The 60,948-nt window shown below is 33.3% G+C and overlaps 5 protein-coding genes across 5 annotated transcripts in view; 1 reads left to right on the top strand and 4 right to left on the bottom strand.

Annotated features, from left to right (window-relative positions):
• The window catches only part of LOC137394230 (uncharacterized), a 19,350-nt gene extending 14,927 nt beyond the window's left edge, over window positions 1-4,423 (top strand). The window contains exon 4 of the mRNA XM_068080952.1: window positions 3,873-4,423. Within this exon, the coding sequence (XP_067937053.1) occupies window positions 3,873-4,423 (551 nt within the window). The remainder of the gene's footprint in view (window positions 1-3,872) is intronic.
• A 4,028-nt stretch (window positions 4,424-8,451) lies between these two features.
• LOC137393678 (neuropeptide-like protein 29) lies at window positions 8,452-10,722 on the bottom strand. The gene is made up of 4 exons (XM_068080320.1): window positions 10,687-10,722; window positions 10,086-10,191; window positions 9,043-9,260; window positions 8,452-8,665 (listed from the first exon to the last, which is right to left on the bottom strand). The coding sequence occupies exons 2-4, from the start codon at window positions 10,151-10,153 to the stop codon at window positions 8,661-8,663; spliced, it is 291 nt and encodes a 96-aa protein (XP_067936421.1). The 5' UTR covers window positions 10,154-10,191; window positions 10,687-10,722; the 3' UTR covers window positions 8,452-8,660.
• Window positions 10,723-21,339: 10,617 nt separating this feature from the next.
• LOC137394935 (neuropeptide-like protein 29) lies at window positions 21,340-22,376 on the bottom strand. Its single transcript, XM_068081710.1, has 3 exons — window positions 22,270-22,376; window positions 21,974-22,155; window positions 21,340-21,610 (listed from the first exon to the last, which is right to left on the bottom strand). Exons 1-3 carry the CDS (start codon window positions 22,341-22,343, stop codon window positions 21,606-21,608), a joined length of 261 nt encoding a protein of 86 aa, XP_067937811.1. The 5' UTR covers window positions 22,344-22,376; the 3' UTR covers window positions 21,340-21,605.
• Window positions 22,377-33,267: 10,891 nt separating this feature from the next.
• On the bottom strand, window positions 33,268-34,795 carry LOC137393681 (neuropeptide-like protein 29). Its single transcript, XM_068080321.1, has 4 exons — window positions 34,782-34,795; window positions 34,198-34,293; window positions 33,891-34,072; window positions 33,268-33,507 (listed from the first exon to the last, which is right to left on the bottom strand). The coding sequence occupies exons 2-4, from the start codon at window positions 34,263-34,265 to the stop codon at window positions 33,503-33,505; spliced, it is 255 nt and encodes an 84-aa protein (XP_067936422.1). The 5' UTR covers window positions 34,266-34,293; window positions 34,782-34,795; the 3' UTR covers window positions 33,268-33,502.
• A 10,528-nt stretch (window positions 34,796-45,323) lies between these two features.
• Window positions 45,324-46,754, bottom strand: LOC137393682 (neuropeptide-like protein 28). The gene is made up of 4 exons (XM_068080322.1): window positions 46,734-46,754; window positions 46,138-46,234; window positions 45,845-46,026; window positions 45,324-45,560 (listed from the first exon to the last, which is right to left on the bottom strand). The coding sequence occupies exons 2-4, from the start codon at window positions 46,203-46,205 to the stop codon at window positions 45,556-45,558; spliced, it is 255 nt and encodes an 84-aa protein (XP_067936423.1). The 5' UTR covers window positions 46,206-46,234; window positions 46,734-46,754; the 3' UTR covers window positions 45,324-45,555.
• Between the last annotated feature and the right edge of the window lie 14,194 nt (window positions 46,755-60,948).

Here is a 60,948-nt window from a genome sequence, read left to right on the forward strand (position 1 = left end):
ATTGTTAAAGCAGCTAACAAATATATTTTAAAAATAATTGATGGTACATATAGTTGTATGTAATTTTTTCATATAACATAAGCTGAAATGATTTAAAAAGCTGTAGCTGTCATGTAAAACACGAAGACACAAACCATAAAAAACCTTGAAACCTTTAATTGAAGTAAAATAAATATTTAGCATAGGTAAAGTAAAAAGATACAAAAATTAAAAAAAATCATTTGTTGGAATAAAATACATTAGAATATGATGTAGATTTTCCATTAGTCAAACTGCTTTTTGTTGCAACAAAAATAACTCATTTGTGACAGATCTTGAAACTAGATTATAACAAATGTGTATACTGTGTGTGGTATAAATGATTCCTTTTTTGCCATTCCTTAATATTTATCAAACAACTGAAAGGTATTATAGATGTTCTAGATTGCTCTTTAGATGGACATGTGGTTGACTATGTTGGCTATGAAATACTGCAGATGAATAGGAAAACCTACATAGGAGTTGTCAGTTCAATATAATCTGCTAAAATTATAAATTGGAAGCATGCCAATTATATGTCAACTGATTCATCAATAGTACTACATTGGCAAGGCAAAACCGTTTAACAATTCATTTAAGCCTCTCTGACAGTGTGCTGGCCTAAGATATCGGGTCAGTCATTCTTGATGATCAGTCAGTCTATAAAAAGATTATCTCACGCATGCCAAGAAGAGAAGATTATTGGGTAACTGTGCATCTTACGTTGGTACAATGTGTATACAACGCATGTGCAACTCACATACAATGCACTTGCAATGCACAAACATTGTGGATACAACGTGCATACACTATCATCACAACACACATACAACAGTCAAGAGAAAATAAATAGAACACTTTGTGTAATGTTTTAGACCTGTTTTATTAACAGACTATAAATAAACATGTAAATAGAACATTGAATAATAATATAATATTATTACCGCTATTACTGTTATTATTACACATTAATATTAATAATAATTATAATGTGTTAAAAGTGTCAAATTGTGGGGCATGCGTTGCTACTTACTTGTGCCGGCTTTAAATCCACGATGTTTGTGCAATGCAAGTGCCTTGTATGTGCGTTGCGTATGTGTTGTATGCATGTTGTACCGACCTGAGATGCATCGTTACTAATTATTGCTATGTTCAAAAATTCTTTCTGAGGCTATAGGTATGTTTGCACACTGTCATACAGTATAGCCTGTAAGTAGAAGTCAAGTGAAAAGGCTTCCAACATCACAAACCTGTTGAAAACACAAAGTAACGCTGAGCGATGCAATCAACAAATTATGGAATACCAATAAAGAAACCTACATGACCTTCCCATGCATGAAGACAGAATTGATGTATGGTCACAGTGTTAAAAAACAACATATGTTACTAGTTGGTAATTACTATCATTGTAATCTATACTGTCAAGAAAAAATCAAGTAGTTTGTTGTTCTACAAGTATTAATTAAATTTCTTTTATGTTTTGCAAAACCGACACAACAATTTCATGCTCCTGTGGGCAAAGAAGAACAAAAATGTTAGCTCAGCTTTAAGGCAGTAATAGAGTTACAGAGAGAAACTTGTATTAACTAATATAGTTTTTCGATCGCTTTAATATTTAAACTAAGTGTATTTCTAGTCCTTTCCAGAAAGTTCTTTTGAAACTTATTGTTAAGACTTCTTAAAGAAACTTAACAAAAACTCTGAAATATTAATCACCACTTCTGGAATGTTCTGATCTGTGAAGTGCTTGTATAAGTGACTACGTTGATAGACCTTAAGAATTCTTTTGCTGCTTTCTTACCAATAATAGAGTAAAATGCCGTAATGGTTCACTTTCTACCAGCACATGTATAAAACTAGTCATATCATTGCATAGTTTCAGTAATGGTAATGTACTCCTAAAACATAGTAAAATTTTTAGAGTTGATAAAAATGTAGGAAAAAATGACTCACCGGCGTAAAATTTTTCCAAACTGCGAAAGTGTGATTTATTAGCGAGTAACATTGCAACAGGACTATAAACACAGCCAAATAAATTTCTTTATACGTATCTAATATGGGTTTTAAATACCTTCAAGTCTATTTTAATCCATGAGATCTGTGGTTTTTTGGCAAGGCAGCCATTGAAACTCCCATTATGATTGATGAGATTATGCCTGTATAAAAAGGAATTCATTGGTCTCAGATTTCAGTTCATCCTCAACCGTAATTGTATCTGTAAGTAGATGTATATACTTTTACACTTGAAAAAAATCAAAAAATGAAGTTGTATACAATTTTTGTAATATAATTAGCATGCTACTTGGTGTATTGTATCTGTTCACTATCCTGACAAATAAACCGATCATAGCGTAGTACCTGGTTAGAGTTTATAACCATAAAACATTGCTGAGTTTATGTAAGTTTCTGACTGCAAAGAAAATGAACTTTTCCAGTTTTAAACTAATATTGATATAATGGTAAATAGAAATTTTTATGATTCAGATTTAAGTGTTAATGATTGATTTTGTTTTTAAAAAGTGATGAACACTTTAAATGCATCTTTATTTGCAGACTATCACTGTGTACAAAACAAACATCAGATAAAATGAACTCCTTAGTAATCTTCATGACACTCTGTTTTGCTCTCTACCAGAGTGCAGCTGCTTTTGGCAGTTTAGGGTAAGTTGATTTACTGCCATCATCTCACATGTTTCAATGAATATCAACTTTCTAGTTTGTGCTGTATATTCACTATTTTGTATAGAGGAGAAGTTGGTAATGTGGACAGTTTCTGTTTTTATTACAGTTACTACTATTCTATTCACTCTAGAATACTTTAAATTATATATCTTTAGTTTGCAGAGTTTGTTAGCTCTCTTTTCTTAATTGCATGTTTTGTAATACAAGCTATAGTTTTCCCAGAATGCACCATATCGCAAAGCACAAGATTGTCCACATTATCCACCATCGGTAGGTAATGTGGACAGGTGCAATGGGTAATGTGAAAATGTCATTTTTTGTCATTAAAGTAAAAAATTCTCAGATATTCAAATAACTACAAGTAATATGTGTGTGGTTATATGTAATTTAACGTAAATTATACAGGAATAATTCAAATCTGACAATATAAGATAATAGTTCTACTAAGTCAAGGTAATAACTCAGATTTTATAAATTGGTCAATAAATTTACTAGTAGGCCTAGTAGTAGTGGTAACAATTTAGACTTGACATTGAAACTAGCAAATTAGGCAGTTTATATCATATGCTTTGCAGCACAGGGTAATGTGGACATGGCATAAGGGTAATGTGGTCATGGCATAAGGGTAATGTGGTCATGGCATAAGGGTAATGTGGTCATGGTATAAGGGTAATGTGGTCATGGCATAAGGGTAATGTGGTCATGGCATAAGGGTAATGTGGACATGGCATAAGGGTAATGTGGACATGGCATAAGGGTAATGTGGTCATGGCATAAGGGCAATGTGGACATGGCATAAGGGTAATGTGGTCATGTCCACTTTACCCCAAAGCGTCTTGACCACATTATTTACCCCATCTTATACAGTATATTATTACAAATTTTGATAAATTTCAGTCATAGTTCGAAGTTGCCTTCTGACAATCAATAGAGATAAACAACAGAATATGCTTTGTTTGTGTACAATTGTTCCAAAAGTTCTAACAACATTTACACTATGTAACCCAGAAAGTAAAATTCAATTAAAAATTACTATTTGTGTGATAAACATTAAGATGCTTACAGATTGATGTATGATGGATGGAGACTTCCAAATCAGCATGTGGCTTTTTCTAACAGGAAAATGAAAGGTTTTATAATATGAAACAAATGGAATTGGTTAAAAATTTTAGCTAAAAATCTAACTGCCCACATTGCCCAGCTGTTCAAATTACCCACTTCTGCCTTACTATTTGATATAATCAATTTTAGGGGTGGATCTGGAGGAGGAATCGGAGGATACGGTGGTGGATTTGGAAGTGGATCTAGAGGATTTGGAGGTGGATTTGGAGGTAGATCTAGAGGATTTGGGGGTGGATTTGGAAATGGGTTTGGAGGATCTGGGGGTGGATTTGGAGGGGGATCGAGTGGTTTTGGGGGTGGATTCGGAGGTGGATCTAGAGGGTATGGGGGTGGATTTGGAGGTGGATCTAGAGGATATGGGGGTGGATTTGGAGGTGGATCTAGAGGATATGGTGGTGGATTCGGAGGTGGATCTAGAGGATATGGAGGTGGGTCTATAGGATCCAGTGGTGGATATGGACAAAGTTCCAGTGGAGGACAAAGTTACAGCAATAGTGAATCTAGTGGTGGTTCTACAGGATTTAGTGGTGGATTTGGAGGTGATGGTTATGAAGGTGGATCTGAAGGAAGCTCCGGTGGAGGATTCTGTAAGTTTGATTAAATACCTATGTCTCTGAGTTCATTAAAATAATATATATACAAATACACATCAGCTTATCATACCTTTCTCACCTTTTCATTTATGGATTAACGCACCACGCCGTTTACTACCGCTACTAAGCATGCATGACAAGAGCAAAATGTTTTATAATTGCAATGCGTAAGTCAACAAGTTCAAAGTAAAAATTTGTTGGAGACCAAAAACTGTTTTTTAATAAATTTATTATGCAACACTCACCTAAAATACAAATCCAACTTATTACACTTTTGTTATTTTTATGCTATATGTACTGTAGTTTTGCAAACGTTTTAAAGATCATACTTCAATATATAAATTAGCTAAGTATTAATAAGTACACACATTCTCTTTTACAGAATAGAGGCAGTGTGAGCAAACAAGTCCAGCAAGACTTCACCTTACGAAGGAGCTCATTTCAACTATCTAGTCACCGGGTAATTGACAGCTTGCTGTCAACAATTGGGGAATATATTTAATATGCATGTGTTTTACAACAGTTTGACAAATAGGAACTAGGTTTTCAGATTTCATTGTTTTTTGTTTAGCTCCATTATTTTTTGTTCTTGGTTTAAACGCAAATGTAATTTCTTTAACACTAGACGAAATTTTTGTATCATCATATTAATCACACAAGTAACAGTATAAAACATGCATTAAACTTAATAAGTTGTCAACTATTTTCCAATTTTTTTATTAAGCAATCTAGTTTGTTGCAAACAAGTTCAAAACAATCAAACTGCTAAAGAGTTTCAATTAATTGCAATAAAGGTTTTCCTATGCTAGCTGTAGTACTATAGTTACAATATGTCTGTTAACTGTTGTAAGAGATGTATAGACTTTACCAGAATGACTTTTATGCATAATAAGAATTTTCTTTAATTGTTTTGTATCTCAAAATAATGGAATATTTTGGCCAAACACAATAAAAGTAATACTTGAAAAAAAACCAAAGCTTAAGGCATCTTTAATGTTTTTGCAATACTGTGTTGGTTTTTGCACAGAGAGATAGATTCTAATAAAGTATGTTATTAGCCACAACCTTAACTTTTTTAAACATATAAATATTCAAATAGACCAAAACATAGTCAATCAAAAAGTCATATAACTCATATGCATAGTAGACATTCTTGTTGAACATTTGTAAGTTTGTTTATTGCCCCAAAGGTGAAGGATAATATTATTTCATTGAAAGTAGAAAGCTTTTTTACATCAGTTCATCATCACTATCACTATTCTAGCATGAACAAATTTGGAAGTTCAATTTAATGTTATATGTTTAGTAATCCTTTCAAAACTGGGCAACACCTGCATTATCAAAAACAGCTGTGAAGCTGATCTAAATATAGTTTCAAAGTGTGCTGCAATAATCACTTACAAAACTACAGCCACTTCAAGTGTATTTGATCTGCTACTTTTAAACTTCACTTTACATATACCAACTCACCACAAGTTTTTCGGTGAAACAAATAGTAAGTACATCGAAACTAACCAAAAGTGCTAGTGGCCGAGGCAACAAGCATAAATGTATTGAAGTGTCAAATTTAATTAAAATCAGCACAAAGCTATGAGTCAGTCATATTCCTTACCCTGTTTGAGTAAAACAATCAAGGTCTACTTTCAAGCCTATAAGCATTTGAAAGTCCAATAATTTATGGTAACATCTTAGGCCACAGTGTTACTGTTCTACCTTTATAGCAACTATTCAAATTTTTTATTCAAGCAGACAGACTTGATTCAGTAAAACTGATTATTATCAGCCAGTATATAAGCATGTCACTCAAAATGATGCTTGAAACTTTGCATTGCCAGTGCTTATAACCAAAAACCCATTACCATGGATGATTTGCATCTTAAGTAAGAGGAAAGTTTGGTACAATTTAAAGAATCTTTTTAAGTTTCCGGAAAGCTTGAAAATTGTGTTAGCTTATTTACTTCAAGCTTTGCTAACGGAAGCTAGTTTAAAAAAAATAATAACTATAGAAATTTGCACATGATTTCATTGCATTGCACATGCTATACAAACAGTCGCAAGTCTTTCATATCAGTTGAGAGGCTATGAGTGATATCTTGCATATCTTGTTGTAAGCACCTGCTCACAGTTACAAGATGTTGTACCTTTTGATTCTAATTTAAAAAATAATGAAGCAGCGCTAGCATATATGTTAACAAGGATCTAGCAAACAATAATTACTTTCTGTTTGCTTTAAAATGCAGCAAAGTTAAAGCAGTGAGTGGAACAGTAAGAATAAGAATTTTGACAAAAACTTTTATCAGTGGAGACAACTACTGAACAAATACAAAAGGGGGAGAAAAGAATACTGCTTGTTTTGAAGAAAGAAACAAAATAATATGAATCAGTTAAACCACTACTACAGGAGCCTACAGCTATTACTGTGCTGAGTCAAAATTGTTCATATTTCATTTTCGAAAATTTTGCTATCAATAAAGTTTCCAGCAGTACATTTTTTTTAATGTAACAGACAACTTACAGTGAAATAAAGAATAGTGTGGTATGAACAAAAACGATATTCACTGCTAATTACATGGCTTGCACTTTTTTTTACTGTTGATTACATGGTTTTTACAGTTTTTTTATCGAAAGCATGAGTTAACTCTGCCTTCAATGCTAATGCAAAGACTTTCACTGTTGATGCTGTTCAGGATTCCAACTTTGATACAATTGAAGCATTCCATAAAGTGTACAGATTCTGTTGTTGTTACACGTTTCTTTTGCTTCAGATTTAGTATTTCTCTGAACTGAAAAAGATGTTTAGAATTATTCTTGAAATATTTAGATAACTAAACCTATTATCAACTTTAGCCTACAAACAGTCAAACAAATTCACTTCAAACAGTTACAGCTTCAATAGAGTTTTTATCACTTCTACATTGTAAGTAACCTTATTGATTGAGGATAAATTTATAACTTGATATACTTTTTTCAAGTCGTTTAATTTTTTTTCAGAAATTTTTTTGTTTAATGATCATAGCAGATTTATCAAATCCTTTCAATATTCAAAACAGAATATAAGTTTTACATTAGGAGACTGATTGGTTTTGGTCAAAAACTCAGGCAACAAGTAAAACCACAGGCAATTTCTACCAAAGTCAGTGCCTGTTATAAAAGTTTAATGGTTTTTATTCATTAGCCATACCTTATTTTTACATATGTGTCTTGAATAAACTTGATTCATAAATTATAGATAGCCGATTATTTGTTGAGTTTGGTCTTTCTTATCCAATGCTATTTGGGAGGGAATCTTTTGGAAGACACTGACTGCATGTGTTGTTAAATTTCTGTTTTATCTATACAGTTTACCCTAACACTGTCTATCGAGAAAAAGGCAAGCCAACTATAAAAAGCTACAAGCAAAACTCCGGTCAGGTGCTTCAGTTAGACTGGTAGCATGTATAAGCTAGTTGGTCTACCTGCTTAGGAAATACATGTACTAAGTTTTAGTACAGTGACACCTGGGTGCGCAAGTGCCGAAGTGCTAGATTGCACCATCAAGCAGATTATGTTTCCATAGGGTGCTACAGCTATGCAAAAGTTGTGCAAGGTAAAGGAAGCCACAGGAAAACGATACCTATTTGTACATATAGGTGCAACATCATGGGCCACCAAGGCCGTTTTTACTGCACAAAGATGGCACATTGCACAGATATTTTGCTTCTAAGCGGCGGCACTGAATCAAGGCCAAACGAGAGCGACAAAGCAATACAAGGATGTGTCGCTATCGTTATCTGGAAAGTTAGCAAAAGTGAATAAAGAAGCTCTCGACGAACACTACAATTATTTCAGAAGACTGTTAGAAAGTCAGGAAATGTAGACCAAACAAATTTTTTTTATAATTTTATTGGCAATAATGATTACTCTTTTAAAGAGTGGCAGACAATTAAGCGTTTAACTTGTAAATATTTGCTCACTTATTATATGAGTGTTTAATATTCCAAGTTAAAAAGTTTTGTTGAAACTTAAATAAAACACTGACAGAAAACAAGAACAAGTGTGTAATTTTGAAAAAATATATTTGTGACCAAAGAAACAGAGAAAAACCAAAAATTAAATTGAAAAAAAAATGATAAGGCATATATTACAGTTTGTGTTTTATATAGCATTCATTTTGAGCATCTTCATAACAGGCAGTCAGCCTCCTTTAGGTGAGACGAGCCTCGCCAGAGGAAGGTCGCTGGTAGAGCAAGTTTAATGTCTGCGTGTCTAATCTGCAAAAGCAAGAGTATGGTTTTAGTTGCAATAATATTTCATGTCATATCAAGAAGGGAGAAAAAGAACATAAAAAAAGATTTAAAATACATATAGGAAATACACTTTTTAGTACCTGGTTTTATCTTTTAATGAAATAATAAATGTAATTAGTTTATTAAAACTTTAATTGTAGGCTACTACTAAAATATTACACTATTTAATTCACAGGTCTGCAAGGGTATTAGTAAAGCAAACAATAATTTTTATTTATAGATATTCAATTACTGCTTTAACTAGTACAAAAATCATTGTCACTGTTATGAAAACATATGTTAAAAATATAACAACTTGTTGCTCATAGTTTGCATAAAAAACACTGTATGCTTATACTTACATCCTCCAAAGCCTCTGCCGAATCCACCTCCAAATCCACCTCTGAATCCTCTACCAAATCCACCTCCAAATCCACCTCCAAATCCTTTACCAAATCCACCTCCAAATCCTTTACCGAATCCACCTCCATATCCTTTACCAAATCCGCCACCAAAACCTCGTCCAAATCCACCTCCGAAACCTCCTCCAAATCCTCCAATTCCTCTACCAAATCCACCTCTAAAATATATTGACATTGGTTTACCACAAATTTTTCTACTCAGGCTTGCATATTTTTAGTTTTAGAGAATAATCTTTTAAAGTAACCACTTTAAAAGAGTTGCCTATTTAAATAGTACTTGAAAGCATCAAACGTCTTACATCGCTGGAGCTCAAGTGTAACAAGGATTTCCGGTTTGTAAATGAAGTGTGTTCATCAAACAGTAAGCAATTCAAATTAAAAAAAAAAAACTTTTAAAAAAAAGATTTAAGTGAAACTCAAATCAGTTTCAAACTTTCTCAACAAGAGTTTTTAAGAAAATAGTTAGTTAGCAAATTTCTAGACATTGAAGTCATGTTTTAATTTTCTTTCTGTTGGTTTTTTAACAAAAAAATATACTTCTTTTTTAAATAGATTGTTTATCACAAGCTTGGTTCTGAATTTATTGCATGATCATTAATTGTTAAATTATTATATTTTTCTGTAGTAAACTGTATATTTCAAATTCTTGCTTATTTATCATCACCATTTCTTCTACATTTAATTATTGAACTTTATACACTTAAACCTCATTAATGACATTATACTTTTAAAGCAGCAAACGTTATTCAAAACTTTAAAAATGGTTTGATTGTATAATTTTATTCTAGAAATAATCTTTTTTCATAGCATATATCTGTGAAAAAAACTTTCATTTAATTTATCTTTGTAAAGTTCCCTTATGGATGTCAAAGAAAAATTAGACTACAAGAGCAATTTAGAGCAACTCACTAGCATTGTTCTGTTGGCATATATTTGTTATTACTTTTGACAGCATTTACAATAGAAACATTAAGCAAACCTACCCGAAACCAGATGCGATAGTCTGATGGAAAGCAAGGCAGATAGCCGCAAGGATTACCAAGAACTTCATATTGGCAGATATATTTTAACTGAGTTGACAGTGATAGTCTGCAAATAGACATATTAGACCATAAGATACTGCGCAACTTGCAAAAATGAAGGAAGCTACCGGAAACCGCGAGCTTGCACTACTAGAAGAAACACAAGCTTTGTACTAGATAAAATGAGATAGGCCTATTTAACAGTAATATTACAAAATATTCACCAGTTGTAAAATATTTTCAAATATGTATTCAAAAATACTACAGCAATCAATATTTACTATAAGATAAAGCTGAATGATCATCCTTGGTTTAAAGCCCGACAGCAGTTTATAGTTTAACTCAGATAAGAGCGGAAACCTTTGCGGCCTAAACTCAATACTCTTTTCATTATGAAATACGGTACAGTAAGTCAGCAATACAATTTTCTATAAAAGCTAAATACAATTCCAGTGCTAGAAAAACCTTGATAGAAACAATACAATTATAATAATACTTTAGAGTTGCATTTTAAGCACATGAGTCTAGTGAGTATCCATAGTATGTTAAATCGTATACTTACAGATACTTCTGCTGGTCAAGATGAACTGAATTGTAAGACTTCTGGCACTCTTTTTATACTCATAAATTCTCATTAATCATACTTAAAATATAAAATCATAACAACCCAGCAAGGAAGTCACTCATCAATCTATACTAGATAGGAAGCTATTTATAACTGGGCGTAGAAAAGTGTTGACAGATTTTTTCAGAGGGTTTGATAATAAGACAGTCGTTTGGCTATACTCAAATAAGTCAAATGCTGACAAAGGATATTGAATTATACGATTCAAAGCATCTTAATCCACACAAATGGCTATTAAAAGAATTTCAAGTATGATAGTGATAACTGAAATTTTGATTGGTTGGAAAAGTTAACCTGGCAGCGGATGCGTGCTGGCACTCTTCATCATTTTTTTGTGAGCCCATGGCAACATTTGTATACTGAAAGACGACTTCCAAATTAATGCATTTATAGTTCATTTTGTTTTTGAATTGTTGTCTTGGTTTATCATCAACTGAATATTACAATGAACAAAACAAAACTACTAGCAAGCATTTGAAAAGTAGACTTGAGAGTTTATGCAATCTATAATGCTGTTATTGCAGAGTAATAAATTGCAATATTACGGCAACAGATATACACGACCTGATGCATAAATATCGTGGTTAGTATCTGCTTTGAACCAAACTCTTTCTCTTGTCAGGTGTTGTGATGCTTATAACATGTTTAATCAGCAAATAGTTGAAGTCCAAAGCAAGAGTATTTAACGACCATAGAAACAATATGTAAACCTGAACAAACTTTTGTGTACAGGATGTTTTGCTAATCTGCAAATGAAAACAGAATTATCACAAGGTTGCCTCAAAGTATAAGAGTGTGACAAATTAGGCCATGTATAAAATATAAAATATTTCAACCATGTGCTGCTAACGGCCTAACTGAATAACTACTTCCATTTTTAATCCTGATCAATCTAAAGCCAGTTTCAGCTTGTTTTTTACTTCCCAATTTTTAAATACTTTGGTTTACTGCAGTTTGGCTCATCAAATTGAACTCATTGGTAAAAATGATATCTAATAACAATGAACCTAATATTATCAAATATGTTGTTGATGGCGCATCTCAGTATAAAAGACTTGTGGGTAGGTTTTCTTTTAAACGAAAAATGATTTTAAACCACTGATTGAGTATAGATTGTAAGATTTTCAAAATACTTAAAGCAGAATGATGAAATAGACTTATTCCTCATTGCAGTTGCTCTAAGCTAAGCAGACGCGTTAGTGATCAGAACATTCTAGAAGCTTGTGGCTGGCCATTCTGAAAATTCATATGATTCAGTTAATCATTTTAATCCATATATATGACCAGAAATCATGACTAATTGATTCAACGTATTTTAAACCAGCTGGATTGCTATTTGGCATATTCTTCAGATTAAGCTCGCATAATATTCAAGCTATCAAAGTTGAATAATTTGTGGAATATTTTCACTTTAGGTCTATTAAACAAGGTGCAAATGAGACAATTTTTAACATTGATAAGTTTGAAAGGATTCTACAGAATTTCTATAAAAATCCTCTTTTACAACAAACGCTATAAATTTAGCAGAATTGTCCACGACCGTGAGCAATAAAGTTGTTTAGTATCAAAAAACTGACCAATTAAAAGTTCTTAAAACTTAAAACAGGTTTAAATAGAGTAGCTATCAACAGACCTTATAAATGGCAAAGGTTTTTATCGGTGTGCAAACTTCCTTATACAATCCTGAAACCAGACCAAAATCTTTGCTCTTGTTACAAGCAAGAAATCCTTGTTGCTAATAACGTTCTATGTTTTGACACCATGCTCAATTTTTTTAAAGCACAGCTACTATCACTAGATTCTCTTATTACAAAACAGCTTCTTAACCTTCAAGAGTAAAAAACTAGCTAAGCATCGGGTAACTGAAAGCTCACACTTGTATTGCATTTACAGTATCAGATAATGTAAGTGATTAGCGCTTTAATAATGTTTCCATATAACTTCAACCGAATACTGAGTTTTATTAACACTTTCAAGTTGTGAAAATGGTGAGAAAGACTTACAACCCTTTTGGTATTTGTTGAATCAGCTTCGACGTTACTTTATGCCACAAGTATCTGTCATATTGGGTAACCAACACAGGTAAGCGCATTGACTACATTGAGAAGACATGATAGAATGGTGACCAACAAAAGCTCTTTTGTCTCTCGCTCACAAATTGGCTAATTATTGGCATTGAAATCACATTTCACGCCTCCAAATTTGCTTTAAATGACTTTTAAGCTTACTTTTAGCTTGCATTTTGAGTGTTTTGGTCTTCATAACTGGTTTTTGTTCTTCTGGCATCAGAATCGGTGCTAAAAACCAAAATATCATCCGTATATCAGTATAAATACATGTACATGTAATTTTCAAAATTTGGTCAATCAAGCTTTAATATTGGTAGCAAGTATTTTACTTGGCATCGTTAAGGTCAAATAAAAGTCAAATAAAGGTCTTGCACCAAATTATCAATATAAAGACAAGCTTGATAAAACCTTTAGTAGATTTTATCGGAAAGCATCGGAACTTTTTATCATTTGCAATTGTTTTCAAAGTTTGAGATTATCTAACTGCCAAAGTGTTTTTAGATTAAGTCAATTAAACTTGATTGCTGTTAAACCCCTAAGATCTGCCAAAGTGTTTTTAGATTAAGTCAATTAAACTTGATTGCTGTTAAACCCCTAAGATCTGCCAAAGTGTTTTTAGATTAAGTCAATTAAACTTGATTGCTGTTAAACCCCTAAGATCAACCAAAAGTGCAATTATCATGTCAATAATTGCAAAAAGACCTACAGAATAAAGATGCGTAACCTTGCAACTTGAATGCAATAGCTGATATCAACTATAGTAACAATTACAACTAGTGCTGTCATTTCGTGCACATTTTTCTTCTGGCGTTTTAACTGCGATCAAGTTTTTCTGGTTTTAATTTTGAAACATCCTGGCAGTCAAGTTACATTATCTCCAACTTTACCATCAATTGTGAATGATAGAAAAAAAGACCAGTACTTGCTGATTAAAACTACTAATATTTTGTGTAAGTTCATACTTAAATATGAAAATATAATATTGATCTATTGGTGGTCAGGCTGAGAATAAAAATTATTTTCTTTCTGCTAGGGTCTTATGACGCTCAATAATTTTTTACCTGATCTTTACCTAATTACAGTTCAAAATATGAGTATATTCTTGTAATATCTGGAAAATTATCATGAAGGCGTAAACAGGCCAGCTCATGGAGCTTATTAACAATAAGATTTTTGGTTTGTAATGTACAAGGGACACTATTTATATATTATTTAGATTTTAGTAACTTTATTTGACAATATTCACATAGATCATTTCAAGCCCTGAATTGAACTTATATAGCAGTAAAATTTCATCATTTATTACTTTAAAGAATGTCTCTGTATCAAAATTCATGAAAAATCAGGTGATATATAGTGTTTAACTTTATCACAATGTATGAAGCAGGCAATCTTTCATTAGGTTATTATAAATAGCTAATATATATGTACAAGCAATCTATTTGTGCTTGTTAGAGTAAACTATTACTGTTGCTAGTATCCTGTCAGTCTAGTGTGCTGTGAGAGATTGTCAAGTATGAAAATGACACACAGACAATAAGCATAAGCACAATTGTTCTGTATACCTAGAAGGTAAAAGTATAGAACATGTAATAGTGTTCGCAAGGCCAAGCCAGATTTTGTAAGTTCAAATATAATTTGCAATTGTGATGCACTGTTTTTCCACGCCCCACTATGGCTTTGGACAGATGGACATCAACATGACTTTGGACAGACAAACAAGCACGGCTCTCCTTATAATGAAGATTACCACACACAAAAATTATTTGTATTTTCACTAGTCTGATATATGTTATAGAATATTAACATTGTATCAGTTGTACCAAATAGTAGTATTTATTTATATACCTGTGTATGCGTATACAACAAGTTGGATATATTAAATCTTAAAATTTTTTTAATTTTTTGTTGCAGAACATAAAATTAGTAGCAGATGTGACAAAAAATTATACAAGCATTATCAATGTTGTTCTCACATGAAACAACACTTTTTATTGTTTAAACGGATATCGCTCAATTTTGTAAAAATTCATTTACAAATCCTGTTCAAAACAAATTTATATGTTTTGCCAACAGGGTTTGTTAATACATTAACTTTTGCGCTGCCAAGCTAATATTTTTATTTAAACCAGTAATTGTTGAAGCCTAATATTTTAAAAACATGCATATGAATTGTCAAAACCTTTGAACCACAGAGCCTACAAAAAAATATTTTGAAGCCAAAACAACCAGCATAGACGTTCACATCAACTAATACCATAAAAACTGCAGATGTGTTGCAAGATGCACCCACACACTTCTTCATATTTTTTCGCTACTACTGTGAGCAAGTTTTGAGTTGAACAAGTTATCAATATGATGAAAGCTTACAAAATTATTATTACTGTCAAAAATAACAGAATCCCTATTAGCAGTAATATAGTTCAAGAGATAATCATTAGAAGTTCAATGATTGACAATTAGTGAAACACTTGCAGCTGTAATGCAGCTGAAGCTTGCAAAGAAGAAATCACAACAAAAGATACAGTTTTGGCAATGCGAAACTGGTATCAGGGTTGACCGTAAACATATTTGTTATTGACTCAACACAGACAGTTAACTGTTTCTTCTTTATTAAGTACAGATATGATAGGCTAATTCATCAACTAATAATTAATCAGAAGCGTTTTATAAAAACCTATTAAATCTGCACCACGTGATTCTTGGCTATAAGCAAATGCTGTGCCAGGCCGCATTACGCACCTTGTGGTACGCAAAGAGTTAATACACCGCCCTACTATTTGGACTACGTTCAAACACAACACTAGTGTTTATAATTAAATTTTTAATGTCATCTTTCATTAGATTGCTTCATCAAATCCAATTCAGATCTGTCTGATTTATTAGAGATACAGGATATTCCCTGCTACACCAGATTAGTTACAAAGAATTTTAGTGTATATATATATAGAAATATAATAATTATTTAATAAGCTCTTATAGGAAAAATGATGATTCAGACATGCCAGAATCACCTAATCGATCATAGATTAATTATGTTAATCCTCAGAACGTGCCAGAATTTGTGAAATGACACTCTAGATTCACTTGACTTTGGACGATGATGCGGCAGATTCCAAGTACATCTGGAGTGCATCTCAAGGAAACGCAGACTTGTTGACGTTAATTTTTTATTTCTGCCATCTGCTGCATACCAAGTATATCTCTAATGCCACAGGATAAGGAAATTTGACTTGTTGGGTTTGTTATAAAAATAGTCACCATTGAACTTTACTTTTAAAGGTCTAAAAATTTGCCTAGGGAAATCACATCAGAGAAGTTCAGTTGTTAGTCAGATTTTTTTACATTAGCTGAGAACTACATCTCCCAAAATAACTTACTATTCTACTTTGAGCAACTTTGGTGACAGACCAGATACACTATTTGTTAGCTTTTATCTACTAAAAGAGATATCAGTTAACTGAGGCGAGATTAACAAAGGTAACTGTGCTGGTTGATCAGGTCTTAGGAGTTGAATGCTTATAATGCCTAAAGTAATCGTAGGAGTCCAGGTTGTCTTTTGCTACCGCAAGAGTAGCGCATTCAGCAAACTTAACATATTTTTTTACAACAAAATCAGATATAGTTTCAAAAACCTGTCATGTTTAGAAAAATGGGACCTGTTGTTGCCAACCATCTGTTTTTTACGAAAGCGTTCATAAAGAGCCAGCCAGTAAGAAAAGTTAAAATTGCCTTATGCTTTTTACAGTTGCAAAACAAGCAACAAAAGAACAACAAAGACTTTGTAAGTTTCTTACAAATATCTCTGCACCAATTATTTGTCTACAAGGAGACAGCATCATACAACAATGAAATCATTTAGGCCTGCTGAAGGATAAGTTTTTAATGCATTAGAATTCATTATGATGATATACTAGCCACAAAGTCAGCATTTTTTGAGATTTCTTCAATTACCTCGCCTCTTATTTCTTCAGTGTTATGCTATCAAAATTACCAGACAATCAGAGTTTTATAAATATGTGTATAAATATATGTCATATAGATCGTTTATTAGGACATGCGCAAGTTGTACAAAATAACTTATTTCGGCTGTTGATGCCTGTATGCTACCATGATTGAGTATGTTGCTTATCATTGTTTAAAGAACCGCATCTGTTTTTGATGCTTCAGAAGGCTTCCTACAAGCTGCGAGTCTCTACTTCTGCTATATGCATGTACATGAACTACTAGTCAAATGCCCAACGGGGCACGAGCAACATAATAATTACCTAAGGAATTTGAGTAACTTACCTGAACAACTAGGATTTTACTAAATTATTTACTAAAGCAATTAGATCGACGTTTTGGGTCAGCTTACTAGTCATTACAAATAATGGTCAACAGTGCTAGCGCTTAGAGCGCTAGCCCACATGAGTATTTTAACAAATGTTGTGACTATTTGCCCAGAAAATTAATTTTATTCTGTACAGCTTAATGGTTAAGTTAGCCATCCTTAGATCAAGAGGTCCTGAGAATGAATCTAATGACATGCAAACTTTTCATAGCTAGGTTTTTATTGATATGACTGGGTGCAGGGTTTTACAAAAAGAAAGGTAAGACAAACACTGAAATTCATATATACATTATTGCGCCAAAGATTGCTAAGTTGATGGCTGCAGGGTGAACAAATTATTAGGTATAGACCTCCCCAAACGAGTGCATAATTCTTATATGGTAAAAAAGTGCAATCTTAGACAAGCATATTAAAAAAATAGAAAACTAGTTACCTCAGCAAGTAAGATTCCTGCAGAAAAACCTCGATAAAAACTAGAAAAAAGTTTACCCTTCTAAAAGGTAACTACAAAAACTAGGTAGACAGTAAGTGTGAGATCCAAATGATGAAGACCCATTTAACAGTGCCAGAACTGCATGAAAAACAATATACATGTAATTGCACATGACACTGTATGTTGTAACAGTTGAAGATGTGTTCTCAAGCTCTCAAGTGCTTGGCGAAGTTTACAAGAGATATTCAAAATTTGAGATTTTGGTCGAGTTTTAGTTAATATACGTTTGCAAAGTGGGAAATAGTCAAATACAATAACGAACATTAAGCAAGTGATTTATTATCTAAAGGCGTTGATGCAGCAATGACATGGCAAAAACCAAGGTGGTTTCTATTTCCTGTTATCCCATACACTCTACGATTACACATTTTTATAAGCTAAGAGTTAATCATATTACCCCATCTGCTGCGGATTGCCACATTTCTAATATAGGATAATTGAAGGTTGTCTAGCTTATAAATCCTTAGTTCCTAAATATGCTTTTACATCAGCATAAATATATGCATTTGACTAAATTCAAGCAAACATCTAAAAGTCTCACATAACAACCTGAGATTATATTATTCTCGGCTGAAACAGCTTATGATCCAGTAGTAGATAAAAGTAGTGCCTTATAAGAACTCATTAGGTTATTGGTTAGCCCTCTCTCCCTCCCTCTCTCTCTCTCTCTCTCTCCTCCCTCTCTCTCTCCCTTTATCCCTCTCTCCCTCATTACCTCTCTCCCTCTCTCACTCTTTCCCTCTCTTCTTCTCTCACTCTCTCCCTGTCTCCCTCTCTCCCTCTCTCACTCTTTCTCTCTCTTCCTCTCTCACTCTCTCCCTCTCTTCCTCTCTTCCTCTCTTCCTCTCTCTCTCCCTCTCTCCCTCTCTCCCTCTCTCCTTCTCTTCCTCTCTCACTCTCTCCCTCTCTTCCTCTCTTCCTCTCTCCTTCTCTCCTTTTCTCCCTCTCTCCCTCTCTCCCTCTCTCCCTCTCTCCCTCTTTCCCTCTCTCCCTCTCTCACTCTTTCCCTCTCTTCTTCTCTCACTCTCTCCCTGTCTCCCTCTCTCCCTCTCTCACTCTTTCTCTCTCTTCCTCTCTCACTCTCTCCCTCTCTTCCTCTCTTCCTCTCTCTCTCCCTCTCCCTCTCTCCCTCTCTCCTTCTCTCCCTCTCTCCCTCTCTCCCTCTCTCCCTCTCTCCCTCTCTCCCTCTCTCCCTCTCTCCCTCTCTCCCTCTCTCCCTCTCTCCCTCTCTCCCTCTCTCCCTCTCTCCCTCTCTCCCTCTCTCCCTCTCTCCCTCTCTCCCTCTCTCCCTCTCTCCCTCTCTCCCTCTCTCCCTCTCTCCCTCTCTCCCTCTCTCCCTCTCTCCCTCTCTCCCTCTCTCCCTCTCTCCCTCTCTCCCTCTCTCCCTCTCTCCCTCTCTCCCTCTCTCCCTCTCTCCCTCTCTCCCTCTCTCCCTCTCTCCTTCTCTCCTTGTCTCCCTCTCTCCCTCTCTCCCTCTCTTCCTTTTCCCCCCTCTCCTTCCCTCCCTCTCTCCCTCTCACCCTCTCACTCTCTCTCCCTATTTCCTTCTTTCCCTCTCTCCCTCTATACCTCTCACTCTTTCTCTCTATCCTTCTATATCTGTCTCCCTCTCTCCGCCTTTCCCATTCTCCCCTCTCTTCTCCCTCTCCCCCTCTCCCCTCTCTCCCTCCCTTCCTCTCTCTTTCCTTCTCTCTTTACTTTTCTCTCTCGCTCTATCCCTACCTCTCTCTCTCTCTCTCTCTTTCTTCCTCTATTTTCCTTTTACTCCTCTCCTTCTATATCTTTTTCTCTTTCTCCTTTTTTTTTTTCTTTTTACCTCCCTCCTCCTTTTTTTCTTTTTTTCCCCATCTCTTTCTTTCCTTCTCTCTCTCCCTCTATCTCTCTCCCTCTTTCTTTTTTCTCAGCCAGCCACATTGAAAATGATGGCCTTTTAGTTAAGACCTTATCGCTATTTTCTGTGCAGCTCTGTTTTCTGCCTTATTTTGCTTTCTGTTGGTGTCTAGTTCTCTTAACCTCATGTTACGCTCAGCAACATATTTGTTTCTTAGTATTTATCTGACTTACACTGTAAGTTATGGTTATACATCTATGAGTACTTTAAAATTTGTAAAAATAGTGTATTTATAGGGCATAGACTATCACAGAGACCAACGCAAATTATGTAATCCAATTATTGTGCAATGATTTCATTTGCTCATTGCTCACGGATCATTGCAAAATAAATGAATTACATTATTTGCGTTGGCCTCTGTGGTAGTCTATGCGCTATTAATACACTATTTTTTCAAATTTTAATGTACTCATTGATGTATAACCATAACTTACAGTGTAAGTCAGATACAGACTGAGATAAAAATATGTTGCTGAGCGTAACATGAGGTTAAGGGAACTCGACATAAACAGAAAGCAAAAGAAGGCAGAAAACAGAGCTGCATGTAAAGCAGAGATAAAGTCTGAACTAAAAGCCGATCATTGTGAAAGTGGCTGGTTGAGAAAGAGAAAGAACATTTTTACCAATCAAGTTCTTTTTGTTAAATCTTTTTGCTCTGCGGTCTTAATATATTACACATCTCACTTTTAGTTTTTTATTATTAACTAGTGCTGAGCAGCTAATTTAACTGATATTTTTATTGCAACAAAAATGATATATTCTAAATCAAACTTTTTGATTACTGATATTCTGTCTTTTGTCACTGAGTGTTCAAATTTTACCATTTGCAAGACTCATTAACTTATACATTAAGCTTTCTTCTAAAGTTTATTTCAAACTCAGATATCAGCTTTAAATTGATACAGGCACTAAGCTGCTTAAAAACACCAACCATAACCTAACAATAGTCTAAACATGGGTTCGAAGTAACTTTGTTATACTAGTTGTAGGGGAACTAGTGTATTGCAAATACTTTTGAAGATTAGCACACTTATCAAGAAAATTTAGTATTTCTGTATTTTTTCTGAAGTGATCCTTTTCAAAATAGGCTTTTTATTTGCCCTGGCTGTACTTGAAACTTAGAGTTTATGGCAGAAAAAGGTTTTATGGAGAGCTAGAAACTGCAGAGCGCAACTACAACATTGAAGGCTACAATTTGACTTTGTATAGTTGATCAGAGAGTTATTTCTTTGCAAAATAGGTTTTAGCTTAATCATAGTCCACAACTTTTTTTTCAAAATTGTTGGTTTACAGAGACTAAACTTATTTTACAAGACAAATTTATTTGGTTTTTAAAGTAGCTTAACACATTCTACTTTGTTTTCTGTCGGATATATATATATACTTGTGTTATATACATAGAATAGAGATTTGTTTATATCGATTTAATTGAGGTCGAAATTCAGAAACATTTATTTTTTTTGTTAAATTTATTGAAGAATATTGATATAGAATGTTTTTATGATATAAACAATACGTTTTTTTGCTTTACATTTAAATATCATATTTTTACTATTTGCAGATCTAAAATAATTTATAAAAATATTATTTGTTAAATTTAAAAAGAAATAATATAGGGGACATGGGCTAACTAAGCAGTTTTTGTGGTCATCAAAAAATAAGATGCACGTAATAAATATTGAGCAAAAAATCCAATTTTCATGCTGGAAAACTGTTACCTTTTGTTAAAATTTTCTATTTTATGTTTCATGTCACTTCTTGGAAAATGTCAACTTTTCTGCAAATATTTAAACTGCAAACAAAACAGAAAACAAGAACAAGTTTTTATTTGGAAGAAATTATATTTGTAATAACATTTAAAAAACACGATAATGTTAAACACAACAATTTGAAAAAATATAAATTATTATCTTCCCTTTGACAGAGAACAGTAAAACCTAATATGAACATAAGGCAACTACTTCAAAACAATACAGTCCATGTTTATGGCATATATATGTACTTGATTAACTTGACAGCATAAGAAGTGAGAAAATAGATCCTTGGGGAGATGGTTTATTGTCCCAGAGTCTAATCTGCAACAGAAAAAATGTAGATATAGTTACAACTGTGTTAAAACACCTTGAGCTTTTCTAAATCTTAGTCGCAACAAAATTAAAATCGAAATAGTAAAACAATGACTGATTTGATTTTATATGCAAGGCTGGTTTGATGAGGCAGGTTTGCCAAATTTTTTTTACCATCAACAGATTTTATTTGTTTCCTGGTGGATACACATGGAAAACTAATGTTTGTACTTCATATATATCTAGCTACTGTTGTAATTGGTATGCACTCTAGTAACTGCTAATTATGTAAATCTATAAATAATCAACTCATAACTGTATAACAGAGTTTAATCCTTACTCTTATGCAATATGCCCTATAACTATACTTACATCCTCCAAAGCCTCTGCCAAATCCACCTCCGAATCCACCACCGAATCCCCTACCAAAACCTCCTCCAAATCCTCTACCAAACCCGCCTCCATAACCTCTTCCAAATCCGCCACCAAAGCCTCGTCCGAATCTACCGCCAAAGCCTCCTCCAAATCCTCCTATTCCTCTACCAAAGCCACCTCTAAAACATATTTCCAAAAATATTATCTTACTCATATAAATATCATTCAGATCTAAGCCACAAATTAAAAGTTTAACGGCTTAAAAATAAAAGGGGCACAATACGCCAACTTACCCAAAACCACCATAACTGGCTACAGTCTGGTGGAGAGTAAGGCAGAGAGCCACAAGGATTACCAAGAACTTCATATTGGCAGATTTCTGATTAGCTAGTTTGACAAGGTTATTCTGCAATGAGATACCATTAAGTTATAAAATACTGTTTAACATGTATCAATAAATGCATAATTTAAAACAATTACTTTACTTTCAATAAATGTTTCTGTGATAAAATTCTACCTATAACTTTACCAAAAGTGTTTTGAATTTTTTCTTACAGGTTTTTTGACGGTCCATGTTTGAGACAGGCAAAATAAAAAGTGCTAACAAAGGCAGTAGACTGCTTGAGATCTGCAGTATTAGCTGTAAGTTTTTTTAGCAAAGACAATAAAATTGACATTTTGAGCTACCTTCTCTGCAAAAGTCTAAATACAAGGCCAGTCCTGAACAGAACTAATGATGACAATATACTTATGGTTTAACTGTAACCCTTTTTATCTGTAAGCACATGAGTCTACTGATTACCAGTTTAGTATTAAATTATATACTTACTACATATAATTTGGCTGATGAAGGTGAACTAAAGTCTGAAACTGCTGACCAGCTATTTATATAAATTAACTCTCATTAATCATAAGCAAAAAAGAAATCGTGATCAAAGTCTTTCAAGGTCTTTTAAGGAAACCAATAAAAGAAGATGAAAAATGATTGTATCTTGTACGCTCTAATCAGAGAATCCAATTGGGAAATCATCAATCTAAAATAAACTTGACAACATTTCTAACTGGGCGTACAAAAATATGCAAAAATGATTTATTAAGTTTTGGTAATTTTTGCAGTGATATGGCTACACTAAAATAGGTCAAGCATTGAAAAAGAACAACAAAGCAAAGCAGATCAAAGAATGTGATTCTAACTTAAGTGCTGCACCACTCAAGCGGGTGTTGACTGTAACCTTGAATGGTCATATATTTAATCTAGCATTAGATCAGTGTCAGAAGCTTTAAAACTTCCTTTACTGTATGAGCACTGTAAATTGCATTATTGTACATGTATTTATAATATATGGAAACTTCGTCAAAACTTCCTCCATAGCATTAGTTCATTTCTGTAACGAGGTGAATGGGATTTTTGAAGCGACATAGAAAAAAACTCCTTCCTATTTCTCTTATCAATAACTAAGTCTTATGAAATTTAAAAAACTACTAACAAGCAATTGAAAATAAATCTGAAAAGTCAAATGAAACCATTACAAAACAGTTTATACTTTTTGCAAACAAATGGGGTGTGTGGGACCATGAATGCGCGGAAAGTTTCACAAATTATCAAGTAATTATTTACCTTTCCACACGTATGACAAACATAGTTTTCTTTTTGGTGACACCAACATACATACTACATTCACCAACATGTGTTTTAGTTTAGGAGCTTTTTGTTACTACAACCTAAAATTCGCTATCCTGACTCCTTCTCAGTACTATTAAACTACCAAGTTTTAAAACACGCTTTTCAACTCACTCAATAATTCATAATTTCTGTATTTTAATTTTTTTCCTTCCTATCCAAATGTAACTAAAACAGGATTTTTGATGATTACATGTACCTAAAAAAAGTTACACAATTAAGAGGAAACTCACAATAGAAGCCCTAACCTGCAATGCATTCAGTACATTTTCATCCAATCATATTATGTTGGAGATATTAACATAAATACTCTTGAAGAGAGTCATACCTCTACTGAATATTTTAATGTTCTTTCTAACTATGCGTTTGTAAACGTGATAAATATTCCTACAATAATAAAAACGTGTCTGGACCATATAAGCATTAATTTTCATAATCACATTATTGTGTCAGGCACTCTGTACACACCATTAAGTAATCATCTACCAACTTTCATTAGCATTGATAGCCCTTCACGGTTTTTGAATATTTTTCACAGCGCAAGCTTTTCCTTCCGGGATTACCAAAACTTTAATCAGAACTCGTTTTTGAGAGATTTGGCAGACCTTGACTGGAACCATTTGTTAAACAACCAATTCACACTAGATGAAAAATATGATACCTTCTTACAAAATTTGTTAGATGTTTGTAATACTCATGCACCCACTAAATCTTTTAACTCGCAGTTACAGGCGAAACACCAGTAGAGAAAAGCTTGGATTATAACAGAGTTTTTAGACTTGATAAAGAGAAAAGATTATCTATATCACAGAACATCAAATTCTCTGTTAAACATGAGATTAATAAATAAATACAGAACAATTAGGAACAAACTAACAACAGCTCTACGGCTTTCTAAATCAAAATATTTTGAAAAGAAGCTAAAGGCTGCCTCTAATGCTAAACAGTTATGGAATATTGATAATCAGGAATTAGGAAAAAGCACTGTAACATCACCGGTGCCTAAATTATTTATTGACAATCGAAACCAGGTTTTAAAAGATGAAAAAGGTTTTGCTGACCATTTCAACAGTTATTTTGTAAATATTGGACCCAACTTGTTGGAACAGCTAAAGCGTTTTGTAATACTTTTCAAGAAGAAAAAATGCTATTGCGAAGTAATCTGTCAAAACCAGAGTTTCAATTTAAAAAAGTTGATAGCACCGAGGTGAAAGCATATTTGCAAGATTTAAATATAAAAAAAAACACTTGCTTGTTCCTCTATTTGCAATCCCATGACAAAATTAATTAATGAATCTTTAGAAATTGGCCAAATCCCGAAATCTCTTAAAATAGCTAAAGTAAAACCTTTATTTAAAAAAGGCTCAGTGAAGCCTTGTTCAAATTATCGGCTTAATTCGATACTGCCCGTCATAAGCAAAATACTGGAAAAGATCATGAACACACAAATAATGCAATATTTATAAATTAATAATTATTTGATTCATGAAAACTAGTTTAGATTTTGGAAAAATAAAAACACTACACTAGCTCTTACTCAATTCACAAATCAAATTATAAAAGCGTTTAATGATGGGAAAGCCGTACTTGGAGTCTATCTTGATTTTAGTAAAGCCTTTGATACCCTTGATCACCAAACTCTTTTATATAAACTGAAACAGCTAAAGTTTAGTTCAAATTCTATCAAATGGGTGGAAAACTTTCTTTCTCAACGAAAGCAAGTCACCATTATTGGACAATCTGTTTCTGATGAACTAAGCATTACATGTGGTGTTTCCCAGAGATCCATATTTGGCCCTACACTTTTTTAAGTTTATATTATCGATTTACCAAACATTTTAACAGTTGTTACTCCCATCTTGTTTGCCGATGATACAAACTAGTTTTTACAATCCAAAGAATTACATAGATGAGCAAATTTCTGCAGTAAATAATGAACTGAATGAAATCCAAAAATGATGTACTATGAATAAACTAACATTAAATGTAGACAAAACAAACTTTATGATATTAAAAAACCATAAAAAATACAGATTCCCTAGGACCGCTTTAACTTTGCATGGTAAAATTTTAAACCAATTCGAAAGTGTAAAATTTTTTGGTGTTCATATTGATACAAATTTATCATGGAAGGATCACATAGACAAACTTTTTAATAGTGTTAGACCTTTGTTAGGACTCATATATAAATGCTCAAGTTATTTACCCGACAAAGTTTTGGTTCTAATTTACAATGCCATTAATCATTTTAGATTCAGTTACTGTATTGAGGCTTGGAGTAACGCCCCAGGTAAATACTTGAACAAACTCCAACTTCTGCAAAAACGAGTTCTCAGGATTTTACATAAAAAACCTAAATTAGAACACACCGGCCCACTTTTTCAACAATCTTCAATTTTGACTGTGAATAAACTCTATAAATTTCGAACTCTCATCGCGTCTCATCAATTATTCTTCAGCCTTAAGTCACATCGCATTCATCAATATCCCACTCGCTGCTCTTTCTGAAATCTAAAGCTACCTCTCTCTCAATCTGCTTCAGGTCATCGCAGAATGTCTTATCAGCAGTCAGCACAATGAAATACTCTGCCTGATGAACTGCGTAGGGTTGTCAGTGGGCCCACTTTTAGGCGTGCCCTCAAGCTGTACCTGTTGAGCGATGACTAGATAGTTTCTGGCTGCTCGCTGTTAACTTGTGGCCCAGCGCCTTGACTAGCAATGCTACTGCGCAGTTTGAGCCTCATCATTATTTTATTTTGTTGTTTTTCTGTTTTCAAATATTTTGATGAAATAAAACCAAACAAAACATAACATGCGTTGCATCTGCAAAATGTTAATGCTACGCCACTGTGTCCTAATCCTGTTTGTACTTTTTCAACAACCCATTGAAATGTTTGTGTACTTAAGAATTAGCACCTCAAATCTGACACTAGTAAAATATATTACTTAACAGCAAGTATGACTTTAATAAAATACAAAAAAGATTTTAGATCTGTTTAGTAAAAGGTCCGAAACTTTCAAGTCATGTTGTTTACAATTGTGAATATTTGAGGAAAAGATGGCAGAAAGTTGGCTATTACTGCGGTTTGTGGTCTGTGCTAGGTCTAGCTAGATTAAAATACTATTAAAGGTTTCATAGGGTATAAGACAGATCATGCGTGTCATTTGATAAGTCATGCCAGCCTCCAAGTGATTAGAACATTCCAGAAGTTGTGATTGACACATTCATAAGTTCTTAATACTCAGCGAATCATTTTAATCTTTACAAATTATAGCTAATCGTGACAAATTGTTTCAGCTGTCCAAAAACCATATCAATTTGTTGTATGCCAGCTGAATTACTATTTGGCATTTTATACTCATCAAGCGCGCCGTAAAATTTGAGCTATCATAGTTGGCTGATTTATGAACTAGTTGTATTCATCGTCTGTTGAAGATGGATAAGAACTCCGCCCTTTTAAGACATGGCAGAATTTTGAAAGTTTTTAAATATTTTAGATACGATGAATGAATTGGTAGTGCAAACAATAAATTCAGTAGCGGTTTTTAAGTTAAACACACAAAATAACTAGTTTTGCAAAAAATCAAAACATTGGAAATTTCTAAAAAGCTTGACTATAATAGTAGCAACTGTCTGGGCAAGCTATGTGAAACAGCTTTTACATTGAAAATTTGTAAAACTACATGTATCTAAGTTTGCCAGATTCGAGAATTAAGAAACCACGCTCTATATCAACACTTTAAAACCAATTAATTCTGGACTTGATCAACTTTTTTTAAACTGCAAGTCTACAAAGGTTACTGTCAAAACAATTAGCAACTAAAAACGGATGCCTCAATAAAGAAAATTATAAAGGTTTCACAGTACCATAGGACATGATGGTGTTTTTAGCAAAAGTTCTGCAATCATTAGCAACTGGACAATAATTTAAACATAATTATTTCACGGCTTGAAAACATCGGTGCCATTATAAAATCAACTTAATGTGTATTTGACATTCATGATACATGTGCAATACTAGCTCATCTTACCGAGCAGACAAATCCCCTTAGATAATGGCATGTTTTGTAGCCAATGCACATGTATGATTTGGCTATTTCACTACTCAACTCAAATAAGAATGGTGATAATTTTCAACTAATAAAAATAGATAATGTATTTTAGCTTGTTTGACCAATGTTATGAAATAGCGATAGTGTCTCATTTGTGCCACAAAGCTTATACATTTGTTGCCAATTAATCATTCTAACTTATTGAACACTAGAGGTTAGGCCTTGTTTTTATTTTTCATGTTTTACAAACTATGAAATCAATATTAGATTTACAATCAAAATCTTTAAAACTGCTAGCGCTATTGTTATTCGCAAAAACAACCATTTTGAACTATGTCTGGTAATTGTCAGGCATTCACAAGGAAGGTTTTAGTCTATACAACCTCAGTCATGTCTGGCTAAAATAGTGGTATATACAGATTAATTTACAAATTTTTAGTAGATTGTCCCAGAAATTATCAACATTTTTCTATTATTTGCGATTGTTTTTAAATTTTGAGGTGGTCTGACTTTCAGGATGTTTCACGATTAAGATTGACAAAATTTGATCATCACTAAAAATGCTCAGATTTCTGTGAAACTGCAATTATGACATCTATATTTGCAATTTGGCAAAAAGACCAGCATAAAACAGACTCGTAATGCTGCAACTTGAATGAAATAACCGATAACGAGAGACCAACAGCTGATGTCATTTTTTGTTGTCATTTTGGTGCGTATTTTTCTTCTGAACATTTTAACTGCAATCGTGTTTCATTTATTTTAATTTTGAAACATTCTGTCAGTCAGATAATCTCAAAACATAAAAAACAATTGCAAATGATTTGAAAAATACTGATACTTTTTGATAAAATCTTTTAAAAGTTTTGGTGTAAGCTTATCTTTTATATATTAATTATTCTAGAGCCAACATAACTAATACTGACAGTACTTATAGGATTACAATCAAATGCAGCAACAATGACTTACAGCATAATCTCAGGTGTCATTTTCATCAAACACAAGTCTGATGCAATGAGTAATTAATAAAGAACGAAATATGCCGGCTGTTGCACAAGACTTCCGTGTTGGTACTTACGCAAAAGTCTTCAAGTGGCTTTTAAGATACATGCGTAAATGTTCAAATAATCAAAGACTAGTTGATAATTTTTCTCAGTAGGTCTCACGATTCAGACACGCCAGATATGTCTAATCAATCTGATCAATCGTCAATTAATCATTTTAATCTCTGGAGCGTGCCAGAACTTGTGAAATGGCAGTCTAACTTTAATCGATTTTGGACAATAGCATGGGAGATTCCAAGTACCTCTGGAGTGTGTCTCAAGGATACTCAAATTTGTTGGCACTAACTTTTTTTATGTTCCTTTTTGGCTTCATTGTGATTCAGAGATGCCAAAAGAAAGTTAACGCCAACTTTGTACCTTGAGATAATGCTTATCATACATAGTTGAATGCAGTTTCTAGCTTTCTATAAATTTAATACAAACTTATCGACTGCAAAGTCCTTTTTTGGTTACTCCCAGTTGAAGGTAAACACGTTTATGAGTTCAAACTGTTTTAGAATCTTACTAAATTAAAGCCCTAAAAAACCTGCAGTCAGTGACACAGGCAATAAACCTGACACTAGCTCCTGTCTGTGAGTTTAAAATGTTGGCAAGCCAAAAGAGACATAGCTCCGCTAGCAGGTAGAACAGCTCAAATTTGTTTTAGATAACCATTTAGAGTAAAACATTATGGGTTGTCTTCGTTTGCCCTTTATTCATAATGCCACCAACAGAGGTGTATATATTGTTTCAAAGCAAAAGAAAGAGTGCAGCTCCTCCAACTATATAAAATCAAATCACCATGTACGAAAAAGCATTATAAGACCTGATCTCTATATAATATATTACATTGGTGCCATGTCATTTAAAATCTTGTAGAAAATCAAAATTGTCTAAATCATCGATTTGGTTTGTGTGTTTATCTTGATACCGTCTGATGGGCTAACCAACGATTTGTTCAATACCGATTTGTTCAAATTCATTTGGTCTAATAGACCAATTCATCTACAGAAATAACAGAAATTTGTTCAACATACAATTTGGTTTTGAGACTGTAGGTCTAATCTTGATGTAAAGACAAGATAGAAATACAAATACTTACATGTAAATTGAAGACTTGTATTTAGTATGTATAAGTTAAAATTATGGAAATCTCATTAGATTACCTAAATGTAAACTCGGGTAATTTTGTGTAGAAAACCAGCTTCAAAAATACAATTCTCTTTTCCACTTTTTGTAATTTAGAAATTAGGTTTTATGTATTCAAACATGTGTAGAGCTCACTAGCATTCCCAACTGAGGATGCCATGCTTTGAAGTTTTGCTTTAGGCAATAAAATGAGAAATAGAGGTTGCTACAACAAAGAAATTTTGCACAGTAAGTGGACTAATCTTTATATTTAAACCGATCAGCATTAGACAGGTAACTATTAGACCAATCAGCATTAGACAAGTTAATATCAGACTATACAGCATTAGACAAGTTAGTATTACACCAGTCAGAATTAGCAAAATTAGTATTATACCAATCAGCAGTAGACAAGTTAGTATTAGACCAATCAACAGTGAAAAAATTAGTATTAGACTAATCAGCAGTAGAAAAGTTAGTATTAGACCAATCAGAATTATACAAGTTAGTATTAGACCAATCAGCATCAGATAATTTAGTATTAGACCAATCAGCATTAGACAAGTTAGTATTAGACCAATCAGCATTAGACAAGTTAGTATTAGACTAATGAGCATTAGACAAGTTAGTATGAGACCAATCAGCAGTAGACAAATTAGTATTAGACCAGTCAGCAGTAGACAAGTTGGTAGACCAATAGGCTTTAGATTAGTTGGTAATAAAATGATCTTCGTCAGACCAATCGTTTGGAACTAGCTTATATTATACCAAAAATATTTAGCAATATATACTTTCAGAATTTAGTAAGTCAAAATCAGCAAGTAATATAAAACTAGAGGCAAGTTTTATGAGTTTTTGTTTTCGTAATTGTAAGCTATAGGTTATCAGATAGATGCTCAGTGGCAGGTTGCCAAATATGGAGTTATGCTTCCTCTATTAAATATTTAGGATAATTGTTGACTGTTTATCAGCGTAGCATGTAACCCAATATTTGCGCTTAAATTTGATTGAGCAAGCGACTTTGAACAGAAGATATTTTAATAGCTAAATGATGTAGAACAACCAAATAATTGGCTCACCAATTGACTGTGTTAGATTTTCTCTTACACTTTTTAACACCTTCTGATTAACCAATTAATAATGTATTTAATAAAGTTGTTTTATTGGTTTAACAATTTCACATTTCCATTTTAAATCAAATAAGATTTATCCAATCAGAGTGCCTTAATTAATAGATATATCATGCATAGATGTATCTTCATAGGCTCTGAAGATTCTTGAATAATTGAAGTTATTTTCTTATTTATGCAATGAGATTCTTGTAAACATAGCAAATTGGTTTTTGTTGTAATATCATTCACTATAACAGTTAGTGCTAATATCACAACTAGCATTCATAAAGCTATGCGGCGTATGACAGCTCTATTAAAATTATAACATAGCTCAAGCAAAGCTTTTTACCAACCTAAGCATAAATTGAAATAATTGAATTAAAAGCTACTTACAATGCCCTACCTTCACTATCTTAAGGGTTATAGAGGTTTGACAATGATTCCAGTACGCAATATTTTCTGATAATCTAGTAATGTGGGCCCCGTTAACAGCAGTATTCTCTTGACTGTCTATGAAACAACTAAACTCTGACCCAAAAGTTTTGTTTATGGTGGGTATTTAAACGCTACCGCAACCAACCTTTTAAAGTCCGAGAGACAAGTTTTTTGCATGTTGAGAGCGTTTCTTTCAGTCATCATTAGTGATCATTTCAACCGCATATTATTAAAAATGAGAGGCCGGTTCACTATGCATTAAAATTTGCTGTTTTTTAACCCTCTCAATGGATAGATGCGTAGAAAATTCCAAACCTATAACAACAAATTTCAACTTTTTAATGGTAGTAATGTATACATTAAACAGAGTAATTAGGTAATATGTGCCAGTTGGTAAAATACAAAAAGTTGGTATGTTTCGCTAAAATTTTTTACTTTACAATGCCATAATGTTCTACACATAAACAGTTTTAGCTATTATTCTTGTTTAATGAGCTTGAAAACATGTTTTTGGACAGCAGAGAACAAATATTATAGCTATGTTGACTCTCTTTGAAGCTGATATTCTAAAATTGTGATTGTGTGTGGGTATCAGATTTTAGATATTTAGATGTGTGGTTATAAAGCTTTGCTGCCTGTACTAGTTCATTTTCTTGACTATTAGTCTTCCACTCTCATTTATTAGCTATATGCATGTGCTGTTGATATTTTCAGTTGTGCAAAAAATCTAGAATAGCATTTTAGTAACTATTAAAATAATACACTCCGAATGCCCATTGCTTTGTCAAAAATTTAATCACCCATGCTTTGCTATCTTTTGTGATGATTGATAGTGCTTTTAGTTCTGTTGAAAAATTAAATATAACAGTGAAAAGTTTTTCACAATAAAATTTCTCAGATGGTATGAGGAAAAAACCTTCCATTCGATGCTGTTATTTAAAACTTCAATTTTGATATACTGGTACTTCATTAATATATTTAGTGTATGAACATTTATCATTGTTATTATGTTCTTTTCTTTATGCTTAGCAATTTTCAGACTGAAAAAAGTTTTAAAACGTTATTGACAATGATTGTTTTGCTTAGTTTTTCCTATTATCTAAAATTTCACCATAGATGCCAAAAATAGAAATTTTAAAAACGTACATCATAAAACCATCATTTGATAAAGCATTGACAACTCAAATATTGTGGGCATGCCAATTGATTAGATCAACAAGTGTTTTGGAAAGAGTATAAAATGGCTTACATTCTTGAAGAATGTTGTCTAGTGAAACTTTTCATTCATTTTGATTAATTTACTGAATAAAATTGTAGTGTTAAAAAGAGTTTAAAAGTTTTGACAAAAACAGCTTTTTATTTACTGTAAAAAATCCAGAAACTTAAAGTTTCAAATTGACTATTAAACAATATATAAGATACTCTACACCTGAATAAAAGATGCAATCACCATGTTGAAGCTGACCTCTTTATTAAACACAACCCATCTGTAAACACTTGATTCAAATTATCTCAAAGAATTATCTTTTAGTGACAAAAACTAAGAATTGAAAAGGTAGCTACAATAATGTATTTAATTGTGACATGAACGCATAACAGTGCATGCTACCAGTACTATATTTTCTGATAAACAGACAGCAGCAAGTTTGTACTCAAGTTACGTCAGCACAAAAATTAGATGTGTAAAGAATTAGCAATTTTCACTGTTCTCACCAAGTAGACCAAAGTGCTCTTTCATATATATTTATTGAAGCACTATTTTGACAATTTACTTGTAAGACTTTATATCAGAACTCTTTGTGCATTTGGCTTGCTTGCTCATAAAACAAAACAAATGTGTTGTGTTACTTGATACAAATTATATTCACATCAGTAACAAAACAACAAAACTTTAAACAAAACAAAAATTTGAAGTATGAACAATATAGTTTTAATTAAAAAAAAACACAAAACACATGTACATGTAGAAACTGCAGGTTTTTGTAAAACAATGAAAAAAAGGCTATCAGAATCCTTTAGCTGGGTTAGTGTCAGGGGAAGATGGAGTCTTTTGAAGAATGTTGGTTGACTGTGTCTAATCTGTAAAAATATGATTATAATTGTAGTTGATATCATGTATCATGGGATCAGAAGCAATGCTCAACTAAAGTTTTAAAAATTATAAAAATAAAGCTATGGGAATATCACCAATAGATGCTTAAAAGATGATTAAATGCTTAAGATTAATGAATTAAACACTTTTTGACATTAAACAATTTAAGTTTTTAGATTTTTTATAGATGTGAGTAATTTATGAATAACTGGTACTTCCATGCAGTGATATACATTTAAATATTGTTTTAAATAGCATGTAATTTTGTCATTACAGTTTTTATTAACATTTAAGTAAGCAACTTTTTTGATCATAACAAATTTCATTTCTATTTTATTAAAATACATGTATGTATTTTGTCTATACTTACATCCTCCAAAGCCTCTGCCGAATCCACCTCCAAATCCACCTCCAAACCCTCTTCCAAATCCACCTCCAAACCCTCTACCAAATCCACCTCCAAAGCCTCGTCCAAATCCACCACCAAAACCTCGTCCAAATCCACCTCCGAAGCCTCCTCCAAATCCACCGATTCCTCTACCAAATCCACCTCTGAAATAAATTGTAAACCAACCTGATGAAGAAAACATTTATAAGATAATATGATAATCTTTCATTGGCAAATAGTTTATTATTAACCAGTTCTAATCTTATGGTATAAGCAGTAAGAAACATACCCAAAGCCAGATGCGATAGTTTGGTGGAGAGCAAGACAGAGAGCCACAAGGATTACCAAAAACTTCATTTTGATTTTTGGTAGTGTGTGTTTATATCTAAAATGTGAATAAGTGTTAAAACATCCAATGATGTCAAATTTTTTGGTTAACTTGTAAGCTTCTACTACCAAAAGAGCCATGAATTTTATACTAGCCGATTTAGTTTGGCTTAGTTTACATAAATGGTCAAAAAATGTATACGACTTATAAATTATTATCTAGCATGATAAGATTATCAGAAACTAACAAAGGTATAATATTGCAGTTGTCAATTTTTACTATAAGATTATACGGTATGATCATCATCAGTTAGAAGCCTGATTGCTAGTTCGAGTTTAGCTCAAACAACAGCAAAAATATGGTGCTGTCTAAAATCAACCGTCTATTGGTTACTAAATGCAGAACAGGAAGACCAATAGACTACGCTACTCTAGGTTTATCTCTGATGGTTAGGAATATTAATAAGTCCATTTGTAATTTGTAATATGTACATCAAAGTACCGTAGTCTAAGAAATACCAGTAGTATATTAAATTACATACTTACGGATACTTTTGCTGTTGAAGATGAACTGAACACTGCGACTGATGAGCCTCTATATATACAAATAAACTCTCATTAATCATACTTAAAAGCATAAAATTGTGCCAAAACCTTCATTTATGTTAGCCCGTAAGGGAAGTCATCTATCTAAATCATGTTTAAAGACATTTGTGACTGGGCATATAAAGATATGCAAAGAATTGTTGAGCTGTGCTGATTGTACAGCCCAATAAAAGCGACGTAGTAAGTAACTCAAATAAGAATATCTCAACTAAATAGAATCTTGACAAGTTTTCTATTGTTATGTCGATTATTAATTAAAATTTTCAAATTTTAATCAAGTTTTAAGTGTTGTACAAAGTTTCTCTCCGAGCTCAAAGCCAAGTTTCCTCTGCGATGTTAAATTAAACTTATGAGCTGCTAAAATAAAATGTAAAATTAATTACTTTTCAGTTTTCGTTGCTAGTTGTAAAACATGATGAAGCAAGAAAACAACACTTCATGTACTAGTAAGAATGTAGAAGATGTTTCAGAACTTTTGGCTAACTGGTAACACTAATATACACATAAATATTGTTACTATCATTATGATGCGGTTGGCCTAAATGTTAAAATCTTTTTTATAATTTGAAAAAAAGTTGAAGTTAAAAATAGCTAGCATAAGTAAACTAAACGCCTATCAAAAGTGTTTTGAACAGACATAAAAAGGTAAACAAAGATTGTAGCACGTTTTACTACTAAAATCAGATAAAATTCTTAATATTACAAGTTGACTTATTCAGTTAAGTACAAGATAGGTCAAGGTAATTAAGATAAGTATGTGTCTTTTGTTTAAATTCTTGAAATATTTAGTATGCTGGTTTTGCGCTGCTAAGCTTAAATATCACTCAAGTTGTTGTCCTATAATCTAGAACAACATATGAAAATCTTAAGCCAGCTTTTTTTTCAAAGCAAAATTTTTGAAATTTTGGGTAATTTCAGCAGCAATTCAACTTAGACCACTCTTTTTTTTCTTCTCTTTGCCTTACAGTTTTTTTCTTCTCTTTGCCTTATCTGTATATATGATAAAAAATACACTTTTAGCTGTATCATCAGATATAAATAACTCTGGGTTATAATGAGAGTTACTGTCTGGAAAGGTTTGAAAGTTCTAAGAAAATGCCTTTTTAGGAAGTGTCCTGTCATTAGTGATGGAGCTCTGGCACCTTGTTTGATAAGTTATTGAAAGATTACAAAAGTATATATGGGCCATCAATGATAGTCATTTAAGAAGTTATACTAACTTTTTTGTGGTTAGAACATTCCAGATGTTTGCAAGTGACACTTCAAGAGGTTCCTAATCTCTCATGTATTATTATAATCTGTATCTATGACCGGAAATTATGACAAAATGGAATAGTTATACCATCATAAGGTTAAATGCGTTAGACCAACTATTTTTATTGTCATATCTTGCTGATCCAACACACACAAAATCCAAACTACCAAGGTTAAACAATTTGTGAGATACTTGGGCTCTTAACTTGTTACATAATGACGGATAAACACATGACAGTAGCCTCTTTGGCTATGAATCCATATGCGTATTATAAAGAATACTTAGACTCTGGTGAATGATTGTAACAAAAAAGCTACCAAAATGTTTTTTTGTACAGATTTGGTAGATTACAGTCTGTACTCTAAGTCATATTTCATGATTGACTAGTGAAATCTGCTAAGGTTCTGTTTATAATGAACATTGGTTTATCATGAAAATCAAACTGACAGTTTATTTTACTCTACTTCTTCCTCCATATCCCTCTCCTTCTTCCCTAACACCCATCTCTTTGTCTTCCATGTCTCCATCTTTCTGTCTCTCCTTTTCTCCATGACCCTGTGTCCCCGTGTTCCCCCCCCGTCTCCCCGTCTTCCTCTGTCCCCGTCTCTTCGTCTTCTCATCACCTCATCACCCCGTCACACCCATCACCCCGTCACACCCATCACCCCGTCACCTCTTTGCCCCATCACCCTGTCACCCTGTCATCTCGTCACCCCGTCACCCTGTCTCCCCGTTTCCCCGTCTCCCCGTCTCCCCGTCTTCCTGTCACCACACTTCTCTGTCTCCCCGTATCCACACTTCCCAGTCTTTCCTGCCTTCCCAATTCCCTATTTCTCTGTCTTCCCGCATTCTTGTCTCTTTGTCTCCAGACCTCTCCCTCTCCACACCTCTCCATCTCCACACCTCTCCGTCTCTACACCTTTCCATCTTCACACCTCTTTTTTTTCACACATCTCTGTCTCCACAGCTCCACCCTCCATAAACCTATACTTTAGTTCTCTGCTTTTCTGTTTGATTTTACCTTTCTGTCTATATATAACCTTCTTTTTCTTTCTGTATTCAAAAATTCGCTTTTAAGATTAGGAAATAATGTGTTTTACAATAAATGCCTCAAAACCTATTATTTATACATTGTATCTACAATCAGTTAGAAATTTGTTTCATTGTGTGCTCTGCTATTGTAACAAATCATATCTTTCTAATGACAAATTTTTTTTGGAGATTGGCCATGCACTAAATCATGTTTTTATATGCCAAATATTACTCTAGATTTTTCACATTTTTCTTAACCCACAGTTTTTGTTTATTATTTTAGATCATGCTTACAAAATCAAACGCCCTTTAACTTTGCTTTTACATGTTTACACTAGAACACTATAAATATGCCTATTTTCAACAGTCTTGTCAGAAGGACATAGAAAACTTGACTTTTTAAAAAACTTCTGGTTATCACAATAATCTTCTCTTCTTGGCATTCAAGAGATAATCTTTATATAGAATGATTGATTCACTCTTTTGGACTCGCATCTCTTTGGCCAGCTGACTGCCAGGCAAGCATGAATAAGATGTTAAATGGTTCTGCCTAGATACTGTGATCCTGTTGATAGACCAGCTGACTGATACTTGACATTCTTATGATTTACAGTTTTATCCAATCATACTGGGCAGACAACTCAGGCTTATTTTACAGCCAACATTGTATATCCCCACTGAAAATACTACTCAGATCATAAAGATTATTAATTTTAATAATATCTAATATCTGCAGGTTTGCTTGATACATATTTTAGGATAGTAATAGGAAACCAGCTATCAGTACAGCATATCTGTAGTTATATCTAATCACCATGACTCATATGGGGTTATATATAATCAACATGAACTGTTCACTGCAAACAGTTGGATAACTGTATTGATTTGCTTTTGTACCTCATACAGATGTCCTTACGTGTACATAATCAACCTGGCTTAGCTGATTTCGAAAAAATAGTATTTAAGGGCCAGACATATTTCTTTATTTTATTCAAGGACAAGACATAATTCTTTTCAGTATTTTTCTATAAAAATGGAGATTAAGTAATGGATTTGATGAGGAAATATGTTGAAGTACTATCAGTGTTTTTCCCATTTCAAACACATTTTCTTCTAGTGTTCTGATTGAATCAAAAATAATTTCATTAATATTCATAAACAAGTGCTTGGTGCTACCAGCCAAAAACGGCTAAAAACGGCGCTAATTAAACTAAGAACTCCTTCGGGGTCGCGTGCCAATTACAGCTAAATGTGGAAGTGATGATTTATGAGGATATTTATAAGCAGTCTGATGTTTATCTGGTCTTGACACAAATGACTATTTAATAGAAATTACTGCTCCACAAGATGTCCGTGTAGGTGCTTGAATGGAACAAAAAGTAGTTAAAAGGATTTAATATATCTTTATATATCAATAAAGGTAGACCTGCCATTTTTACTTAACACTCTTTTATAACAATCTCCATGATCCAAGGCATCTAATATCTATCTATAAATTGATCAATTTATCACTTTAATCCATATAGCATGCCAAAACTCATGACATTGTTCCTAACTTGTTTCTGATTTTGAGCTATGCTGTATGCATTCCTTTTAAATGCAAGATGCTTCCCAGGGATACCCAAGCATTAAGTATATCTTTCAAAGCTTCCTTCAGTTCACCAGATGCCTAAACTCTGCAAAGTGAAAATAATTCAGACTCGTTTAACTGACTCTAACGCTAGTCATCAAGTAGGGATGACCTTTTGTGCTTCATTTCCTAATGTACAGCAATGATATTGTCCTTTTAAGTGTATTTTTGGTTTTGAGCTTTTTATAATTATTTCTAGATATAATACTTTACTACCGAACGGAAACAGTGATCTCCGACGAGCATTGAAATAATATTTACCATAAAAAAATTAAAATTTTTCTTACAACTGTCAAGCAAGTTAATCAATTAAAAGATTTGAGTTCAATACAATTATAAAGATATTTGTAAATCGATTGGCAAAGCTAGAAATATCATTTAACATGTAATTTTTTTAGTCCAGTGTGACAAGAACGAAAAACTTGCTAGCTGAGAACTCTGAGTTTGGAACAAGATTTTAGCAGTTTGCATGGCTGTTAATAGAACTCAGGTACAAATACCTACACAGATACTTATACTCATATAAATACTGGTACAAAAAGGGTGCATATAAAAATACATATAAAGATACATATAGATATATATATATATATATATATATATACATATATATATATATATATATATATATATATATATATATATATATATATATATATATATATATATATATATATGGGATTACATATATATATATGGGATTACATATATATATATATAAATTGTTTCCTCACCCCGGATACCCCGTATGGGTGGTAAATTCTGCTCTAACTCGGGTCTCCTACCAGAGACCTGGGTGTTTGAGCACTCGCCTCAAGATCTTAGCTGTTCCCAATAGCGCACTTTTCTGCAACTCACCTGAGTTGATTGTTGTTGGTATTTGGGCACGCCACATTTTATGCGCCGGTGTTATTGCGCCCAGTGCCCCAATGACTACTGGGATTACAGTTGTTCTTACATTCCAGCATTTTTCAATTTCTTCTGCAAGAGGGAGCTATTTCTCTACCTTTTCTTTTTCTTTGCTGGCTATATTGTAGTCATTGGGTACTGCTATATCTATTATAGTAGCCCTCTTGTTCTCCTTGTCTACCACCACTATATCTGGTTAGTTTGTTAGGACATGCTTGTCAGTTTGGATGTAGAAGTCCCAGAGGATCTTAGCGTGGTCATTTTCATTGACCTTACCAGGAGTTTCCCACCAGTGTTGCGGTTTATTAAGGCCATACTCACCACATAGACTTCTATACACAACACCTGCGGCATGATTATGTCGCTCAGTGTATGCGTTCCTTGCTAGCTGCTTGCATCCACTGATGATGTGTTGGATGGTCTCAGGTGCATCTTTGCACAGTCTGCATCTAGGATCGTCTCTAGTCTGATAGATTTTCATTTGGAGTTGCCTTGTTGGGAGCACTTGCTCCTGGGCTGCCATGATTAGCGACTCTGTATTGGCCATTAGGTTTCCTTTGTTCAGCCACATAAATGTCTGGTGAAGGTTGCCAACCTTAGATATTTGTTGGTGGTAAGCCCCATGAAGAGGTTTCGTGTGCCAGGCAATTTCCTCATCATCAAGGCGTAGGTCTGTTGTAAGAGCAGCTGATTGAAATTCAGCTAGCAACTTATCTGAGATGGCCATGGAGGCTGCATATGCTTTGATGCTTTGCTCCTCCTCTTTCACTGTCTGCTGTACACTTTTGAGTCCCCTACCGCCATCTTTCCTATCAAGATACATTCTAGTAGTATCAGATTTTGGGTGGAGTGCTCCATGCATGGTCAGCAGTTTATGAGTTGCTATATCTGTTTCTTTGATGGCTTCCTCAGTCCACTTTATTATGCCTGTTGGATATCTTATTACTGGCAGTGCGTAGGTATTTATTGCCATGACTTGGTTCTTGGCATTGAGCTGGCTCCGTAAGACCTGCTGAAGGCGTTTCTTGTATTCGGTAATGGCTTTGTGACGTACCTCGGCTTCGTGGTTGATGTTCCTTTGCATAATCCCCAAGTCTTTGTACCCTTCTTCTATATCTTTGATGGTACCATTTAGCATTCTTAGGCCATCTGTGAGCATAGAATGGCCTTTCTTAAGAATTAGCCTTCCACATTTCTCAATACCGAAGGTCATATATATATATATATATATATATATATATATATATATATATATATATATATATATATGTATATATATAACATGTTGCAAAAATATAACTGTTTCGGTGCAAAAGGTTATTTATAACAAAATGATACTCTTTTTACCATAGTCAATTGGACAACTGGTATTTTTTGCAAACCTTTAGTTGCCACTCTGACAAAAGTTTGCAGAGCTGTTGTATGGTGTCACTCCGACCTTGCAGTTTTCTACCTCACACCTAACCCTTACACAACCAATACTAAAATATAGTGAAGAGGGTTGTCACTGTTTTGCAAGACTACCATGTGGGCACTTCAAAATGATAATAAATAATTGAGGCACTTTTAGAATACATGAAATGTGTTGTTACTGTAATGGTAGTAATGGCCCAGACATTACAGGGTCATCTAATGTTTATCTATAAAAATATAGTCAATGGGCAAGTGATCAATATATTCTCAATGATATTTTAAAACTCATGACATGGTTTGTAAGGTTTACTCAATTTTTGACAGTACAATTTTAGGCTCGTATCATATATAGGCCATTTCTCAAGGGCACACAGACTTGTTATCATTTCTTTGTTAGCTTTCTTAGGCTAATCAAATGCTTCTGTGCTATTAGGAGAAAACAGCTCTGGCTTGCAGACTAATTGCTAGTCACTTCTTCAGTGTTAATTTTATTCTTAGCACAAATGAGAAAATGCTTAGCTGATAACTGCAGTGTAGATTTGGCAAAATATTTGTGTTCCAGTTTTTATAGTTTGGAACATGAGTGCACTACTCCTTTAGGAACTAAGATTTATTTATCTGCCTGTTTAACTGTGGGAATAATAACTACACTTATGGTGGCAGCATGAGATATGGCACCTTACCTAACTCTGAACACCTCCAGATACATTGAATAAGGCTTTTTTTAAGCTAACATGCTGGCGTAACCCAAACTATACATGTGGATGGATAATTTGGAATTTTTTAACTAACTGAATAAGTATGTTTTTCATTGTCAGTAGATATGATGATGTTTAAAGACATGTGCATTATAAAAAATCAAGAAACTCCATGATACAGTACATTGAAAAATGGACTATTTACCCAGTGAGTGAGTACTTAATATAAAAGTGTATTGAACAAGGACAATTGGAGAGTAAACATCCTGTTCAAACTGCTCCTATGTTATCTGAACTTTACTCCTATTGAGGGAACTATGGGGAAAAAGATAGGTTTGCAAAATAGATTGTAAATATTTTAGTAGGAGTTCTTTACTCTGAGCTCTTCCAGAGTTATCAATCTTCTGTTTTCAATAATGCGATGCTTTCTCTTTGTTCATAGTTCTAATAATATTCTCTCTAAAGATAAACCATGATGATCTATGTACTGGCTAATTGCCTTCTTTAGAAACAGGGACGAGTGTGAGTTAGCTATGATGAAAAACTGGAGAGGTAGTAAAACTTAGGATAAAATTAAATAAATCTTGAAGTTTAATGTAACACTGAAAAAAGCATGAAATAATTTGTAAGTGGTTTTGAGCAAGGTACGTTTAGAATACATGAAATTTGTTGTTACTGTAATGGTACTTGGCTCACCATTTTCTCCAAAAGGGTGAAAAATACTTTTGAGCAGTTATGAGGGATGATGATGTTGACCAAATGTGATAAAGTATATCAAAGTGGTACATTGGTTGTTAACAGCAATTAATTTATAACTTATTCTATATTTTACCAACCACAGCATGCTAGAGTTGAAAATATTTTATGATGGATGTATAATTCTCAGATGAGTGAAGAACCAAAGAAAATAGTTTTGAAAGAATAAATACTTTTAGAGTAGTAATAGTAACAACTAACTTTATTAATACATATGTGGTAGACACAAAAACACTAATAAAGAAGTGTAAAAGATACAGTCAAAAATGGCAGAAGTATAGTCATCATCTACTCTCTCTGTAAACAAAAAAACAACATTTACACATAGATGAGCTCTTACATTCTTGTATGGGGTATGGATTGGTCACAGATTACCTAATGTGTTCTTCTCATAGAGTAACTAACAAGCTATGATAAACTTTACATAACTAAAACTTCACTGTCAACAATTCCAGCGTCAGTAACATGTGATAACTTGGTGTGTTTTACTGTACACATGGGTACATGTGTACTTGTACCTGTTTATTAATATGCATGTGTCTGTGTGAACATGCAGGTACGCTTGTATGTGTGTGTATGTATGTGCACGTGTTTGTGTGCGTGTGCATGTGCGCATGCACATGCATTCATGTGTAAGTGTTTGCATGTGTGCTTGTGTACACGAGTGAGGCAATGAGTGAGAGTGAGTACATGTGCATGGGTGTATGTCAATGTGTACATGTGTGTTTGTGTTTCTAGCATGTGTGAGCAGTAGAGAGTTTATGGTACCTAGCTCAGGTGTCTTATAAGGCATTCAACATAGCATACGAGTTGAATTCTAACAAAACTCTTGGAATTAAGAATATTGAAAATAAAAACACATTCCTACTGAGCGAATTGGTTTGACATGTTCACATGCATGTTTGACATGTTCACATACATGTTTGAAGAATAAACATTAAACATAGCAGGATACCATGTGGAGGCATTTTGCTTTTTGCCCAGATATATTTATTTTTTCTAAGTAAAGTCAACAGCTGTAAGCATGAATTATTTTGGCTCAAAAATAGAAAATGAAAAGTTTTGTAAAGAATAATAAAAAGATAACACTCAACAAACTACGTGCAGAATGAATTATGGTATAATATATAACATACTAGACATTTAGCAATTATTCAATCACTACAAATTTGTTGCAAACAGATATAGGTCTGCCGTTAGTTGGTGATATCTTCAGGAAGATAAAATTTAAGAAGACTACCAGTTAGCACAAGAATTACTCATAAATCACATCTCCTTGGTTAATATGCCATCAGCAGCAACCAATGAGAACTACCTAAGGGGTTCCATCATTTCTTCAATTTCATGTGCATTGGTCTGGTTTGCAGACATTGATGAGCTTTTCAGAAAGGCAAAGAGTGCATGATTTGCTTGTATTTGAGTAGGCATTACATTGCTTAGCTCTTTTTCATTCAACAGTGTAAGCTACCTTTTGGTCTTTTACTCTCTAATTCTCCCTGCCAAGTTTAGCCTGGTTTCCTTTACTTGTGTGGTTGAATGATACCTTTTGGTTGTTGTACCTAGCTTTAAAATCAATATCAAAAAATGCTACATTTGCTTTTTTGTGTTGTTGTCTGTTCTATTCACTATTGTCTGATACGCTCTGCTCATTGTCCTGTGATCACCATCAAGTGAGCATTAACTTTTTATCTGCAGTTCTTTTGATTGGGGTTTTCTTATTTTTTGACCTTTCAAAAATGTTTTGGATAGTACTTGAATGTTTGTCTTTATGTTTGGCGTGCAATAATAGTTAGGTTTTCAGGTGTGCTTGTTAAACCTTTTGTGAAGCTTGTGGTTCTTAAAAGCCAAAAACCACAAGCTTTACAAAGCTATATATATACATGTATATAAGAACGAGCTGTTATATATATAAATAAATATATATATATATATACTTCAGTGTATATATATGCATGTAAGTATACTTACACATAATATATAAATATTATATATATATATATATAATACATATAATATATATATATATATATATATATATATATATATATATATATATATACATGTACATAGACATGTATATGCATTGCACAGTTCAGATTAGCCTGTCTTGACAAGCTGTTGTTTTTGCGTAGTTGTCCCCCCGTCGAGCGGCGAGCAACACCAGCTTGTCACAAGACGCACTGCACCTGATGCATCAGCTGCACTTATAAGGAGTTATTCTCTTCCGTCTATGCGGCTTGGTTGCGATGTTATGTCGGTCGCTCCATTGGTAATCATAACGGATTTCACGCAAAAATTTATGTAGAAAAAATAAGATTATAACGTTTAGCCAGCGACCAGTCTCTGCGGTAAACTTTAGTAGAACTTGAGAACTTAGGCAACAACAGCGACTAAACATGTCGTTATTTGTGCGCTCAGTCAGTTTAATTTCTATTTTTGTATCAGTCAGTTTTATTTGTTCTAATGGATTTTATTTTAAGTTTCTTTTATTCTTAAGTTTTACTAAAGTTTATCACAAAAACTGGTCTTTGGTTAAACGTTGTAATCTTGTTTTTTTTCTACATAAATTTTTGCGTGAAATCCGTTATGATTACCAATGGAGCGACCGACATAACATCGCGGCCAAGCCGCGTAGACGGAAGAGAACAACTCCCTATAAGTGCAGCTGATGCATCACGTGCAGTACGTCTTGTGACAAGCTGTTGTTGCTCGCCGCTCGACGGGGGGACAACTACGCAAAAACAACAGCTTGTCAAGACAGGCTATGTTCAGATATACAAATATTGTGGTTTGTTTGATATAAATTATATTTATACCAATGTTGAGAAAAATGAGCAAAGTTTTAAACATAACAAAATTTAAAAAGGTAAATAATGTAATTTTGATTAGTTAAGGCACAAAAAGGCATGGGCATTTACATGTTTTTGTAAAACACTTGACAGGAGGCTATCAGAGTTCCTGAGTTAAAGTAAGCATCGCAAGAAAGAGGAGACTTTTGAAGAATGTTGGCTGTCCGTGTATCTAATCTGTAAAAGTATGAGTATAATTATTGTAACCATTTTGTATCGTAGAATTAGAAACAATATCTCTTGATACTGAACAATATAAGTTGGTAGACTTTTGATAAATAGAATTAATGTATAAATAACACATACATTCATAGAACAGTGTATTTAATCATTGCTTTGAATATCATCTTATCTTAAAAATCTTATCATTAACCTTTGCATTAATATTTACGCAGGAAGCTGTTAGAGTGTAACAACATTTCTCTTTTATTTTAATAACAAGTTTGTTTATCTATACTTACATCCTCCAAACCCTCTTCCAAATCCACCTCCAAATCCACCTCCAAATCCTTTTCCAAAGCCACCTCCAAAACCTCGTCCAAATCCACCCCCAAAACCTCTACCAAATCCACCACCAAAACTTCGGCCAAATCCACCACCAAAACCTCCTCCAAATCCTCCAATTCCTCTACCAAATCCACCTCTGAAACAAATTATAAAAAATCTGATGATAGAAATGGTATTGTTTCAGCCAAACAAAAGTTTATTTTTAACTCTTTCAACTCATATGATGAAAAGCAGCAATAAAACATACCCAAATCCAGATGCGACAGTTTGGTGGAAAGCAAGACAGAGAGCCACAAGGATTACCAAGAACTTCATATTGATTGTTGGTAGTGTTGTGTTTATGTCTAAAATGCAAATTAGTGTTAAACATGTCATAATAAGCCAAATTTTTTGGCATAATTGTGAGCTTACACTACTAACAGAACCACACAGTTTATATTACTTATTACGAGATTGGCTTATTTGACAGTAACGATCAAAAAATATATACAACTTATAAAATATAGTTTTATGTAATCAGGCTATCAAAAACTGTCACCTCATAATTTAGAAAACTCCATAGTTATAATTTTTTACTATAAAACTAAGCTGAATGAAGACCATAAGTTTAAAACCTGATAGCTATTAATAGTTTAACTCAGATAACAACAGAAACTTTTGCTGCATGAAACCAACACTCCATCGGTTGTCTAATACAGAACAGTAAGACTGATACACAATGTTAATTTAAGTTTATATCTAATGTTTAAGAATATTAATAAATTATTGCCATCGTGAAATTTTTACTTTTGAGGACATCAGTCTAATGAATACGAGTAGTATATCAAGTTATTATATACTTACAGATACTTCTGCTGTTGAAGATGAACTGAATTCTGAAACTGATGAGCCTCTATTTACACAAATAAACTCTCATCAATCATACTTGAATGCATAAAATCATGACCGTGTCTTTAAACCTTAATTTCTGATAACCAATCAGGGAAGTCATCAATCTAAATCAACTTGAAACATGTATATCTGGGGGTTTGAAATATGTAATGAATTGTTGAGCTGTGCTGATTGTACAGTTTACTCAATACAGCAAGGTGAAAAACTCAAAGAAAAATATCTTGACTAAATAGAATTTAGACAATTTTTCTATTGTGGTATCGACTGTTACTTTGAATTTTGAAAGTTTTAACCAAGTTTTAGGTGTTATCAAAAGCTCCATTCTTAGCTCAAAGCCAAGTTCTATTTAATATAACAAAGAAAGTTTTAAAAAGCACATTTTAATAAAAAATGAGTTATTCAATTGAAATCTCAAATTTGATTGTTTTGTTTTAAAAGATTTGACAAATTCTAACATAAAATTATAAGTAAGAGTGTGAAAAATGTTTTAGATTTGTTGAATAATTAGTAATACCATTGATACAGGCCAAAAAAGATAAATAGCATCCTCATGTGGTTAAACAAAGTTTTACAACTTTTTTTGAATAATTTTAAAAAGTTGAAAGTAAAACTAGCTAGTATAAGTTAACACCTGAGTGTTAATGTATTGATAGTATTTTGAATGCATATAATAACAATGTTAACCAAACAAGATATTAATAAGTCTTAAGAAAATAAAGGCTGAATACTTAGAGTATTTATAATTGTTTTAATATTACAATATGACTTATTACGGTAAGTAGAAATTAGGTCAAGGTAAACAAAAGAAGTATGTGTCATAGCTTGGGCAGTACTTCAAATCTTTAACACACCAGCTACTGACTGTGTCACTTGAATGTGGCTCACGCTGACGTCCTGCTCTTCTAGATAAACCTATGAAAATTCTTAGCAGGTCATTTTTACAGCAATGATCATGAACCTGATGAGTATATACAGTCTAGAAAACTGACATAGATTTTTTCATAAAGCTTCTGTTAAAACACTGGTTTACAAATGATGAAAACTAAACTTTCAGCTGCATTTTCAGATAAAAATGACTCCTGAATCACTGTCTTGAAGACTTTGAAAGTTTTAAAAACGCATTTCAGGAAAATTAATGTCCTGTTACGGCTGCTAAATTTCTCGAATCTCATTTAAATAAGTTATTGCAAGATTATAAAATATTAATGGGCCAAGCCAGTCATTTAGTGAGTTACACAAACTTCTTTGTGGTTAAAACATTCCAGATGTTTGCAAGTGTCACCAAAATAATCCTAATCTCTCATGGATCATTCTAATCCACATAATTGACCAGACACCATGACAAATTGGGGTGGGTATACCATTGCAAGGTCAGATGCTCTAGAGTCTAGACCAACTATTTCTATTGTTATAATTTGCTGATTCAACGCACAAAAGTTTACGCTAACAGAGTAAAATGATTGGTGAAACATGTGGACCCAAGATCTATTGCATTATGGACAATAAACTGAGCCTATCTATTTACATATCTATGTCACAAGTATTACTTACATGTAGACTCTTGCAGATATTTGTAACTCAATTTCTTCAAAAATAGTTTTGGTGCAGATTTGATAAGTTATAATACGTATTGTAGGTCATAACTAACAATTGACCAACCAACTTTGCTGAATGTGTTTTGATCCGTAATAAAACCATTTTATCATCAAAATAAAAAGAACCATACATTTTCCATTGCCTCTCTTTTTATTCTCTACCTCCCGTCTCTGTCTCTTTATGTCTCTCGCTCTCCCTCTCTCTCCCTCTCACCCTCTCTCCTTCTTTCTCTCTCATTCTCTCTCTCTCTATCTACCTCTCTTCTTATTTTCCTCTTTCCCTCTCTCCCTCTCTCCCTCTCTCCCTCTCTCCCTCTCTCCCTCTCTCCCTCTCTCCCTCTCTCCCTCTCTCCCTCTTTGCCTCTTTCTCTCTCTTTCCTTCTCCCCTCTCTTACTCTCCCTTTCTCCCTCTCTCCTTCTCTATCTCTCTCCCTCTCTCCCTCTCTCACTCTCCCTTTCTCTCTCTCTTTCCCTGATTCCTCCCACCTTTTTTTCTTGTTTCCCCACTACCTCGTTTTCTGCTTTCATCATCTCTTTCTTTTACTCTCGCTCTGTGGAATGTTTTGTAAAGATCTGACAGATCATGGGTAGCGAGTAATGTAGGTCGTAATTAACAATTGACTAGTAAAATTTAATATATAAATTTATATTGACATCAAATATATTTTTATTACTAAATTTAAATTGAAAGGTGATTTTTTAACTTTCCTCCTTTTCTTATCTCTCTCTTTCTCTCTTTCTCTTGTTTTCTTTTTCTCTCTTTCTCTCGTTCTCTCTTTTTCTCATTTTCTCGTTCTCTCGTTCTCTCTCTATTTCTTGATCTGTTCCTCTCCCTCTCCTTTTTCTCTCTCTCTCCTTTTTCTTTCCCTCTCCTTTTTCTTTCCCTTTTTTTCTTTCTTTAGGTATCATCTCTTTTCATCTCTCTATCTCTCTATTTTTTATTTTTTATCTTTCTATCTTTCTATCTCTCTATTTCTCTATCTCTTTATCTTTTTATCTCTCTATTTCTCTATCTCTTTATCTCTCTATCTCTCTATCTCTCTATCTCTCTATCTCTCTATCTCTCTATCTCTCTATCTCTCTATCTCTCTATCTCTCTATCTCTCTATCTCTCTATCTCTCTATCTCTCTATCTGTCTATCTCTCTATCTCTCTATCTCTCTATCTCTCTATCTCTCTATCTCTCTATCTCTCTATCTCTCTATCTCTCTATTTCTCTATCTCTCTATTTTTCTATCTTTCTATCTTTCTATATCTGTATGTCTGTATTTCTCTATCTTTCTGTTTCTCTATCTCTCTATTTCTCTATCTCTCTATCTCTCTATCTCTCTATCTCTCTATCTCTCTATCTCTCTATCTCTCTATCTCTCTATCTCTCTATCTCTCTATCTCTCTATCTCTCTATCTCTCTATCTCTCTATCCGTCTATCTCTCTATCTCTCTATCTCTCTATCTCTCTATCTCTCTATCTCTCTATCTCTCTATTTCTCTATCTCTCTATTTTTCTATCTCTCTATCTCTCTATTTCTCTATCTCTATATTTTTATTGCTTCATCACTCTGTCCTTCAACTTTTCTCCTCCTTCATATTTTTATCTTTTCATTTCTTCTCATTTCTTTTTACATCTACATTTATTTTTTCTTCTGTCAATTCCATGCACAATTAGGAACTAATGTGTTACAATAAATACCTTAAACTACTCGATCAACCATCACATTTGAAAACCTTCTAATATTTCTTTCACTATGTGAGCTACCAATGTGGAAAATTGTTTTTTTCTATACATCAATACTTTTTAATGATTGCTCATGCACCAAATCATGCTTTCATTTACCCAAATTTTCTAAAGTTTTGCCTTTTCATAACTCCCACTATATGCAGTTTAATTGAGTGCTATTTTGTAGCATACTTATCGTGCTGAATGTTCTTTAACTTAAGTTCTACATGATTACACTAAAATAATGTATAAAAAAACATGTATTGTGTTCTCAACAGTTCTGTCAAATAGACATCACGAATTCAACTTACTTTTAGGTTTTTAGGTTTTATCAATAGTTTTCTCCTCTTGGCACACATGAGAATATTTATATAGACTACTCACACTTTTGAAATCAAATCTCTTAGGCCAGCTGAGTGCCATATAAGCATGAATAAATTATTAATGGTTTTGCTTTGCCGTTGTGATACAATTGATGGATTAGTTGAATGATACTTGACACTCTTGTTATTTAAAGTCTTAGCACATCAAATCGAGCAGACAACTCATACTCATCTTAGAGTCAACATAGTGTATGCCAGCTAAATGCACTAGTCCGACCATAAATATAATTATTCTTAATAATTTATAATAATTATATGCCAGATTATTGGTTGAATATTATAGAATAAGAGTAAATGATCAGCTGTACATTATACATGTTGTTATGTATAATCACCATGACTCATCTGTAGTTATAATCATCATGACTCACTCACTAGTAACAAACGGTGGGATAACTGAGTTGATTTGCTTTTTCACTACATACAGTAAGCCTTTGCATGTGCGTAACCAGTATAACTTAGCTAATCCGGGAAAATAGTAGTTTTAGTTTCGATATGTATCTCATTTAATTTTTAGTTCATAAAATATAGATCTAGTTTTAGATTTTTCGAGCAAACCTGTCAAAGTATGGTTAATGTCGCTCTTATTTTAAACAAATTTTCTTCTAGTACTTTGATTTAATGGAGCACATTCTCATGAATATTCATAAACAAGTCCTTGGTACAACCAGTTTAAATAGCCACAAAAACGAGACTATTTAATATCTGAACTCATTCAGTGTCGCGTGCCAATTACAGCAAAATGCGGCAGTAGTGATCTATAGCAATATTTATTAGTGGTTTGTTTTGAGTCTAGTCATGACACAAATGACTATTTAATAAATTACGCAGTTCAACAAAACTTCTATGTAGGTGCTTGAATCCAACAGATAGTAGTGAACAGAATTTAGCAGATATCTATATACAAGATACTTCTATATCTATATATAGCGTAGGTAGACCTGTGATTGTTATTTAAGACACTTTCATAATGTCCCCATGATTCAGACATACCAAAATAATTTACTATTTAAAATATTTACTAAAAACGATACTATTTAATAAATGGACTCCTTCAGTGTCGCGTGCCAATTATAGCAAAATGCCGTCATAATGATTTATAGCGATATTGGTGAGCAGTTTTTTATATACCCAGTCTTGACAAAAATCACTATTTAATAGAAAACACTATTCCGCGAGACTTCCATGTAGGTGCTTGATTGGAGTAGAAAGAAGGTGAAAGGATTTAAGATATCTCTATATATCTATATATGTAGACCTTCAACTGTTATTTAAAACACTTTTGTAATGGTCTCCATGATTGATATACTCCACATTGATTTAAAACGTATGTATAGAAGGAACAATTTATCACTTTAATCCCTATTGCATGCCAAAAATAATGACATGGCATTTGCGTTGTTCCTGATTTTAGACTATGTTGTAGTGGATGCCATCTAAATGCTGTATGTTTCCCAAGGATACCCAAGCATTAAGTATCTTTTTCAAAGTTTTCTTCGGTTCATCAGGTGCCACAATCCTGCAAAGTTAAAATATTTAAACTCGTTAAACTGACTTTAATGCTAGTCATCAAGTAGGGATGACCTTCTGTGCTTTATTTACTAATGTACACTATTGGCATTGTCCTTATAAACATACTTTTGGTTTTGAGCCTATTTTAGATTCCTCTGCATATAGTATTTTAAGTTTTCACAAAACACTGTGACAGTTCAGCAGATGTTACCATCTATGAAGAACCTTAAAGGAGTATTTAATATACACCGATGAATAGTTAATTTGCAGCTGCCAATCAAGCTATCCAATTAGTATAATTTGAGTTCACTTTTGGTATGTAAAAATTTGTGAAGTAGTTGTCAGAGGTAGAAATAGTATTCAATAAACTGACTCTTTAGTTCAGTGTTACATGCACTTAAAACCTACCAGCTGAGAATTTGCAGCATTGGACAAGATGTTAGCAGTTTGTAAGAATGTTGAGAGAACACGTAGACAGATACAAGTACTTATACAGATACATATACAAATATACAGATACAGGTACATATAGAGATAAAGATACATGTGCAGAGACAGATACCGAAAACCACCACATATACAGATATATACATGTATACAGTTGCACAGACACAGATACACATACAGACACAGAAACAATTACAGACAGAGAGACAGATACCTTCACAAAAACAGGTACATATGCACAAATACAGATGCATATGCCAAGATACAGATACAATAATATCGATAAAAATACATGTATAAACCGCTACAATTGACAAAACAGCTATTTTTATCCTACAGATTAATTATAGCTAAATGATCCCTTTTGACTGTAGTCAAATACAGCGCTGACGATTAGTTGTGAATCTATAGTTGTCACTATAACTTTGCAGTTTTTTTCATCATATCTAACCCTGACCTAATTAATAATACACCCAACAGGGCTGTCACTGTTATGCAAGACTTCCATGTAGGTGCTTAAAGAGGATAATATATAATTGAGGTGCTTTCAGATTATATGAAATGTGTTATTACTGTCATGGCACTAATGACTCAGACATTCCAGGGTCACCTAATATTTAGCTATATAATATATATCGATGACAGGACCAATAGATCATTTTATCCCCTATAATACGCTAAAACTTGATTTGGTTTGTAAGGTGTATGCAATGTTAGACAAACCAATTGTAGATTTTTACCCTATGTAAGCCATTTCTCGAAAGCATACCGACTTGTTATTATTCATTTCCTTTTTTTGCTCTCCTCAACTGATTTAATGCTCTAGTGCTATTAGGGGGAAACAACTCCGACTTGCAGGCTAATTGCTAGTCGTGTTGTCAATATTAACGTTTTGCTTAATGTGGAGAAGGAAAAGCTCAGCAGCTAACTGCGGTGGAGAACTGGTACAATAATTGTGCTCCTTTTTTGTTTGTTTTCAGAGTGGGTGGGCAACTCATTTAACAGCTAAACATTTTTAGCAGCCTGTTTAACTCCAAGGCTAATAATTACACTTATTCCTTCAGTTTGCTATATGATGCTTCAGGTGACCCTGCAAAACCGGAGTCATGATGAAAGAATTCTCTCTCCAATTCTGACATGCTTATACAGCCCAACTGCGCACAAGAATAAAGAATTTGAATTTTTTTGACTAGTTGATGGCGTATATTTTGCTGGATATTTGATATGAATATTATGATACTGAACCTGCTGATATGACGATGTTATAATGAAACGTTCATTTGAAAATCTAACAAATTTCCTAATACAGTACCTGAGAAAATAAAGTACTGACCCGGTGAGTGAGTATTGAACTTGAAAACTTATTAAACAAGCACTACTGTGGAGTAAAACTATGTTCAAACTGCTCCTATGCTTTCTGTACTGTATTGATATTGAAGTGACTTTAGCGGAAAAAGAGAGGATAGCAAAATAAGTTGTCAATATTGTGGTAGATGTTGTGCACTCATACCTGGTTTAGAGCTATCATCCCTCTGCTTTAAAAGATGTGGTACATTTTCTTTGTTCATAGATGTGATCCTATTTTCTTCCAACATAAATTACGATACTCTCTGCACCCTTATAAACAGAGTATAAATTTTACTTAGCTATGGTAGAAGTAGGAAGTGAAAATTCTTGAAAACATAAAATAAAACTTATGGTTTAATTGAAGACTTTGAAAGAAACATGAATTAATTTTTAAGCGATTTTAAGCAAGAAGACTTGGCTAATCATTTTCTCCTTGAAAATGGAAAATACTTCCGAGCAATCAAGAGAGAAGATGACATAATATCAAACATAATAATGTATATTAAGGAGATACAATAATTGTTGATACCAATCAGTGACCGTTTCATACTTCAACACAAAACCATGACGAGCTAAAGTTAAAACTTTTATGATAGATTTATATTTCTCCGAAAAACGAATAAACAAAGAAAATAGTTTGGAACAAATAAGTATACTGGGAATGATAATAATAAAAAAACTATCTTCACTAAAACCTATGTGGTAGACACAATCTACATGTATATATATATATATTTCTCAAAGTATGTGTATTTTATGTCGTATATCTGCATTCTGGCTATGGAGTTTAAACTCTTGATATTAAAATTTCGTGTACTGATGTATTTGAACTCACTAAAAACCCATTGACTATTTTCTTATCCGAATGCTCAGCCAATAAACTAGAGCGCCATGATAGTGATCAGATACTGTTTTCATATAACCGATAGACCATGCGCGTGCTAACTATTTCAGCCTTGCGTCCACGAGTTATGATGCTCCTGCTCAGAAACATTTAGGGATCTAAGTTTATGGAACGCGATGCTTATTTGTCTTTTTTTCCCAAAGGGTAATTTATTCGGCCCCCCGATATTGACCATAATTTATTTCAGACTATAAATTTGGAGATTTGTGTACTGATTATATACTGTGAAATTTCGGTTATCGATCAACTCCATTTTCGATTAAAAATTTTGAGATTTGTTCGTCTCAGAGTACAAACATAAATTCCGGTCTCGACCAAACTAGAGCATGCGCATTAGAATTATAACAGTTTCGGAAAGAGCATGGAAACAATCGTTAACAAACGGAGAAGCGATTTACGCGTAAATAAATTCTTTACAAAAGTGAGGAACTATTTGGAACGACGTCTCCTCTACCGAAGAAATTTGCTGGAAAGATAGCCCCTCCAGTCAAGTTGCTCTAAATTGTTTTGGAAGATAATTCTTCGTTAAAGATGCAAAGTAAACGTGCCAGTGTTGTTTATATTTCCTTTTTTTCTACAATTTTTGATGTGATTGATCGGTTGCATTTTTTGCTGTTTCATTATCAATTTCTGCAATTTTTAGTATCGTTTCTTAACCTTTAATATTGTTATTAATATTATTCAATATTTTAAGAGCCAAACATACAAAATGTTTACTTTTGTTTTTTTTTTCTATCATCATAAATAGAAAACCATTTATTAAAATTAAATATGATCTATAACTACCTGTTTTTATTCATACCATGCAGTATACATACAGTACAGTATCGTACAGTAAAGTTTAAGGTGCAAAAATGTTGAAAAAATACTTTACCAAAGTTGTTTTTTGCCTTAAAACGAATTAAAACTTATATTATTTTGTTTTAACGGGAAAAATTGTTTCGGATCTCGAACAAGTCAGTTTTCAAACAACCTTCTAAATCAGATTATGATCGAGAACAGAGGTTCCACTATACGTTATTAAAATATATACGTTGCTGAAAGTTATGAAATTTTAAATTTACCGCGGTTGGAAAACCTTCACAATTGTTTTATATATTTTTAGTTTACTGTAGTTGTCCAACAAAAATACTTTTTCTCATGATATAAAGTTTGAAAGTTACAGTTGTTTGACAAAATTTGAAAACCTAATCAGTAACTTTTACTTTCTCTCTTAAATTATATTATTCCCTATTCCTATTATTACTAATTACTATTATTCCCAACTAAACACTTCTCTCAGGATATGTAGTTTGAAAGTTAGTATGGCAAATGTTGTAGTATGTTAATCAATTTTTATCTGCAGCTCTTTCAATTGCGCAACTCTTATCTTTTGACTTTTTAAAAATGTTTTTGTTTTGTACTTGAATCTTTGTCTCTATGTTAGGCAATACTAGTTAAGTTTCCAAGTGTGCTTTTTGAATCTTTTGTGGAGATTGTGGTTCTTGAAAGCCGAAAACCACAAGCTTTACAAAACTATATATACATATTTAAGAACGAGCCTTTATATATAAAGATATGTATAAAGTTTATATATATGCTTCAGTGTATATATATGTATATATATGTATATATTTGTAAATGCACATATATATAAACTTACACATAATATATGAAATTTATATATACATATAGGTATTGCGTATTTCAGGATATGCAGATATCGTGGGTTGTTTGATATAAACTATATTTATACCAATGTTGTGAAGAATAACCAACATTTCAAAAGTAAACAGTGTAGTTTTGATTAAAAAAGGCACAAAAAGGGCATGAGCATCTACAGTTTTTGTAAAACACTTGACAGGAGGTTATCAGAGTTTTTGGAATCAAGCAAGCGTCGCAGAAAGATGGAAACTTTTGAAGATTGTTGGTTGATCGTGTGTCTAATCTGTAAAAGTATGGGTATAATTAATGTAATCATTTTGTATCATAGAATTAGAAACAATATATATTGACACTAAACAATATAAACTGATAGACTTTTGATAAATTTAATTAATTTATGATATGGGTGTTGTACCAATTTTGTACTAATTGTACCAACGTTCATAGAACGATATATTTAATCACTGCTTCAAATAGCATCTTCTCTTAGAAGTCTTATCATTACTCTTTGCATCAATATTTAAGCAGGAAGCTGTTAAGAGTGCAACAAATTTTTTTATTTATTTTAGTAACAAGTTTTTATTATCTATACTTACATCCTCCAAACCCTCTTCCAAATCCACCGTCAAATCCACCTCCGAATCCTTTTCCAAAGCCACCTCCGAAACCTTGTCCAAATCCACCTCCAAAACCTCTACCAAATCCACCACCAAAACCTCAGCCAAATCAACCACCAAAACCTCCTCCAAATCCTCCCATTCCTCTACCAAATCCATCTCTGAAGTAAATTATAGAAAACCTGATAATAGAAATAATATTGTTTCTGGGAAATAAAAGTTTATTTTTAACTCTTTCAACTTGCATGATGAAAAGCAGCAATTAAACATACCCAAAGCCAGATGCGACAGTTTGGTGGAAAGCAAGACAGAGAGCCACAAGGATTACCAAGAACTTCATATTGATTGTTGGTAGTGTGTGTTTATGTCTAAAATATAAAGTGTTTAACACATACCAAGATGAGTTAAATATTTTGGCTTAATTGTGAGCTTACACTGCTAAGAGAACCACACACTTTACATTAATTATTACAAGATTCGCTTATTTGACAGTCCCGATCCAGAAAGATATACCTCTTTTAAAATATACTTTAACATAATCAGGCTATTAAAAACTGTCACCTCATAAATTAGAAAACTTTATAGTTATGAATTTTCACTATAAAACTAAGCTGAATGAACATCATCAGTTTAAAACCTGATAGCTTTTTATAGTTTAACTCAGATAACAGCAGAAACCTTTGCTGCGTGAAACCATCCCTCCAATGTAGGTAAAGTAGGCAGAGTACAGCCTACAGCAAAGTAGGCAAAGTAGGCAACCCAAACAAAAATATATTGACTAAATAGAATTTAAACAATTTTTTGTGGTATCGATTGTTACTTTGAATGTTAAAAGTTGGTATGAAGTTTTAGGGGTTATCTAAAGCTTCATTTTGAGCTCAAAGCCAAGTTTTATTTAATATCACAAAGAAAGTTTTGAACAGCAAAATTTAATAAAAAATGGTTTATTTAATTGAAATCTGAAATTTTTGTGGGTTTTGTTATAAAAAAATAGTACAAATTCAAAAACGAAATTACAAGAGTGTGAAAAATGTTTTAGAGTTGTTGAATAATTACTGTAGTTACACCATTATTAGAAGTCAAAAAAGATAAATATCATCCTTATGCAGTTAACCACAATTATACAACTTTTATGGAATAATTTAAAAAAGTTGAAAGTAAAACTAACTAGTATAAGTTACTACCTGAGGGTTGAATGATCAAAAATGATTTGAGTGTATTTAATAACAATGTTAACCAAATACAAGATCTTAATAAGTCTTCAGAAAGTAAAGTTTGAATACTTGAGTTCTCTAGAATTGTTTTAACATTACGATATGACTTATTATGGTAAGTACAAACTAGGTTAAGGTAAGCCAAAGAAGTATGTGTCATAGCTTGGGCCGTACTTCAAATCTTTAACACAAAAGCTCCTTACTGTGTCACTTAAATGTAGCTCATGCTGCTGACTTGCTTTTCTAAATAAACCTGTACAGATTTTAACCAGGTTCTCTTTTTACAGCAATGTTCAAGAACCTTTTGAGTATTTACAATTTACAAAATTGACATCGATTAGTTCATAAAGCTTCTGTTAAAAATCCTGATTTACAAAGGATAAAAACTAGATTTTCATCTGCATTTTCAGATATAAATGACTGCTGAATTTCTGTCTTAAAGAGTTTGAAAATTGTAAAAATACATTTTAGGGAGTGTCCTGTTACTGCTGATAGATCTCTGGAATCTCATTTGATAAAGTATTGCAAGATTATAAGAGTAGATATGCGTCGAGCCAGTCATTTTATGGGTTATGCAAACTCCTTTGTGGTTAAAACATTCCAGATGTTTGCAAGTGCCACCAAAATATTCCTCGTGAATCATTTTAATCCACATAATTGACCAGACACCATGACAAAATGGAAAGGTTATACCATTACAAGGTCAGATGGTTCAGACCAGCTATCTCTATTGTTATAGTTTGCTGATTCAACACACATAAAATTTAAGCTAAGAAAGTAAAATGATTGGTGCAATATGTGGACCCAAGATCTATTGCAGATTGGGCAATAAACCGAGCCTATTTATTTACATATCTATAACACAGGCAATACTCACGCATAGACTCTTGCAGACATTTGTAACTTACTTTCTTCAAAAAAAGTTCTGATGTCGGTTTGATAAGTTATAGTACGTATTGTAAGTCATAGCTAACAATTGACCAACAAACTTTGCTGAATGTGTTTCTATCTGTAATAGAAATATATTTATCATCAAAATTAAAAGGAGTGTAAATTTTTCTCTGCCTTTCCCTACATACTCTTCCTCCCGTCTCTGTCTTTTTATGTCTCCCTCTCTCCCTCTCCCCCTCTCCTCTTCTCTCCCTCTTCCCCTCTAACCTCTCTCTCTCTCCCATCCCCTCTGCACCTTTTGCCCTTTTCCCCTCGCCCCCTCTATCCCTTGCCCACTCTACCCCTCTTTCCTTTTCTCCTTTTCTCCATCCCTCCCGCTTCCCCTCTTTCCTTTTCTCCCCCTCTCCCTTTTTTTCCTCTCATCCTTTTTCTCTCTTTCCCTCGCTCATCTTCCCGTCTCGTCTTCTCTCAGTCCCTCCCTCTCTACCTCTCTCTCCCATTCTCCCTTTCTCTCTCTCTCTCTCTCTCTCTCTCTCTCTCTCTCTCTTCCCCTGATTCCTCTCACCGTCTTTCCATCTCTCCCCCACTACCTCTTTCGTGTGCTTTCTTTCTCTTTTTCCTTAACTCTCGCTTTCTAGAATGCATTGTAAAAATCTAACAGATTATAGCTAGTGAGTAATGTAGGTCATAATTAAAAATTGACTAGTAAAATTTAATGAACAAATTTATATAGAGAACAAAAATATTTTTATTACTAAATTTATACTGAAAGATGATTTTTAACTTTCCCCATTTTTTTATTTCTTCTTATTCTCCCTTTCTCGTTTTCCCTCTTTCTCTCTTTTTCTCTCTTTCTATCCTTTGCTCTTTTTCTTTTTCTTTCTCTCTTTCTTTCTCTCGTTTTCTCTTTTTCTCGTTCTCTTGTTCTTTTTTCCTCTCTCTATTTTTTATCTGTTTCCCTCTATCTTTTTTTCTTCCTCCAGGTCCCGTATCTTGTCATCTTTCTATCTGTCTATCTTTTTATCTCTCTATCTCTCTATCTCTCTGCCTCTCTATCTCTCTATCTCTCTATCTCTCTATCTCTCTATCTCTCTATCTCTCTATCTCTCTATCTCTCTATTTCTCTATCTCTCTATCTCTCTATCTCTCTATCTCTCTATCTCTCTATCTCTCTATCTCTCTGCCTCTCTATCTCTCTATCTCTCTATCTCTCTATCTCTCTATCTCTCCATCTCTCCATCTCTCTATCTCTCCATCTCTCTATCTCTCTATCTCTCCATCTCTCCATCTCTCCATCTCTCCATCTCTCCATCTCTCCATCTCTCCATCTCTCTATCTCTCTATCTCTCTATCTCTCCATCTCTCCATCTCTCCATCTCTCCATCTCTCCATCTCTCCATCTCTCCATCTCTCCATCTCTCCATCTCTCTATCTCTCTATCTCTCTATCTCTCTATCTCTCTATCTTTCCATCTCTCTATCTCTCCATCTCTCTATCTCTCCATCTCTCCATCTCTCCATCTCTCTATCTCTCTATCTCTCTATCTCTCTATCTCTCTATCTCACTATCTCTCTTCTCTCTATCTCTTCATCTCTCTATTCCTCTATCTCTCTATCCCTCTATCTTTATATGTCTTTATCTTTCTCTCTCTATTGTTTTTATTACTTCATCATTCTGTCTCTTAACTTTTTCCTCCGTCATATTTTTATCTTTTCATCTTTTCTCAAATCTTTCTACATATATTTCTCCTTCTGTGAATTTCATGCACAATTATGAAATAACGTCTTACAATAAATGCCTTAAACTAATCAATCAACCATCACACTTTTGCACATTTTAATATTTCTTTCACTATGTGAGCTACCAATGTAACAAATTATTTCTTCGTATACATCT

Source organism: Watersipora subatra, chromosome 4 (assembly GCF_963576615.1).
Source record: "Watersipora subatra chromosome 4, tzWatSuba1.1, whole genome shotgun sequence".
Classification (NCBI taxonomy): Eukaryota; Metazoa; Bryozoa; class Gymnolaemata; order Cheilostomatida; family Watersiporidae; genus Watersipora; species Watersipora subatra.

Coding starts and splice junctions, on each gene's coding strand:
- LOC137393678 (XM_068080320.1), bottom strand. CDS start 10,153: ATGAAGTTCTTGGTAATCCTTGCGGCTATCTGCCTTGCTTTCCATCAG. Junction 9,261..10,085: donor ACTATCGCATCTGGTTTCGG/GTAGGTTTGCTT, acceptor AATATATTTTAG/AGGTGGATTTGGTAGAGGAA.
- LOC137394935 (XM_068081710.1), bottom strand. CDS start 22,343: ATGAAGTTCTTGGTAATCCTTGTGGCTCTCTGCCTTACTCTCCACCAG. Junction 22,156..22,269: donor GCCAGTTATGGTGGTTTTGG/GTAAGTTGGCGT, acceptor AATATGTTTTAG/AGGTGGCTTTGGTAGAGGAA.
- LOC137393681 (XM_068080321.1), bottom strand. CDS start 34,265: ATGAAGTTTTTGGTAATCCTTGTGGCTCTCTGTCTTGCTCTCCACCAA. Junction 34,073..34,197: donor ACTATCGCATCTGGCTTTGG/GTATGTTTCTTA, acceptor AATTTATTTCAG/AGGTGGATTTGGTAGAGGAA.
- LOC137393682 (XM_068080322.1), bottom strand. CDS start 46,205: ATGAAGTTCTTGGTAATCCTTGTGGCTCTCTGTCTTGCTTTCCACCAA. Junction 46,027..46,137: donor ACTGTCGCATCTGGATTTGG/GTATGTTTTATT, acceptor AATTTGTTTCAG/AGGTGGATTTGGTAGAGGAA.